At 45.6% G+C, this 72,089-nt stretch overlaps 3 protein-coding genes across 3 annotated transcripts; all 3 read right to left on the reverse strand.

Annotated features, from left to right (window-relative positions):
* Positions 1–386: 386 nt before the first annotated feature.
* On the reverse strand, positions 387–16,609 carry STYX (serine/threonine/tyrosine interacting protein). The gene is made up of 10 exons (XM_044272667.1): positions 16,423–16,609; positions 10,366–10,398; positions 9,489–9,542; positions 9,192–9,289; positions 8,941–9,001; positions 8,685–8,721; positions 8,493–8,583; positions 3,687–3,759; positions 3,400–3,493; positions 387–1,081 (listed from the first exon to the last, which is right to left on the reverse strand). Exons 1-10 carry the CDS (start codon positions 16,477–16,479, stop codon positions 1,008–1,010), a joined length of 672 nt encoding a protein of 223 aa, XP_044128602.1. The 5' UTR covers positions 16,480–16,609; the 3' UTR covers positions 387–1,007.
* Positions 16,610–21,189: 4,580 nt separating this feature from the next.
* PSMC6 (proteasome 26S subunit, ATPase 6) lies at positions 21,190–32,829 on the reverse strand. The gene is made up of 15 exons (XM_044272371.1): positions 32,672–32,829; positions 30,274–30,353; positions 28,575–28,614; positions 28,211–28,263; positions 27,364–27,431; positions 26,669–26,783; positions 26,492–26,579; positions 25,334–25,395; positions 24,785–24,908; positions 24,427–24,488; positions 24,212–24,332; positions 24,053–24,133; positions 23,328–23,399; positions 21,598–21,772; positions 21,190–21,452 (listed from the first exon to the last, which is right to left on the reverse strand). The coding sequence occupies exons 1-14, from the start codon at positions 32,796–32,798 to the stop codon at positions 21,654–21,656; spliced, it is 1,212 nt and encodes a 403-aa protein (XP_044128306.1). The 5' UTR covers positions 32,799–32,829; the 3' UTR covers positions 21,190–21,452; positions 21,598–21,653.
* A 4,310-nt stretch (positions 32,830–37,139) lies between these two features.
* Positions 37,140–42,932, reverse strand: SLC25A47 (solute carrier family 25 member 47). Its single transcript, XM_044271888.1, is given in 8 exon segments — positions 37,140–38,202; positions 38,204–38,238; positions 39,794–40,064; positions 40,811–40,993; positions 41,079–41,150; positions 41,400–41,443; positions 42,492–42,648; positions 42,734–42,932. Coding segments are annotated over 7 exon segments (882 nt in total). The 5' UTR covers positions 42,523–42,648; positions 42,734–42,932; the 3' UTR covers positions 37,140–37,956.
* Positions 42,933–72,089: the final 29,157 nt, after the last annotated feature.

Here is a 72,089-nt window from a genome sequence, read left to right on the forward strand (position 1 = left end):
GCCTCCTCGTCAAACAGCTGATTGTTGGGGGTGCCGGGTGTCAGACCCCGCCAATCTAATATTGATGGCTTATCCTAATGATGGTTCATCAATATGAACGGCAGGACAAACCCTTTAATACAAGGCAATTCCTAATGTATTGTGTTTGTCCATATTGCCTCCTTTGCTGGCTCGATTAATTTTTCCATTCCATTATACACTGTTTCTATCCAAGGGGTTATGACCACCCTGCAATCCAGCTGCAGTGGTCGTGCTTGCACACTATAGGAAAAAAAGCGCCCCCCACCACGGGGCCAAAGCTACCACATTCTTCAGCACAATACACACCATACTCTAATATAACGAATGATAATATCATACTATAAGATCGAGTCTATACAAAAGAAACCAGGTGAAATTTACATCGGTTTATTTGGAAAACATTGAAACAATCTGTTACGTAGGAACGAGCTCTGTTCTTTCAGGTCAATGACACAATATAAATCGCATAAAAAAGGACTCTGATACTTATAGAAGGCTACACCAACAGTGTACAATCTTCCCCAATGAACGGGGGTGTTTTGTTTTTTTCTTCCCATTTTAAGTATAGAACTCTGTTAAAAATATCCAGAACTTCTAAACCTATAAAATGTATTTACAAAAACACAAAAGTTTAGCAAACATTTCAATTACTAAAGCTTTTCTTTTTATAAATTAAATAATTTTTCTTAGAAACGCATCTCCCTCCCATCGGTTGCATTGCATGAATTTTTTTTTTTTATTATACAAAAAAAAAAAAAGGAAAAAACTTCAAGTATGAAAAAAGTGCGTTATTGCAGTAATACCTCTTTGCACATCAAAAGAGAAATCGAAGTCTTAGGTAAAAGGGCCGTGTAAAAAGCAGTAAAACAATCAGTGAAATCCACACAATCCATGGAAAGTCCCGTTATTGTCTATAAAGTACAACAGCAGCACCTGGAGAAGAAGCCGTGTGGGGTTACCGGGCCCTCTGGGGACCGGCTTGGAAGTCAGCCCTCGTGGGCCGCAGACACCTGCATGTTCCCGTGCTCATCGTCCTCTTCGAGGGTTCGCTTTAGACTTCCTGAACACAAATGACAAAGCTGTGATACAAGTGACAATTGACAGTCGCTTCATCAACATCATTAACTTTTGTTATATATTTAAAGGGAACCTGTCACCAGGATTTTGTGTATAGAGCTGAGGACTTGGGTTGCTAGATGTCCGCAGTCCCCAGAGCTCTGTGTGCTTTTATTGTGTAAAAAAAAAAACAACGATTTGATCCATATGCAAATTAACCTGAGACGAGTCCTGTATGTGAGAGGAGTCAGGGACAGGACTCATCTCAGTTTAATTTGCATATGGATCAAACCGTTTTTTGTTTTTTTACACAATAAAAGCACACAGAGCTATGGGGACTGGATATTGCGGATGTGCTAGCGGCCATCTAGCAAGTGCAACCCATGTCCTCAGCTCTATACCCCAAATCCAGGTTCCCTTTAAGGCAGTCAAGAGTTTTGGTTTTCTAATAGTAAACCAAGGCCCCTGCGCTGCCTGCAGTCACCACTAGAAGGGGCTAACTGCATGCTATTTTTATAATATTGTGTGCAGTAAGGCTCCCTCTAGTGGTGGCCGCGTGCAGCCATGTTTTCATTATTCCAAGAGGATCTTTCATTCTTACACCACCGAGACTGGCTTCACACTCTTACAGCTGCTTCTTCACTGACTTTGGTGCATTTTTTTTTTCTGACCCAAACCGGTCACCTGTAGTCGGTGCTGTTAGTTTCAGCACATGATATCAGCTCCACCACTCAAAACCAATGCAACTTCACTTTAGCTGCAAACTGTGGAGACTTATGACCCGCCATTTCACTAGTTCAGGTGACTGGGGGACGAATTGGGGAGAGGCTATTAGAAAGAAAAAAAATGCATACAATGCAGCCAATTCCACTTGTGTAAGGTCCCAGATCACCCTTCACCTAAGTGCTGACAAGCTGGGATGATGAGTCAGACACCACCTATCCTAAAGATGATCCCTTTAATTCTGCAGTCACCTGATTTCACATAAAAAGGGATGGTCTCAAGAGTGAAACTAATTCCCTATCCACAGGATTGGGGCTATGTGCCAGAACAGTGAGGGCCCCACCAATCACAACAGTATAAATAAAGCATGCCCGCTGGATGCTCTCATTTACACATTGGGCAGGAATTCCTTTGTATCTTTGTCTGTACAGATCCTGAGCCTCGGGGCCAATTGGCAGTTATCTGTTACAGTCTGAGTGCATGCATTCCGTCACACCCACAAGATGAGGTCATATCCCTGCGCCTTAGGTTGAGGAGGGGGAGGTGGGCTGCTATGGGCTTATGTTAGCCCAAGCCAGGACAAAGGGGCTCATGACCACAAACAGAGGAAGGACACACATGGAAGAGTGGACCTGAGATGAGCTGAGCAGCCCCTCCTGAAACAGAGACTATGAACATTGGCTGAGTATCATTAGCCCCCTGTAACCCTGCATTTACCCCTACCTTTTCATAACCCTGTATTAACCCTTTCCCACTGCCAGCAAGCCATCTCCAATAACCCTTTTATCCCCTGCAATATTCCCTGAACCCCCAGCTATACCCGCCATGATTACTATATTCCCTGCCCTGCATTTACCCCTGCAATACTCCTCTCCAACATGGATATCCCTGGCCTGCATCGTCTTGTGATATTAACCCTTTATACCCTGTAGGGATAGTATAGAGCCAGGTGAGTGGTAAGTTTGTGTGTATGTAAGTGTCTGTCTAGATAGATTGTGGGGTGGAATAGTAGATTGTGTTGTGTTAGCGTAGTCAGGTTTGATAGTGTTGTTTATGTATTGCTGTGTGTGTCTATATGTATATATATTTATATAACCAGTGATATAGCAATAATAATAGACTGTACAGTTCTATTTGTGTAATAAATTCCTTTATTTTTTCAATACGCAGTTTATAGTCCTTTTGGTCGCCGCCGTAATAATCCATCGCACGTGGTTCACAAAAAAGTATAGCAACGGGTAGTTGTATTCATAGTCGCCAATAGACGAATCACGCCCATTTATGAATATTAATTATTGATATCAACCCAAAATATTATTAATTAATATTTCCCTTTAACAGAGAGCAAGCCACGCATGTGCGGTCCACTCTCCTTCAGTTTTGGGGGCTCGTTCTAGCTATCAGATGAATTTTCCATAATTTGGAGATAATAATCTACCATAGCCTTACAGACCTGAAACTGCAGCACCTTAGGGACCATCCATGGAAACCTAGCACTGCCACTCCTTCACTCCAGGGATTGCGGGGACACCAGAAGTCAGAACCTCACAATACGCCATTAACATCTATGAGCTTGTACTGCTGCTGCTGGCCACTTACCTGCAGCACCAGACTGTAAGGAGAAAGTCCTCCCCAACTGCAGAGGAGACATCATTTTGATGGTTAATTTTGCTAGATAGATGGCTTCATATTCCTGCAGACAGAAGACAAAGATGAGCCAAGGATCATATCAGGGGGCCAATGCCAGCGACATGGGGGGGGGGGGTACCCACAACTTGACTCCAGCCACAAACAGCAGAATATATAGCAACTTGCCATTGTAGCAGGACGAGTGTGATGGGACCAGAGTCCAACTACATAATATAAAACCACCATAAGGCAAATACCTGAAGTTGATGTACAAATCCAGCATTGGGGTTAATGCAAAACCTTCTTTCTTGAACGTATGTGAACGCGTCCCTAGAAACAAACCAGCGAGAGGTTGGTTGGATCAGCAAGCGCTCGTGTTGTGGTCTTGCATTATATTCATAATTGCCCTATTATACAGTGCTGGCCATCTTAACCTGTATAAAGTACAATTCTGTATTATCCAGTTGAAGCAGAGATTCATTTTGGTGTTGCTTCAAAGGGCATCTGTCAGCAGATTTGTCCCTATGACACCGGCTGACCGGTTACATGTGCACTTGGCAGCTGAAGGCATCTGTGTTGGTCCCATGTTCATATGTGTCCTCATTGCTGAGAAAAATGATGTTTTAATATATGCAAATGAGCCCCTGGGAGCAACGGGGGCGTTACCATTACTCCTAGAGGCTCTGCTCTCTCTGCAACAGATGCATCCTCTGCACTAACAGAACCTAGCATGATTAATTGACAGGACCAGGCAGTGAAAACAAAGTGCAGAGGGCGCAGCAGTTGCATAGAGAGCAGAGCTTCTAGGAGTAATGACAACGCCCTTGATGCTCCTAGAGGCTCATTTGCATATATTAAAACATATTAAAACATATTTTTCTCAGCAGTGCGGGCACATATGAACATGGGACCAACACAGATGCCTTCAGCTGCCAAGAGCACATGTAACAGGTCATGTCGCAGTAGTGGTAGGTGATACAGCAGTTACAACAAAACATTTAATTTTTTTTGTTGTAAATCAGTGCAGCCAATAAATGCATCATGTGAACCCAGCCTAAAAGTTATTAGAGAACTGGATAATTACAAAAATTATCAGCAGCACAGAAGACGTCTGGTGCTTGCTGTGCAGGCACATCAATAGTCCATCATTGTGAGTGGTCGGCGCTAATGGAAAACCACAGTAAATACAAAACTCCGATAAGTCTCCAGGAACAAGGCATTTACACAGCACAAAGCAGCAGTGACCAGCTCCCTTACATCAGGACAGTCACACGACGCAGGGGATCTGGTTTCTGCTGCGCCCAGTGATTGACACTGATGGAGCCCAGCAGAGCATCGCACGACTGGAGAAGGAGCCAGCGGCAGGTAGCAGGGTTGCCATTCCCTGTTCCTTCACAAGCCGCCGCCCCCCCATGCTACTTAGATGGACAGGAGTCAGCAACATTTGGTACTTCAGCTACTATGAAACTATAACTCCCAGCATGCAAATATGCTGGGCTGTACTTCTACCTCCAGTTAGAAGTGTATAGAGCATTCTGGGAGTTGTAGTTTCAGAACAGCTGGAGTGCCGGAGGTTGCTGACCCTTGCTCTAGGACAAGCACGCTCAACCTGCGGCCCTCCAGCTGTTGTAAAACTACGACGCCCACAATGCCCTGCAGTAGGCTGATCGGGCATGCTGGGAGGAGTTGTAGTTTCGCAACAGCTGGAGGGCTGCAGGTTGAGCATGCCTGCTCTAGGACATTGCAACGAACAGACATGATGTCACAGCGCGGACAGGGTCACATGACTGCAGTTCAGAGGGGGGGTGACATAGGCAATACGTGTAAAAGACACTACATTACACTTTGAAGGACTGCTAGACAATGAAATAAATAAAAAGTGGTTGATGCAAGCTAGAAAACCATTAAAAAAAGGTGTTGTCCAGCGTTTACTAAGCGATAGCCCCAGGGGCCCGACACCCCACGCACCTGCTGGTCAGTTGTGCAGGGTAGTTCCATCGCACTGTCAGCCTTGTAGTGGAGGGAGCTCATTTACTACATCGCTGCTCCCATTGAAGACGCTGTGTAGTTCGACAGATTTCTGGCGACGGAACTACCGTCTACAACCGATCAGCAGGAAAGGCTGTAACTTAGTAAGGGCTGGACGACCCCTTTAACCCCTTCAGGACACAGACATGTTTCGCCTTCAGGACGCAGCCTAATTTTGCAAATCTGACACGTGTCACTTTATGTGGTAAGAACTTTAAAAACGCTTTTACTTATCCAGGCCATTCTGAGATTGTTTTCTCGTCACATATTGTACTTCATGGTAAAATGGAGTAAAAAAAGTAAATTTTTACTTATAAAAAAAATACCAATTTCCACATTTCAATTTCTCTACTTTTATAATAGATCGTAATACCTCCAAAAAGAATTACTTTACATTCCCCATATGGCTACTTCATGTTTGGATCATTTTAAAAATGACTTTTTTGAGATGTTAGAAGGCTTAGAAGTTTAGAAGCAAATCTTAAAATTTTCTAGAAAATTTCCAAAACCCTACTTTTTCAGGACCAGTTCAGTTATGAAGTCACTTTCTGGGGCTAACATATTAGAAACTACCCATAAATCACCCCATTTTAGAAACTACACCTCTCAAGCTATTCAAAACAGATTTTACAAAACTTTGTTAACCCTTTAGGTGCCCCACGAGAATTAAAGGAATATGGGAATGAAATTTCACTTTTTTCTTAGCAGATTTTGAATTCTATTCAATTTTTTCTGCAACACATCAAGGGTTACCAGCCAAACAAAACTCAAAACCTATTACCCTGAATCTGGAGTTTACAGAAACACCCCATATGTGCTCAAAAACTGATGTATTGGCGCACAGCAGGCTTCAGAGTGGCTTTTGGAGAGCGGATTTAGCTGGAATGGTAATCGGGAGCTATTTTGCGTATGAAGACACCCTGAGGTGGCCCTAGAGTGGAAACCCCACCAAAAGTGACCCCATTCTGGAAACTACACCCCTCACCATTCCAGAAACTACACCCCTCAAAGAATATTTCAAGGTGTGTATTGAGCACTTTGACCCATCAGGCGTTTCACAAAATTAGGAAACACCTGGCTGTGAAAAGGAAAAATTAAAAAATTTTCCAGAAAAAGTTGCTTTACACCCACATTTTTCACTTTCCCAAAAGGCAACAGGACAAAATGCACCCCACATTATGTTCCTCATTTCTCCCCGAATACGGCAACACCCCATATTGTGCTTAAAAAATGATGTATGGGCGCACATCAGGGCACTAGAGTCAAACCGCAAAATATGGATTTTGCTGACCTGAATTAGCATAGACATAGATTTTAGCTGCCATGTCGCATTTAAGAGATTCCTGAGGTCCCCAGAAATTAAAAACCCCAATAAGTAACCCGATTTGGGAAAGCACCCCAGTACTCCAGGGAAATGCTGCCCATGTATTATTCTTGAGACCCAGAAGCACTGCTGACTGAAATGCTGCCCCCTCCTTCCTGAACGCCAAAAATCATTTTATTTCCCCCCCCCCCCCAGAAATTCCAAGAAGGTCCCCCCATGACCAGCTGTTCTGTGGATGACAAAGGCATTATATAGTGACACTTGGGTTAGGTACACGGCTGATTTGTACCACACCTTAGATTTTCTTAAGGCACTGTAGGGCTGTAGTAACTGGGTCTGAAAGATCCATTCCGCCCATGAACTGGTTGTAATCCTGGATACACACAGGCTTGGCGGTCTGCTCTGTGGTTCCTCGGACTGGGGTGCATTGATCTGCATGGATGGTAGTGGATACAAGAACATCCAGTTTGTCCTTTTATTTTAGTAACATCAAATTTTCCGAGCAAACAGCCCTGCTTGTCTGGTCTATAAAGGATTTAGGGCGCCCTTTTTGATTTAGTCAAATTGTGCCACAAGTGCAGCAAGGCACTTCAGGAGAGGGACACTATTGTAAAAGTTGTCCAAATGTACAGTTGCAAGAAAAAGTATGTGAACCCTTTGGAATGATATGGATTTATGCACAAATTGGTCATAAAATGTGATCTGATCTTCATCTATAAAATTCCAAAGGGTTCACATACTTTTTCTTGCAACTGTAGATGGTATCCATGGTCAAACAGGGGGTGGACTAAATCCCAATCGGGTGGCTCCATTTTTTAATCTTTTACCCCGTAAATACGAAAGTGCAATGTATACCCGGATACACTTTCACAGGCCTTTTACAACTTCACGCCATGCCCAGCCCTTTTATTAGGCAGGTACTGGCGGAAATGTAATCAGCCTTTGAAGTGGCCAGGCCGGGGCGAGCAGGCGCCTCGACCGACGGACAGGCCGGGGCGAGCAGGCGCCTCGACCGACGGACAGGCCGGGGCGAGCAGGCGCCTCGACCGACGGACAGGCCGGGGCGAGCAGGCGCCTCGACCGACGGACAGGCCGGGGCGAGCAGGCGCCTCGACCGACGGACAGGCCGGGGCGAGCAGGCGCCTCGACCGACGGACAGGCCGGGGCGAGCAGGCGCCTCGACCGACGGACAGGCCGGGGCGAGCAGGCGCCTCGACCGACGGACAGGCCGGGGCACAGAAGAGTGGTGTTTCGGCACCGAAGGGGTTAAAACCTTGGTGGTGAGTGGATTCTGACAAAGCTCCTTCTCTGATCGCTTTCCTGACAGGAAATGGGACGATTAGAGGAGGAGAGGACACACAGTACCTCCCTATATCGCGTCAATGCGCTGCGATTGGTCTATTACTGCAGATGGACCAATCACAGCGATCGCCAGACTGGGAGTGTTGCGATTTTCTCCCCGCCAGAGTCACTGGTTGCCTAGCAACCCCCGTGTGCCAGCAAAACTGAACTGTCAGCGCATCGCTCCGTGCGCTGACAGTTTAATCGCATCACGTACATGCACGTGGGAATGGCTGTCACAATAGTGAACATCCCAAACCGACAGCAGGACACGTTACGGTAGAGGGAGGCACCTGACGAGTCTCAGCCCTCAGGAACGTGAAGCAGGGACCTGTATACATTGAGATTTTTTAAAGCTCGTGTTTACTACCTGTATTTTATACCAAAGGTTTCCATGATGTATGCAATAACCAAGGCAGCGCTTCTAGAGATTCCTGCATTCCCGTGAATGAGGACTTTACCTGCATATAAAAACAAAAACACTATTATTCTGTCCTAGTCCTCTGCAATATTCCATAACGTCAGGCGGTGGCCCCTCGTGCTGTACGCGGAAACGACTTACCTCCAGACTGTAAACATCCGTCTATGAATTCTTTTGTCTACAAGAAGGAAAAAGAGGAGCATGACCGAGAGAGAACAATGGATGAAGACAGAGGATACGTTGTATATTGAAGAGTTAAACAATGTTGCAGCTTGTAGATCTCAGGTACGCCGACAATATGGCCGACATTCTGTTCGTATAGCGTCAGGCTTGAAGGATCCCATTTGCTATTAGGGTTATATTATTATTATTATAAGGGGGGGCATTCAGCACTCACCGTAGGGAAAAACCGTATGATGTTTTCAATGGGGTTATCTGCAATATCCAGCACTAAATACCTGTGAACCAAGACAAAGATCGGTGAGTGCCCGATCACACGGACCGACGCAGGAGACAGGACTGCGGATGTACACATGTATACTACGTACAGGCGGACGCAGTAAAGTTTTGCTTTATGCTGTATGTACAGTTTATAATCACCAGGGTGTATTATATACCGCTCTCACTCTCCCTGTAGCTACAACTTACCGAAATAGGTGTTGAAAATTTGGTTTGATGAAATTGGCTTCGATGCTTTGCCTTATGCAGATGATGTGCGTTATGCCGTATTTCTGGAGTATGGACACCTGCAATAAATGAGGGATACGGGTCTTGTCAAAAGGGGTATAGCAGCTGCAATCATTCAAAAACAGCTCCACTCTAATCCAAAGGCTATGCCTGGTACTGCAGCTCAGCACCACTCATTTGTATGCAGCTAATATTACAGCACCGAGCCCCCGCCATGATGACACCATTAATTCGGCCACACATTGGGCGTATACACACCTTGCTTTTCATTGCTGCGGAGTACGGACCCAAAAACAAGCCGGGTAAAATCTCCTAGAATATGAACAATACAGATTACAAAGAGAAAATACTGCAGGCCAAGGCACCACCTCATCAGACCCATGGCAGAGCTTATGGGTACTGGCATAAGAGACCCCAACTCCCCCTCATTTGTTATCATAGCAACCCAGTTCTAAGTCTCCTCGCTGCCACTGGGCTCAAGCCATCAAGATGGTGGCGGTCATGGGATTTAGTCAGGTGGCGGTCATGGGATTTAGTCAGGTGGCCACTTTCCTGCGCCGGCACTGAAAGCATTTAGAGGCATCAGCAGATATAGGAAATTCTGATAACTATAGACGTGGCGGCCGCCAGCATTCAATGAGTGCCAGGGCAGCAGTGGCTTACCTTCAATAATGGCAGACCAGGGGACTGCTCCCAGGGCCGGCGATGATCTCTATCTCTGCTTCTTCCGTTCAGATGCATTTTCATAATAGCTTCCATTGCACTGTATACAGTCCTATGCCATGAGCTCCCCCTAGTGGTAGCTGCAGACAGCAGGCTTTGTAATAGGTGAAGTGAAGCAGGAGAATGTATCTATGTATTTAGGTCAGCTGTTCAGGATCAGCGACACATTTCTGAATCACATAATTTGGATAAATTGGCTGACTTTTTTTAATTAAAATTTCTTCCGCTTAAACAAAAAATAAAATAAAAAAATTGTAAGGCAGGGCGGCTTATGCTACAGGGCTCTGAGATATGTGTACTCCCCTGATGGGGGGCTTTAAATTGGGTAACTGCAGCAATAAATGAGAGGGTTGGGTTGCCCTATGCCAGTGCTCCATTTCATTTTTTAAAGAATCATAGATGATAAACCTACCTGCATCTCCCTTCTCATCGGATAACTCCAGTCCTGATGGAAAAGAAAGCACAGATGAGCGGCTAATCTCGGCAGAGCACAACCTGTCTTCTTAGGACTGAGCCGATGGAGGCCCATTATCCCCTGCCATGTGCATCTGGTAAGAAATCCTTACAAGCAGGGTCTTATGGGTTGGGCAGGAGAGGCAGCCGCACAGGGCAGTCAACAGCAGCCTGCTCGCGGTTTAACTCCATTCAAACATACAGTGGGTCAGTGTGAAAACCCACGGGAGAAATCCACAGAGCAGCGGGATACAAAATCCTCCGTCTGAACGCACCCCAAGGCCACACGGTGTGAATTCTGCTGGCAGTTTCTGAAGCCAAAACCTGGAGTGAATTCAAAGAGGAGGAAAGAGGAGAAGTCGTATCCGTCATTTATACTTTCTCTCCTTTCGCGATCGGCTCCTGATGTTGGCTTCCAAACGGCATCAAGAAACCTCAATGTGTCTCTCTCTCTGATTAGGGTTCAATAAGCCCCAGACATGCAAACGTCTGAATCCCTCTTAATAAGCTGTGCTGGCAATGTCAGATCCATTCACCAACTGCTGGCTTCTAATGGGGTCCACCGGCTTCTGCACCAGACTGCACTATTCTCGCTGTCCACAAACACAGAATACCACGATGGACTGGCAAATCTAGAGCCTTAAGGCTGGGTTCACACTTGAGCGTTGCGCAAACGCGCGTTTTACGCGCGTTTTTGACGCGCATTTTTATGCGCGTTTTTGTAATAGTAAACGCGCGTTTGACGCGCGTTTGTGTGATTCACTACAGTGTCCTATGGCCACAAACGCCCCAAAAGTCGCTCATGTACTTTTTGGAGCGTCGGGCGTTTTACAGCGCGATCGTACGCGCTGTAAAACGCCCAAGTGTGAACCATTCCCATAGGGAATCATTGGTTTCTCCTTGTTGAGCGTTTTACATCGCGTAGGAACGCGCTGTAAAACGCTCAGGTGTGAACCCAGCCTAAAGGGGTAATCCAATATCATAAACTGCCCCCCCCACCCATGTGCCGGGCCCCTTACAGGGAATATACTTACCCCTTTGAGTACCAGTGCAGGCACGGGGCCTCCACTTCCAGAGCAGCGACTGTTTAGGTGTCGCTGCCAGGAAGTATAGGGGGCAAACACAGTCTCTGCCCCAGTATCAGCAGCAGAGTCTCTGCGCTTGCGCAGCAGGACAGGAGTGAGATTGTCAAGGCCGGCCCTACCAATGTAGTGGCAGGGGGAGCTTCGTTAGCAGCGGGGACAGCCCCAGCAGCAGTGTCGGACTGCCACCAATCTATGAACACAAGGGTCTTAAGACCACGTTCCTTTGATCATGGGGGTCCCAGCAGTCAGACCCCAATCAGACACTTATCACCAGTTGTGTCATAGCTGTTGGACCTTTTTACACTCCCTATCCTTAAAGGTTTTCTTTGGTTGCAAAAAAAATATATAAAAAAAAAAATCTGTCCCAAAATATGTGTCAAACTAAAATAGAAATGCTCACCTGTTAAAGGGCCCGTGTCCTTTTTTCTAGTTATCCTCTATCCACAGGATCGAGGATAACTAAGTGATCCGTGGGGGTCTGAACGCTGGAGCCCCCACTGAACCCCCTTCTTGATTAAGTGGCAGGTGGAGCATATGCCCTGCCTCTCCATCCATTCTCTATGGTGTCGCTGGAGATGGCGGAGTACAGCAGGCTCTAATTAATTTAATCAGGACAGCACTGATTGGTCGAACTGTATTATTAATGGCTGAGCAGCCCCCACAATACCGTACAGCCGACTAAACAGTGCGATCCTACTAAGTTTAAACAGAGCCCACCTGCAGCCAGCCGAACAGTACTCGACCGCAACGCTGCCCAGGGGCAGACTGGTCGATGAACTTACAGGGATATTTGCTGGTGGGCCGATGCCCAGGGGACTGCCCGAAAACTCCTCACAGCCGCCGGCTGTGTACATAATGATATGATGCTCTCAGCATTAAAGAGGACCTTTCATCTGTTTAGCCCTAGTCTAATTAAGGTCTTACCTTCCAGGGCGGCCCCCACTGATGTCATCGCACTTTTTGGATGCGCTCATAGCCAGGGAGAAGAGAACCGCTCCAGTCTCCGCCTAGTATAACCAAGTCGGTTAATTAGAATATAAGGCGCCGAAATCAACGGGGGACAACAGCGGACGAATGAAAAAAAACAAAAAAAGTGCGATGACATCAGTGGGGGCCGCCCTATAAGGTAAGACCCTAATTAAACAGATGAAAGGTCCTCTTTAACATAGCAGCATCAGGTACTTCATGCACCTGACCATTGGCTGCAGGTGCCCTCCTCCTCATGGCAGTGATACAGTTTCATACTGTGGTGAGGGCGGCAGTGTTATGTGCTGCACCAATACATTTGGTTCTGCAGGGGCGGTATCTTGTGCTGCACCAGGATATTGCTGCCCCTTTTACTGCAGGTATCCCTGCCTACCTATGTTCTATACAAAGATAAAACAAAAGAACACTGTAGGAGTCGCAGCAGCTCTGTGAGCCTTGCTGGTATCTAACCCCACCAGCTTAAGGGATGCCTTGCTGCTGCCCGGCCTCTCCCCGTCTCATACCACGAGCTCCAGGAGAATTGCTCGCAGGATATAGAGTGAAAAAAAATATACCCTATAGTCAATGCAGAAGGATTAGACGGAACTGCACCAAGGATGAGAATTTTAAATTACAAACAAAAATTCTGGAAAAAAGATTTAAAGAAAAAGGTTACCCAAAACAGCTCGTGAAGAAGGCCATAAAAAAAGCAACCTACAACCGCAGGAGGAATGTCTAGCGACTACTACCAACTCGAAAGAAACAGTGGAAAAAGTAAGTTTTTTTTACCCAGTACAATACATCCAATATACGGATACAAAAAAAGTTTAGAGAAATATTGACATATCCTTCTGCAGGATCCATATCTAGCCAAACATCTTCCCTGCACTCCGAAAATCACATACAGACGTGCACCTACCATCACAAATATACTGGCCCCGAGTAGACCAAAACACTCAAACAAAAGGGGAAAGTATACACAACCGCTGCACCGAGAAAGGTGGCTACAGATGTGGGGCAAAAAACTGTTTATGCTGCAAAATCATTACACATAAAAATCATTCAGCTCCAATCATAACGGGACCATCTTCCCAATAAAATACTCTCTCACTTGCCATTCCACCTACGTGATATATCTGACTGAATGTGGATGCAGCCTACAACATATAGGCCGCACCACACAAGCCCTTCACTGCTGCACCAACCAACACAGATATATCATCCGAAGACAATATTTGAAGCACAGCGTCTCCAGACATTGTGCTTCTACCCCAGAAAAAGACAAAACACAAGATTAAAATTACCCCCATTGACTTTATACCAGAAAACCCGTTCAACCGTTTTGAGAATTTACACGCTCAGTCCATGAGGACTCAATGAAATCAGCGAGACCATCTTATAACAATGAATAATATGATATATCTGTCTTATGCCAGTTTTTATTATTTTTTATATGTACCTAAATTATACCTAGTGCGGACCCTTTTCTTATCCCCAATCGTGATTTTATCCCAACCCAATGGATTGCAGAAAAAGGTTTGAGCATGTACCCTACATGTAGTGGAGAAACACGTTCTAAGGGTCCATTCACACGTCCGTTTTTTTCTTTCCTGATCTGTTCCGTTTTTTGCGGAACAGATCAGGACCAGATCTGGACCCATTCATTTTCAATGGGTCCTGGAAAAAAAAAAAAAACGGACAGCACATTGTGTGCTGTCCGTTTCCGTTGTTCCGTTCCGCATGTCCGTTTAAATATAAAACATGTCCTATTCTTTTCCGCAAAATTCGGATCCTGGTACAATACAAAGTCAATGGATCCGCAAAAAACTGAAGACATTCGGATGTCATTCCGTATGTCATCCGTTTTATGCGGAATCCGTTCCTGGAAACACATAACAAATGTTTTTTTTTGTTTGTTTTTTCAATTTTTTTTCAAAGAAATACAAACAACTTTATTTGATTATTGAAATTTATACATGTTTCCGTTTTTTGCGGATCCGCAAAAAACGGATGACATACGGAAACATTTTCAGGAACAACGGATCCGCAAAAAACGGACCGAAAATCGGGATATAGGAAAATACTGACGTGTGAATGTAGCCTAAGAATCATATATACAGGAATCATTATATATAGGCCTCCATACGTGTATATCTAATACATGAACCAATCGCAGGCAATGTGCAAACTATGAACTCGTTTGTTTTTTATTCTTATATATTTATTGCTCTTTTAGTCATATCAGTTTTATGTTTTTTCCTATGTATTTATTTAGTGTTTATTTTTATCTCTGTATTTGTTAGATGTTCTGTAGCAAGAGAATAAGATATAAACCCAAAGACGGTAGATGATAACCATATAATACTTCCAGTACCCATCCTAACCTCTCCCCCCTCCTCCTTCCATATGTGCAGGAATTTATAGATTACGCCTCCTACATATATAAAATCCATGCTGTCAAGCCCCACAGTTTAGAACCACTCCCTTGAGGGATTACCTGCTAGTAATGACAGGTTCAGAACGAGCAGGTGGCGGTCTTGTATCAAACGTGATCGCCCTAGACCAGTGATGGCTAACCTTGGCACTCCAGCTGTGGTAAAACGACAACTCCCAAGTGCCCCCCCTTGCTTGGCTGCTCTCAGAACTCTATAGAAATAAATGGGAGCATGCTGGGAGTCGTAGTTTCCGCACAGCTGGAGTGCCAAGGTTAGCCATCACTGCCCTAGACTGACAACTACAGCTCGAGCGCTCCGTGATAGGAGAGCGCCCGGAAACTGAACACAGTATAGCGGCACTGCGAGGCAGTGAACCTCGCAGCATCGCAGAGAATACATCAGTACCAACAGAAGGCGCGCGATGTAGCGTCCCCATAACAATATGTTGCATCAAACTGTTCATCTTTATATCAACTGTTGTAGGAATACTGAAACACAACAGCGGCTCCTGTCACTCACATGATCCGGCCGCCATGCTTCCCCTCAGACGAGCGCGCCAAAAGTGTTATTTAAACTATGCAGCATGTAACCAAATGTTACTCTGTAATATTGTCCTGATGAAGGGGGCGTGTCACCCCTGAAACGCGTCGACTGACATTCAATAAAAGAACATTTAATTATACCAAAGACTCATCTGTATGCCAGCAGCGCCGGACAAGCGGTCTTTCACACTACATCCTGCCTACCTATGTTGCCATGCCTTCAGTCAGCTTGAACCTGCCCACAACACAAGGCCACTTTTTTTTTTGTTTTTTTCCCCACAGCCACCAAGTTCACAGTCCGCCCCTGGCGCTTCCACGTCACAACCACACTGTGGGGGGCTATACCCTAAGCTCACATTTCAGTCATTTCCATCCAACGTGGAGGTGACACAGACATACGGTATAATGGATAACTGCACCTGGCTTTGGTGAACAATCACTTAAGTGTGAACTGGTCCCGAGGCTTCACGCGCACGTTTGTATCCATATTTGGGTCCATAAATGACAGATCTGCAAAATACGGATTGCTTCTGTGGGCATTCCGGGGTTTTTCTCACGCCTCATCCATTGCGGATAAGAATAGGACCGGTTATATAATTTGGGAAGTGTGCACGTGGCCTAATGTGTAGGTTGTGATATTTTCTTAGCAGAAACGGAACCCCCCCAAAAAAAGTGGTAGAAACAGAACCTATGGCTGCGCAGGAGGCGCTGAAAAGCGCAGTCCGGCTGCAAATAGAGGTAGGTGGCCGCCTCCTCGCTGTACCTCAGGTACTGGGGCCCTATGGACGAGCTTTTAGGGCCACATACCCTAAAAAAAAACTACAAACACAATGTGAAGCCAAAAAAAAGGGGGAAGTGAATGGGTTAACCTCATAGAAACAAAGGACAAAACTGCAGCAGATATCGGTCTCCAATCACTGATACAATGTAACACTGGGCTGCAACATTGTATCAGCGCTTCCTCCCGGCGGAGGCCTCTCTCTCTCACCTCGGCGTCCTCCTTGCATTGCGGGAGGGAGGGGAACTCCAGCTTCACGTCCTCCATGCTGCGTCCAGCGGGCCGCTCTTACGCTTCCAGGCCGGGGCTCAGTAATCCCGCTCCCACCGGGGCCATGCTGCACTCTACACTACAGACCTCCGCGCTCGCCCCCGTCACGGCCTCCTACACGGCCGCGCGCGCGTCGCCAGCCCACTGCGGCGCGGCGTTATGACGTCACACGCACGCTACGCATCGGCCGGATTTTATTTCTGCGATTTTATTCTCGGTTCTTTTAAAAAACGAATGTAAAAATTTGTAGACGGATCCGTGACGGGTTCAGGATCCTCACGGGAGGAGGTTGTGGCAACTATGACCCCCCCTCCTCCCCATGTTATATAGGTGCTGCCGGTGGACTACAAATCACCTGCTAAATCTATGGCAAAGCATCATGGGATTTGTAGTCCAGCTGTCAGAATAGGTGCTGGCTGGACCCAGGCGTCAGATTGGTCACAATTTTATTAATAATATAAGGCGGGCCATAGACAGGAGCTAATTATTGACATCATCCAGGCCCAGAGAGATTTATTAAAAATTATAAATAAAAAAAAATAAAAAATTATATTTTTTTCCAGCGCAGAATCTACCTCCAGACTGAGGTCCCTTAGGCCCACCAGAGGAAATGATTCTTGGGGCCTTACCAGTATAATTCAGGGATGGCCAACCTGAGGCTCTCCAGCTGTTGCAAAACTACAACTCCCAGCATGCCCAGGCTACCTACAGCTATCAGCCTACAGCAGGGCATGGTGGGAGTTGTAGTTTTACAACAGATGGAGAGCCTCAGGTTGGCCATGCCTGCAGTATATTATTGACCCTATTTATTTCTATTCTAGCACCGCTGTGATCCTTGGGAGCAACCACTGTGGAGATCAAGATCGCTGTGTAGGCGAACATTAAGATTTTTGGGGAAAGGCCACCGTGCAGCCCAAGCCTAATTCTGGCCCCATAAGGTAGTGGTGGAGAACCTTTTCTGGTCTGAGGGTCACATTGTACCACCCCAAAGGACTGCAATAAGGCTGGGACTACACAGCGACATGTATGGCTTAACCACAAGTCTCAGAAAGGTTGTGGTATATTATACCACATGACACCGACACGTAGCCCCAGCCTAACACATAAAGGGGCTTTCGGAGATTTTGATACTGATCACCTGTCCTCAAGATAAACCATCAATATTAGATCGGCAGGGGTTCTACTCTCAACATTTCCACCGAACAGCTGTTTGAAGGGGGTGACGGTGCTGCGACCTCTTCCTAGGCAGTGACATCAGGTTCGTCAGTCACATGGCCTAGGGCAGTGATGTCTAACCTTGGCACTCCAGCTGTAGTAAAACTACGACTCCCAGCATGCTCCATTTATTTCTACAGAGTTCTGAGAGCAGCCAAGCAAGAGGGGCATCTTGGGAGTTGCAGTTTTACCACAGCTGGAGTGCCAAGGTTAGCCATCACTGGCCTAGGGGCAGCTCAGTACCATTCAAGTGAACAGGGCTGATCTGCATTACCAAGCATGGCCGCTATCCAATGTACAGCGCTGTGCTCGGTAAGCTGCGAGTTGGCCTCAAACAGCTGATGTCGGGAGTGGCGGCTGTCGGACCCCTGCCGTGCTGATATTGGTAGCCACGATACAGAAGCCATGTCTTAGGCCCCTTTCACACAAGCTGGTGCAGTGTGTGACGTGAACGCATAGCACCAGCACTGAATCCTGACCCATTCATTTCAATAGGTCCGTGTACATGGGCGTTTTCTTTTACGCATCAGTTCTGCGTTGCATGAAAAACACAGCATGTTCTATATTCTGCGTTTTTCACGCAGTCCTGGCCCCACTGAAGTGAATGGGGCTTCAGTGAAAAACGCATTGCATCCGGAAGCCAGTGCGGATGCGATGCGTTTTTCACTGAGGGATGCTAAGAGATATTGTTTGTTAACCTTCAGGTTTTTTTTCATCACGCATCAAAGCGCATTGCACTCGCGTGGAAAAAAAACTGAACGCAGACAAAACTGTGTGAACTTGCTTGCAAAATGGTGCGAGTTTCACTGAACGCATCCGGACCTAATCCGTCACGCTCGTGTGAAAGACGCCTGAAACACCATTGAAAGAAATTTCACGCATATCAAAAGTATATAATCATAAATGTCTGATAAGTGCAGTCCTCACTTCCAGGACACCCAACTTATGGGATGATGGGAGTCCTTTCTCAATTAGCACTCCAGGTATACATATGGCTCTCTCAATGTGATTTCACAACTAACACACTAAAAACAGAGTTATCGGTAGAGGTCTCCATCGCAGAGTACCAAACAGGGGTCAGTGGCTCGCCTGATATACGAGGGTCCCAAAAACAGATACACAGTGCACCAGTAGTACGTGCCTGTCCCGGAGCTGGGTGCTTGGCATCTTCTCTTTAACATAGAAACTACACATTAATAGCCACATATAAACATGCTAGATGGTTGGAGGGCGGCACAGAACAGCGTCACAGGGGTCACACCCCTGCTCTGTGTTCAGAAAATCTTCAGGGAAGTGTCTTCCTCCTCCTTTATGTCTCAGTCACTTTACTGCTACTATAAGCCACTGTGGATTTTATTAATGCAAATTTTGCATCAGAAAACCCAAAGCCAATATGTTGTGTTGACCAACTTACCCATCGGTGCAATTTTTTTGAGCCAATATCAGACGTGGATCCAGCAGGAAGGAGAAGCGTCAATCCTCCCTTTATTCCCCATCCCTTTTGAATCCATATTCACTCTGCACTTGCTTAACATACACATCAGATTAATGGTGCCAGGACCCCATTTAAAAGGGGATCTGCACTTTTATTTAACTGATGATCTATCCTCTGGATAAGGCTACTTTCACACTAGCGTTCGATTGGATCCGTTCTGAACGGATCCGATCATAATAATGCAGACGGAGGCTCCGTTCAGAACGGATCCGTCTGCATTATTTTAGCATATAACAGCTAAGTGTGAAAATAGCCTCGTACGGATCCGTCCAGACTTTCAATGTAAAGTCAATGGGGGACGGATCCGCCTGAAGATTGAGCCATATTGTGGCATCTTCAAACGGATCCGTCCCCATTGACTTACATTGTAAGTCTGGACAGATCCGCACGGCCAGGCGGACACCCGAACGCTGCAAGCAGCGTTCAGCTGTCCGTGCGGAGGCTGAACGCCGCCAGACTGATGCAGTCTGAGCGGATGCGCATCCATTCAGACTGCATCAGGGCTGGACGGAGGCGTTCGGGTCCGCTCGTGAGCCCCTTCAAACGGAGCTCACGAGCGGACCAACGAACGCTAGTGTGAAAGCAGCCTAAATCATCAGCTTCTGACTGGCAGGGGTCCAACACCCGGCACCCCCGCTGATCAGCTGTTTGAGAAGGCAGCAGCGCCTCGTCCTTCTCACTGTTTACCGCCGGCCCACTGACATCACGACTAGTATCAACTAGCGTGGGCGGGACTAAGCTCCATTCAAGTGAACAGAGCTTAGCTTCGCCCACGCTAGTTGATACTAGTCGTGACGTCAGTGGGCCGGCGGTAAACAGTGAAAAGGACGAGGCGCTGCTGCCTTCTCAAACAGCTGATCGGTGGGGGTCCCGGGTGTCCAGAGGATAGATCATCAGTTAAATTAAAGTGCAGAACCCCTTTAACATGTATGGGATAGAAGAAGGGGTAGCATATGTGTAGGGCAGTCATGTGAAATGTATGCAGCGCATCCGGATCCGTCTACAAACGCTTTCCGTTTGCATGGAGATTGCCTGTTCCGGCGACGGAGCTGCTTGCCGGATCACTCTGCCACAAGTGTGAAAGTAGCCTAAGTTAGGAAACTTAACAGAATAATTGGATAACACTGCATTGTGTGTAATCTCCAGAGTCTGGCGACGCAAGCGTAAAGTTACTTTTATTTACACAAATGACAAGATACTCCACATCTTCTTCAGGAGCTGCACACAGGAAACACCTCACTTAAGGAGGATCTTAGATGTTACAAGTTATCCCCTGTCCACAGTGGATAAGGGATCAATTGCGGGGTCCCAGCGCTGGGCCCCCCAATCACAAGAACACGGATCCCTCAGAATGAGCAGAGCAGCCGGTTGAGCACGCACACTGCCACTCCAGTCTTCTGTATGTGTCTTCCAAAAACTGCCAAGGGTTGTACTCCGTCTCGAGAAATCCTGTAGAGATGAATGGCGCAGCAGTACGCATGTTCAATCTGCCACTCCATTCAATTTAGGGGCAGTGAGGGGCTCGGAGGCCCCTGTTCTTGTAATCAGTGGGGGTCCTAGAAGGATCCCCACTGACCTAATATTCATCCCCTATCCTGTGGATAGGAGACTACTTGTAAAAAGCACCCTTCAGCAGTATCAACCCTATGAAACCAGAATAGGTCATCAATATCTGACTGTTGGGGTCTGACTCTCAGCACTCCTGCCAAGCAGATGTCTGAAGGGACAGCAGCACCGTACATTACGCAGTGGCTATGCTTGTTAGTGCAGCTTAATCCCATTCACTTGAATGGGACTGAGCTGTAGAAAGGCCATGAGACGTCAGAAATTGTGAGGAGACAGCTTTTCGACCGGGGGTGCAGTGTGTCAGACCCCAAACAATCTGATATGGAGAATGGATCAGCAATAGTTAACCCCTTAAAGCTTTATTTACATGACAAGTCCTTTAAATAATATGAAGGCTTAACCCTTCAATGCTCACACTATTAAGGACGACATTACATTTAAACATGGTTTATTCACCTTGGAAAGAAAAGAGAAAAGTCAAATTGATATAAAATATTTTACGAAACACAGTAAAGCTCTTAAAATCTGCTATGTGGTTTCTTTCTCCCAACTTTACTGCCATGACCTGACAGCAAGGATATTCTTCGCAATGCAGAAACTGCCGAGTGCATTACAGACCCCCTTAATGTAGCAGAAATTATCCAACTACTAAATTCTGACGATGTTGTATGTACTTTTAATAGACAACCATACCCTAGAGCAGTGTTTCCCAACCAGCGTGCCTCCAGCTGTTGCAAAACTACAACTCCCAGCATGCCTGGTCAGTCTTTGGCTGTGCGAGCATGCTGGGAAGTGTAGTTTTGCAACAGCTGGAGGCACACTGGTTGGGAAACACTGCCCTAGAGGATCCGACCCTCTAACATAAGCCACAGATCACCCATGCAGTCTCTTTACATTAGACAGGCTTATAATCTAATTTAGACTCCAACTTCTTGGAATCGGCAACTTTTCTGACCGCTTTCATGAAATCCTCTTGGACGACAAAATCATGATCTGCCCGAATGGCAAACATCCCTGTGATAGAAGACAGAACACAGCAGTGAAAACGTAGCAATGTGCGAAGCTGTACATCACCAGCCTTCCGGTGCAATGCTCATCTTGCCCCATGATCTTTATTCCTGTGGACACCTTAAAAGGGGTATTACCATTTGGGATAGTTATGGTACATTGAAAGAATATGCTGTTAATGTCCAATAGGTGCGGGACCAACTCTGGGACTCGCTCCTACCTCAATGGAGAGCACACGGCACATGCACAGCTTTCTCCATTCGCTACTATAAGACTCCCGAACATAGACAACTGCTTGTAAATCCCACAGCAGTGGAGAGGACGCCGAGCATGTCCAGCATGCGCTCCATCCAGAGCAGGGTCCCGTTCTTCAGATAGGGCATTAAAGGGGTTGTCCCACAATAAAATAGTCTACAGTTTTCAAACCAGCACCTGGATCAGAATACTTTTGTAATTGCACGTAGTTAAAAATTTAGCATAGCCACTGAGCTATTCGATAAAATGTATCTGTATAGCACCACCTGCTGTTTGTTCTTTCTTATTTCTTTGTCCTGCTCACCGAGATGGCCGCACATGCTCAGTTTCATCCTACAGCTGCCCCTGAGCTGTGATAGGGAGAGCATGGACACGCCCCTGAGCTGTGATAGGGAGAGCATGGACACGCCCCTGAGCTGTGATAGGGAGAGCATGGACACGCCCCTGAGCTTCAGACGAAAAGACACACCCCTTGAGCTCTCAGCTTGATATAAATCTAGTAAAGCAATGAATGGGGAGATCTCTGGGTCCATGTGAGGTGCAGGGCTGGTTCTAGCTTAGTTAGAAAGATATTGTAATGCTCTATACGATATCCAAAGTCATGGGAGAACCCCTTTAGTAGCATATCCTTTTGATATGCCCTTAATATAAAGTGTATTCCCATCTGGACATATGGCATACCTTACAGGGCCCCATATTATTCTGTTGGTAACAGAGAGGTGGCCACGCATGAGTTACAGCTACCATTGTCTTCTATGGGAGTTCCAAAAATAGCTGTGCGCTTAGTTAGCAATTTCCATAATGATCAGGGAGCGCTGTGCATGTACGGTCAATCCTCCCATCTGAGTGGCCAAAGAGGAAACCTCAGTTTTTTGAGTTAGGGGCCAGTCTTTGGGCATTTGCACCATCATGCATGGTAAGATGGAAATAACCCTTTAATGGATGCTGTATAAACTGATCAACACACTCCCCCTAGTGGTGACTGCAGGAGATTGTACTTCATCATTTCACTCAATGGCTATGAAGGAGATACTGAGCTTATATTATAGATAACTCGTATAGCTTGGTAGACGCTTTCACAGCATCCTTCAATGTACAATAATGTGACAGTAGAGTACCAGATACTAGGGATGAGCAAACTTTGTGTTTCAAGTTCGGCATACAAGGTTCGGGTTATCTAGGAATTCTATTATGGATTCCGCCATCACGGACCATATAAGTTATGGTCCGTGTTAGAGGAATCCATAACGGAAGTCTTAGATAACCTGAACCTTGCACGCCGAACTTAAAACAAACTACTCCTTACCAGCTTCAGTACAGACATTCCTCAAATCCGCGCCATTAAATCCATCTGAGAGCTTCACAATGGCTTCATAATCTACAAGAAAATACTGTAAATCCATCTGCTCCAACACAATGTAAATAATCGTAAGAACAGGTCATTTTACTAAAATTAAAAACTTGTCAGAGTTACTGCAGTTTTCCAGTTGTTTAAAACAGATTGCCTCCCCTTAGGCAGAGCTTGGGAGGGGGAAGGGCCTGCGGCACTCCAGCTGTAGTGAAACTACAATTCCCAGTATGCCCCATTTATTTCTATGAGAGTTCTGAGAAGCAGAGCAAGTATGCATGCTGGGAGTTGTAGTTTTACAACAGCTGGACTGCCACATGTTGCCCACCTATCAATATTAGATTCAGAGGAAGGAAGGCTCTCTGCAAACCCACAGAACAGCTGTTTGAAGGGACCCCTTTACCGTTTACTCCGCTCTGTACTTGTAGTAGCGGCTGGCTTGGTATTACAGTTCAGTCCTGTTCGCTTGGATGGGAATAAGCTGCAGCGAACTGCAATACCAGACACAGATGCTACTGAGCGGTGCTGTATGGAGCAGTGTAAACCATGAGAGGGACCCTAAGACACCTTACTAGTACAGGTGCAGAAAAATGGATCGCCACCAATCTAGCCAAAGGAGAGGTCATCCGTTTTAAAAACTGGATAAGCCCTATATGAATCAGCTAGCAAGAAGCTACATTTACCTATTTCTCCATGCTTAGTAATGGGACCTGCGTGAATCTTCAGAATATCTAGCCTGGCTTGCTCATTGGGAAGTTCAATATCTACAAAAGATACCATGAATTAGTAAATAAGTTCATTTGACACAGAAGGGTGTAAAAAAATAAAAATAAGATACTTACGAATTTTACGGTCAAGTCTACCCGGGCGCAACAATGCCGGGTCCAATGTGTCTGGTCTGTTGGTGGCCATGATCATTTTCACTCTGTGCAGAGTGTCAAACCCATCCATTTGATTCAACAACTGGCAAAAATAAAAATGAGTCAAATACCCTGTGGATTACAGTACCACGAGAGCCCCCTCCACCTTCAGGCCACCCAGGTTTAGAATGGCATACCTCCATTAGAGTTCTCTGAATCTCACGGTCAGCTGAAGTGCCCTCGGAAAACCGCCGACCACCTAGTGACAGTACCAGAACAGAGCAATTCAGGATATGAGCTTACCAAAAGAAAAACTATCGACTGGGTGTGGGGCATGGGACCACAGATATCATACTTAAAAGCCAAGCACATTTTGGGGCAGTGGTCCATTTATATAAATGTCTGCAGTACAAGCCAAATGTGGTATGAACAGAGCTCAAGTGGATGCCCACTAAGGACTACAACTCCAAAAATTAAAACATGCAAAAAATAAATATGTATTTGCCCTAAATACTCTACAGTCCCTTTAACAGCTTGGTTACACAGGTTTCTTACCTATGGCATCAATTTCATCCATAAAGATAATACATGGCTGGTGGTCCCTGGCGTAGTTGAACATTTCTCTAATCAGCCGGGCACTTTCACCAATGTATTTATCTACAATAGAACTAGATACGACCTAAAGGGGAGAACATACAATTAGTATGGTACAGTGAAGTGTTGTCAGCCACACTGGATTCTGTGGTAATTATACCAAGCAGAATGAACACGAATATTAGATGCATATCTAAAGGGGTTGTCTGTGCTTGAAGCTGACAACCACCATAGTCTGTATCCGTGCCCCTATACATAAAATAAAAAAGCAGACTTGCCTGCCTGGAGTCCTGCCACTGCTGGGGCCAATCACAGGCCTCAGCGGTCAGGTACTGTTCAAGCCGATGTGACCACTGAGGCCGGTGACTGGCTGCAGCAATCACGGTACCAGAGCAGTGGCGAGACGGTGGGTCTGCTTCTTTATGTTCAGGTCCACACGATAGGGGTTAACTCCAAGGCCAGACAACCCCTTCAAAGATAATCTGGTACTAGAACAAGAATTTTACATACCTTCAAGAAATTGCAATCCAGCTGACTTGCAACCGCCCGAGCCAGGAGTGTTTTTCCAGTACCTGGAGCAGAAAGCAATAGGAGAGAATGATTTCAGAAATAGCAGGGAATCTTATTGCATGCTTTGTGGGTTTAATGCAGAAGTCAAAATTCCCTTGTCTTCACTCAACATAGAGATACACGATAAAACGTAGAAGAGTTGGACCACCATGGAACTGGCTTTTGGCAAAGCGCTATGGGAAGCTGCGGTCAGCTAGACATTACCCCTGTAGCAGCTGATACACAGGAAATGTAGTATTACATGGAGACCAGTCACAGGGGCCTGGCAGAGCAGAAGTTGCTTTTGCATGCTGGTTCTTCATTCTGACTCAGAGTCGGGTCCGGGGGTGAGTCAGCCTACATTCACACTGGTGTTTTGGCTTTCAGTTTGTGAGATCCGTTCAGGGCTCTCACAAGCGGTCCAAAACGGATCAGTTTGCATTCTAATGCATTCAGAATGGAAAAGTATCCGCTCAGAATGCATCAGTTTGCCTCCGATCAGTCTTCATTCCGCTTTGGAGGCGAACACCAAAACGTTGCTTGCAGCGTTTGTGTCCGTCTGACCAAACGGATCCGTTTTGACACACAATGCAAGTCAACGGGGACGGATCCGTTTTCTATGACAATAGAAAACAGATCAGTCCTCCATTGACTTTCAATGGTGTTCAAAACAGATCCGTTTTGGCTATGTTAAAGAGAATACAAACGGATCAGTTCTGAAAGGATGCAGACGGTTGTACTATCCGAACGGATCAGTCTGTGCAGATCCATGACGGATCCACACCAAACACGAGTGTGAAAGTAGCCTTACCCGTCTATGATATCAATGCACCTTAAAAGGGTTTTCCGGTACAGTAATATTGATGACCTCTTGAGCATATGTAATCAATATCAGATTGCCAGGGAACCATCTCTGGGCACCCACACTGATCAACTGATAAGGAGAGAAACTTCAACAAGAGGAAGTCATAAGGGAATTGCATAAGTGTCCATTATAGTCAAATTAGCAACTGCTCAAAAGGCGAAAGAAATGTAAAATGATCTAATTACTGTAAATCTATCCCAGAGACGTGCAAATACTCCACAGACTCAGTGAAACGACATTAGATGTAGACATACCTGGGGGGCCATAAAGCAAGCAGCCTTTGGGGGGGATTATTCCTACACGCTGGAACAGCTCTGGATTGGTGAGCGGAAGCTCAATGACCTGGTCAATTAAAAGGTTCATAATCAATAAATGTATATTCTCCAAGCAGTGTCTGCTATTCACAGTAAAATATAAGAATTTATACCCACCTCCCTGAGCTCTCTGATCTGCTCGGAAAGACCTCCGATTTCTGAATAGGACACATCTCCGGGGTCCTCGTGAGACATATTATACACAAGAGGGTCCACCTCTCGTGGCAAATAGCTAGGGACAGGAGTTACAAGGGAAAGAATAAGTGGAAACCGGAAAAAACACACAAAAAAAAAAAAACTCAGAATTTAAGGGGAGCCCTTTGGACAACCTCTCTGCTACATTCTCTAGAGGGCACCTGATAGAGGGGAAGGGGATTCCTGATACTAAACTGTTATTGCAGACGGAATTGTTCACATCATATGGATCCCACTGAAAATAAAGGACCTGTAGGTGCTATTGCACAATCATGGTGCACAGGTCCTTGCATACTCAGAGTCCCACTGCTAAGGGTCCTTCTACAGTTGCAGATTGATGATATAGTAAGTCACTCCATACTCGCTTAGCTACATTTACATGAAGCAATTCATCGTGGCTGTATGTCACCAAACCATGATTTTAATGGCAAACATGTTCTCATTTGTCGGCCGGTCGCTTACATGGTGCAATAATTGGAAAGAAAGGTTCATGGACGTTCATTCTCCCAATCACCAGCCCATGTAAAGGGGCTTTAATAGAAAGTGGGAGGCTGCACCAATTCAGGAATCCCCTCTCAGCTCCATGACACTATACAGACACTGCCTTCTAAGCTTACCGCATAATCGTGAGCGTTGTCATGTCTAATGCTACTCTTGTTCCCGGCTTCAGTTTACTTTTGTCCAGCTGGATTTAGATAAAACACAAAATGTTAGATCGCCTGCGGCTTCCAGGTGCTCAACAATTTTAGTGGATAAGACAAGAACCAAAAAACAGTCCCTGAGGCGAGTTTAGACGCTCCAATTGTTGGGAAGGAAGCGTTCCTTCGACAGTCAGCTGCTCGTTCAGTGAAGGAGACCGCTGCACTTACATGAAGCAACCCCCCTTACTGTATGAAGACTAGGGATCGCTATAGTGAGCCTCTGTCCCCATACAGAACCATTGTTTTCAGGCAGCAGATCACTGTTTAGACCGCACAATGACAAATGATTGATGTGCCTGCAAGAACGACAGGATCACCCGATAGAGCGCTTCGCTCGTTCATCAGCAGCACATTTACGCAGGCAGATTGTCGGGAACGAGCGTTTGCAGAAACGTTTGTCCCCATAATCAGCTCGATCTGGCAGTGTAAATCCACCTTTAGGGTGCATTCACACGACTGCGCCATGTTTTGCGGACCTGCAAAACATGATGCCGCCCAGTGTGCTGTCCGCATCTTTTGCGGCTCTATTGAAATGAATGTAACCGCAACTGTTCCGCAAAATTGCAGAAACAGATGTGGACCCATTCATACTGTCGTGTGAATGAGCCCTAAGGCTCCAGGGTGACATCTGGTTGCCTGCAAGTCATGTGAACTGCGGCATTACAACGACTCACACGAGACCGTGGGGGCCACACCAATGTAATGAGGGGGAGGAGAAAGACTAACAAGGTTATTAATACAATTAATAGTTAAACAGACTTACCTGTCGACGACACCCGACAACATATCTTGGCCCGTTTGTAGCTTTGACGATGACTGAAAGTAAAAAAGTAACGGTCACATTTATATCTGAAAATCATAAAGGCCAATATAAACCTAAAGTTAATGGGACTGCGAAAGTCTCTACATTTTGTACACATTTCCTGCATCTGCCACCATACTGGTCACTTCTGCAGCAGATTCTCATGATGGCCACAGATAAGTTTGTCTCTTTAGAAAAAAGAAAAACTGTACGAATGGTGAAGAAAAATAATAAAACTGTAATAAAAACCCTGTAACCTATTAAACTGATCCCCAAAGGATCTAGAGGAGGAAATCTTCTCTTCTGTAGGTTCTTACATACTTACATTTCTCTTCTGTCAGCTGCTTGAGAACTTCCCCAACAATCTGAAAATATCCAGAAGGCATAGATTAGATTAATCACAGCAGAAATCAGAAAAAAAGATATTTTTTTCATAAGGTCAATCAGTCAAAGGAGGAAGATTTGGGCTTCAAATTCGGAAGAGAACTTCTACAATGACACAGTCCAGGACACTCACAGACGGTGCAGGTGTACACGTAAAGGTGAAGTGTGCCTGCGCGAGATCTGAAGGGGCATCATGGGGACATAAGGTGGTCAGGCTAGGAGGTGGAGAGAAGAGGAGGGGAGCAGCTGGACTCCTTTAAAGGGGTTGTACGGGTTCAGAGCTGAACCCGGACATACCCTTATTTTCACCCAGGCAGCCCCCCTGAGGCTAACATAGGAGCACCTCATGCTCCCTTGCCCTGTGCTAGATCGCGCAGGGCACGGGCTCTTTTGTTTATCATGACACACTGCCGGGCGGAAGATTCCGCCTGGCAGTGTGTTCGGTGATGTCACTGGCTATAAAGGGCGGGCTTTAGCACTGCCCTAGCCATTTTACTGGCTAGGGTATCGCTAAAACCCGCCTATCAGTGCCGGTGACATCACCGGGCTTCCTGGCAGCCCCAGTACGTCACCGGAACACCTAAAAATGCCTTTGCCCTGCGCGATTCAGCGCAGGGCAAAGGAGAGCATCGGAACATGAACTGCTCCGATGCTCAAGTCAGGCGGGCTGCCTGGGTGAAAATGGAGGCATGTCCGGGTTCAGCTCTAAACCCGGACAATCCCTTTAAGTAGTTTGGGCTCTTTTATTCCTCATTACCATAATCATAAAAACCTATTTAGGGGTCAAAAGAAGAGGAAGCAGGATGGTCGCTGGTGGTGACAGACTCTTTAAATACTGATGACCTCTCCTCAGGTTAGGTCATTAATATTTGATTGGCGGTGGTCCTACTAGCAGCACCCCCAACAATTATCTGTTGGAAGGGACCGGAGCACTTGGAGGAGAGCTGCAGCCGATTCCTGGGACGTCAGGTGCCTTCACCACATGGCTGAAGTAACAGGCACTTCTACAACGCAGGGCGCTGTGCCGGATACACTGAGAGGAGGCGGCAGCACGGGGCTCCTTTAAACAGCTGATCGATAGGGCAGCCGGACGTCTGACCACCCCCATCAGGCGCTGATGACCTAACCTGAGGCCCTCTGTTTCATTCCAGAAAAACACTTCTCAGAACAGAAGCTCCTCTAAATGGCAAGAAAAATTTTGCAACCATTTTTTGAAGAAAATTTGCCAACCGTCTTCATTAAAAATATTGCTATTGTGCACACAGCTTCTATGCCAATGCGTTTCCATGGTTACAGAAGTATACACCTCCTTTAAATAGGATTTCCTATTAAAAATAATTATCACCTATCTGCAGGAGATCTCAACACCGGGTCTCCCCAGCAATCATAAAAATAAGGGGGGGGAAGAGACGAGAGTGCGAATGGAGCGGCGGTGTGCACGGAAGTGACCAATCGCTCCTTTAACGGACATGGGGAGCGTCTCACATAAGTAGATTAGACTGATGTGACTACAATCTCTGTACCGCTCCACGGAACATGTGAGCACTACAGAAGAAAAGGAAATGGAGGCTGCAAAAAACACAGATAAGCCACATGCAGCACCAGCAGGTCACGTCATCCATATGGCGGCATAGCCTTACCTGCCCCACGCTCTGCAGCGCCTTGAGGTCGTTTTCGGATTTCTCATACTGCTTAGTAAGTTCCTTTAATTGCTCCCTCACTGAAAAATAGAGAAGATGACTTTAGAAGTTAAAATAAGGAATGGCTTAACTAGTAATTACTAAGCAATCGCACTCGTTAGTGGGGGAGGGGCTAATAAAACAGGACAGTGGAGGAATAAGGATCAGACCAACTGGAGAAGCCCTCCGATATTAGGTTATCAGCAGAGACCTCATGCTGCTGGAGTATTCTAAAAATGAGGAAGGAATTGCTATCCATGCGACTGACATACTGCGGTATCGGTCAGTATACAGATCCTATGTTAAAGGGCTTAGTCACCCCACTAAACTTTTTTTTTGGGGTACTTATAATCCCTATCCTGCGATATAGCTATACAATATAGTTATTAAGCATTTTCGTCCTGTAGATATGTCAAAAAACGTACTTTTATAATATGCTAATTACCTGTCTACCAGCAAGTAGGGCGTCTACTTGCTGGTAGCAGCCGCAAAAAACCGCCCCCTCCTCTTGTTGTTTGACAGGGCCAGCAGCGATCTCCTCCGGCTGGCCCTGTCAGCATTTAAAAAATCCTGTGCCTGTCTTCATTCGGCGCAGGCGCTCTGAGAGAAGGAGGCTCGCCTCCTCAGCACTCTCTCAGTGCGCCTGCGCCGATGACATCACCGAAAGAGAAGACGTCATCGGCGCAAGCGCACTGAGGGAGTGCTGAGGAGGCGAGCCTCCTTCTCTCAGAGCGCCTGCGCCGAATCAACACAGGCGCGTGACAGGGCCGGCCGGAGGAGATCGCTGCTGGCCCTGTCAATTAACAGGAGGGGGCGTTTTTTCTGCGGCTGCTACCAGCAAGTAGACGCCCTACTTGCTGGTAGACAGGTAATTAGCATATTATAAAAGTACGTTTTTTTACATATCTACAGGACGAAAATACTTAATGTATGGCTATATCACAGGACAGGGATTATAAGTACCCCAAAAAAATATATAGTTTAGTGGGGTGACAGAAGCCCTTTAAGATGTGCCATTGAAAAGAACAGAGGGTCAGAATATGGACCCAAAGAACAGCTCCTCAACATGACACAAGTAGCCCGAGCCCCCCGAGAAGACCCTCAGTTATCTGCTTCTACTTGGCCAAGAAGGATCAGGTAACATCTAGAAAATACAGAAAAGTATACCACATCAAAGGGTTAAAACAGGCGGTGTGTGTATTATATACAGGGGTATAATACAGGTGATTATAATATATGGGGGGGGGGTTTAATAATATAGGCAGTGTGTATATTATATACAAGGTAGATAATATATACAAGTGATATACACAGGAGTACAACATAGGTGTATATTATATACAGGGGTATTATACAAGCGATACAAATTATATACCGGGGGAATAATATAGGAGGTGTGTATATTATAAATGGGTGGTTTAATAATACAAATAATATTTCTATACAGGGGATGTAACACAGGTGATATTATATATGGGGGGGTTAATAATATAGGCAATGTGTATATTATATACAGAGGTATAATACAGATATATATACAGGTGATACATTCTATACAGGGGATGTACTAATACAGGTGATTTCATAATATAGATGATATATTCTATGAAGGGATGTGTATATTCTATACAGGGGATATATATTCTCCATAGGTGACATGTGTATTATATATGGGGGGGGGGGGGGTTAATAATACAGATGACATATTCTCCATAGGTGACGTGTATTATATATGGGGGGGGGGGGGGGTAATAATACAGATATATATACAGGGGATGTACTAATACAGGTGATTTCATGATTTCATAATATAGATATATTCTATGAATGGATGTGTATATTATATACAGGTGATATATATTCTCCATAGGTGACATGTGTATTATATATGGGGGGGGGGTAATAATACAGATCTATTATATACAGGTGATATATATTCTCCATAGGTGACATGTGTATTATATATGGGGGGGTTAATAATATTATATATAGGGGTTTAATAACACAGGAGCTGTGCACAGTCTGTACAGGGGTGTAATCCCGGTGACATATCTCCTACACAGGGCTGTGTGTGGGGGAGGGCGCAGCTGACATCTCCGGCCCGGGCCGCCGTCCTCAGGCTTCCCCGGACATAAAGCCTCTCTCCGGGCGGTCCTGCCCGTCTGTCCCGTGCGGGGCTCCAGAGAGGAGACGTGCCGGCCGCTGACAGCTCCGGAGGCCTACCCCGTCCCCGGAGCGGCCGCTGCAGGCCGGCATGACAAAGCGACTATGAGGCCGGGAGGTCCGGAGCGATAAACGAGCTCCCGCGCGTCTCCAGCCCCCGCCGGCCGGGCCCCCGCTCTCGCTCCCCGCCACTCACACTCCTTCAGCCGCCCGTCTATCTCCTTGTGCTCCAGCAGCTTCTTTCTGTAGTCCTGCAGCGCCTTCTCCCGCGGGTCCGCCATGATGAGAAGCCGCTGCTCATAGGGAATGCCGGGAAGGGCCATGGCCGCCGGGGGAGGAGAGCTGGCAGGAAAACGAGAGGACACGCCCCTGACAGCCGGGTCCAGAGCGGCGCACTGCGGCTGAGGGAGCCTGACATCGCAGCGCCCTCTCTGGTAGGCTGGGGTATTACACCTGGGAACAATTGAGGTCACCTACTGCAATAGCTGTAAGGCCTCGTGCACACGAACCTATGTATTTTGCGGTCCGCAAAAAATACGGATGACGTCCGTGTGCATTCCATATTTTGCAGAATGGAACAGCCGGCCCCTAATATCCTTGTCCATTAGGCTACTTTCACACTAGCGTCTTTTGATCTGCATCAGTTTATGCTCTCGGAAAACCTCTTTAACTTAATGCCAAAAACTCTTAAAGGGGTTGTCCAGAATTAGAAAAAGAATGGCTGCTTGCTTCCAAAAACAGCGCCACACCTGTCCGCAGGTTGACTGCCATATTGCATCTCAGCTCTGTTGACTGCAGTACCAGACTTGACCCAGGGACAGGGGTGGCGCTGTTTTTGGAAGAAAGCAGCCACGTTTTTCTACTCTTGCACAGCCCCTTTAAGTGTAAGCTCACCAAATGGAAGGAGACCACCGGAGTAGTTTATAAAGATGCGTCAGATACTGTACATGTATAGCTTTCGCCCGGAGCAACACTTTGTAGAGGCCCCATATTTGTGTCTGATCCGAGCACTGGGACACTGATTCAGCCATGTGATGGGGTAATACTTAAGGACGGGGTTACACGGCGATCTGGGGACGGACAGGTGCCACGTGACCAAGGATTGCAGCGTAGCCACAGAAATGTGCGACTTGCAAGTTTCCAATCCGACCCTGAGGGATCTTTTGCAATTTTATCCCACTCCATTCACCTCTATAGCTACACTGAGATCCTTGGTCGCACGGCTCCTGTTTCCCCCCTAGATCGCCCTGTAACCCCAATTTAAGGCCTCATGCACACGGCCACAGTGGAGGTCTGCATCCGATCCGCAATTTAGGAGGATCAGACGCGGACCCATTCATTTCAATAGGGCCGCAAAAGATAAGGACAGCACACCGTGTAAAAGATAGAACATGTCGTATTCTTGTCCGTTTTGCAGACAAGGAGAGGACTTTTCTACAGGAGTGGGAAAAAACAAAGTTTCATGCACTCGGCCGAGATCTGTGTTTTGCGGATCCGCGATTTGCAGACTGCAAAACACTTACGGCCGTGTGCATGAACCGCAAAAAGGGACCCTTCCTGGAAAAGGGCGACAATAAGTACGATGTAACTAACGATCTCCTCATCTGTAATATTAGAAAGAAGTTCCTGAGGAAGCGCAAAATTAAGTGCAGTCGTCCCTGAGGTGTGGGGGGGGGGGGGGTTTATATATATATTTTTTTGTTGTTGCTTTTCATAGTCCAGAATATTGTCGGTTCTGGCAGCATCCGGGCTCCCGGTGATATCTCTGTAGGCAAGTTCTATATATTTGTCTCCATCCTGTGATATATTTTTTGGACTGGTTACCGTCTTCAAAAAACATCAAAAAGCGGAATCGTCCTGGATCTCGAGGGTCGCCGGGGACACACCGTCCGTCCTGAGGACAGATCATAGTCAGTATCCATGATGCTGAATCCCCAACCACTAGTGAAGGCCTGAGAAAATCGGAGGAACATTTCTGTATTTGTTTTCTTTTTATTTATTTATTTATTTATTTTATTTATTTATTTTCATTTAATTTTTTCAAGACAACCCCTGCCACATGTCCTATTAGTGTATATGAACCTCATAGGAGGAGTTCCCTCTATGAGTCAGAAAGGAGAGACGCTCTAAAAGTGGGGTTTCCGTTCTGGTGGAATCAGTCCATCCTCCTATTACATGGACGGCCATTGGAGTGGTGCAGTGTAGTTCCTGTAGCTGCTGGAGGAGGTGCGGGGGAGCAAACACAACCATCGAGATGGTCCCATAAATGATCAACTGGGCTCAAGTCTGGGGAATTAGGGGTCAGGGTAGAATTTGGAAGTCTCGGTCACGCTCTTCCAACCAACGTCGGACATTTCTAGTCGAGTGACACGTCGCATTGTCTTGCTGGAAGATGACATCCACTTCAGAGGAGGCAATCAGCATGTATGGGTGTACGTGATCTGCAAGGATGGATTTATACACAGGTGGAGAGCGCCCAGAGAACGCCAAGACCATAACGCTGCCCCCACCGGCAATGGCTGCAGGGCGTTCCCTCTCTGATGTTTCTCTCCTGACACACCAACGTCCATGAAGCAGAAAACGTGACTCATTGGAGAAGACAACCCTTTACCAATCAGAGGAGGTGCGATTCCGATACTGCCGCAAAAACGGAGGCCTTTCCTGCCGATACATCTTGGTTAGCAGAGGTGCAGGGACCGTCCGTCCGCTCCGGAGCCCCGTACGCGGTAGTGTTCACTGAACTGCTGTTTTATACACACGTCTATCTATCTATCTATCTATCTATCTCTCATATCTATCTATCTATCTATCTCTCATATCTATCTATCTATCTATCTATCTATCTCTCATATCTATCTATCTATCTATCTCATATCTACTATCTATCTATCTCTCATATCTATCTAGCATCTATCTATCTATCTATCTCAATCTATCTATCTATATCTATCTATCTATCGATCTATCTATCTATCTATCTATCTCTCATATTATCTATCTATCTATCTCTATATCTAGCTATCTATCTATCTATCTCTCATATCTATCTATCTATCGACTAGCTATCTATTCTATATATCTATCTTATATCTATCGATCTATCTATCTATATATCTATCTATCTAAGCAAATGATGAGGCAGCACTCCAGGGTAGGTGAAGGTGTCAGACCAGTTTATTTCCCCAGTTGCAGACTGGTCTGACACCCTTCACCTACTGCTGCCTCATTATTTGCTTTTTTAGATATCGTCTGTGGACTTTTGCCTAAAGTTCAGGAGGAATCGCACCCAATACACATTAGCTGTGCTGCTGCTGCTGATGCTTTTTGTTTCTTGTATCTATCTATTTTCTTAATTTAATGTCATTCTTTCACCAGAGGAACTGCAGTGTTATTTAATAGTGAGGAATTGTACCAAGGGCCATGGAAAGCGGGTGAGGGGATAAGCAAAGACCAGGCCCTTCAGTCCTGGGTAGCACAACGGGCACTGTAATGGGGGCTCTGTTTGACCATTGCTCCCATTGAATACAGAAAATCAGAACCGTCCATACTGACTAAAACTCTTGGTATATCCTAACTACCCACAGTGTGCCCACTCCTCACTGCCCACAGTGTGCCCACTCCTCACTACCCACAGTGTGCCCACTCCTCACTGCCCACAGTGTGCCTGATCCTCACTGCCCACAGTGTGCCCATTCCTCACTGCCCACAGGGTGCCCGATCCTCACTGCCCACAGGGTGCCCACTTCTCACTGCCCACAGTGTGCCCATTCCTCACTGCCCACAGTGTGCCCGATCCTCACTGCCCACAGGGTGCCCACTCCTCACTGCCCACAGTGTGCCCGATCCTCACTGCCCACAGTGTGCCCCATCCTCACTGCCCACAGTGTGCCCGATCCTCACTGCCCACAGTGTGCCCACTCCTCGCTGCCCACAGGGTGCCCACTCCTCACTGCCCACAGTGTGCCCGATCCTCACTGCCCACAGTGTGCCCACTCCTCACTGCCCACAGTGTGCCCACTCCTCACTGCCCACAGTGTGCCCACTCCTCGCTGCCCACAGTGTGCCCACTCCTTGCTGCCCACAGTGTGTCCACTCCTCCCTGCCCACAGTGTTCCCACTCCTCACTGCCCACAGTGTTCCCACTCCTCACTGCCCACAGTGTGCCCGATCCTCACTGCCCACAGTGTGCCCGGTCCTCACTGCCCACAGGGTGCCCGATCCTCACTGCCCACAGGGTGCCCGATCCTCACTGCCCACAGTGTTCCCACTCCTCACTGCCCACAGTGTGCCTGATCCTCACTGCCCACAGTGTGCCCGATCCTCACTGCCCACATTGTGCCCCATCCTCACTGCCCACAGTGTGCCCCATCCTCACTGCCCACAGTGTGCCCAATCCTCACTGCCCACAGGGTGCCCGAACCTCACTGCCCACAGTGTGCCCACTCCTCACTGCCCACATTGTGCCCGATTCTCACTGCCCACATTGTGCCCGATTCTCACTGCCCACATTGTGCCCGATCCTCACTGCCCACAGTGTGCCCGCTCCCAATGTGCCAATTGCTGTTATATACAGTATCTGTATAATTGTGATATAGTCAGACTTTGTGTCCTTCATGATATATATGATAAAAGTGATGACTAAATATTCATAAAATCTCACACTATACAATATATACATTTAATATACAGTAACGCCTCTGAATATTACAGGGGTGACAGTGTTATTTACTCATATACACTAGTAGAACATATGGAGATAACAGAGAGGGTTGTTCCCAATCACACAAATTACAGGGTCCTATCACTAAAATCAATAAGCCCCTTAAAGTCCCCCACATTACATAGAGGGGTGCAGAGGCAGTCGTCACACATGAGCCCTGGTGCCTAGGGGACACCATGGCACATGATAGTTACACCCTGTCCACCAGAGGTGCATCGTTCATATTATATCTATAGGACCTTCTTGGTTTAACTAACATTCTGCAGCCACCACTAGGGGGAGCTCTCGGCATATAGATTTATACTGTAAATATTGAACTCAATGGGAGTAGTATATATCTGTGTGCAGTGAGCTCCCTCTAGTGGCAGCTGCCAGAGTGACCTACCCTGCTATGACTAAATGGAAAAAGTCTCATTGTGATTATGAACAACAAGGTCAATAGAGCAGAGAAGATATCCTCCTCCCCCCCCCCCCCCGCCCCTTTATAAATTGTTGTCTTTAAGCCTAAAAAATAGATCATTCTTGACCAGCAGCAGTCATCTTCTGGATGTCCAGGGAAATCTCCGCCACCTACAGAAAGTCCAAGGACCTCTCCAGTATTGATCCCTGCTTGGAAGGTGCTCAAGCCTTATAATTAATTACTGATGTGGTCATTAGTGCCTGCAGTCCATGGCTCGTCCCAGCTGACCATCCATGAGACCATGAAGTCTTTTGGGCCACTATTTTGGGCTTTGGTAGCAGCGTCCGTCCACAGAGGCTCCTCACGTGGAGAAAGGTTTGATTTGCTTTAGTATGGCTTCATAGGTGAGGAAGACCACCATATTGACGGGGAAGGCTCTGAGGCAGTTCAGCGACAATCCCTTAAAGAGGACCGTGACCCCCTCCTGCCGCACGCTGTCAGTGATGCAGTGGACGACCCCTCGGTACCTCCGCTGTGTGACGCCATCTACTTGCAGCCGAGACTTAATCACATCCATAGGCGTGGCAATGCTCCATGCCACCACCCCAGGCAAGGCCACCGGCCAGGAGGATGCCCATTAATTCTGGAAGGTAAGATGGGAAGAGATTAATATACAATTTTAGGGGTGGGGGGCTGGGAGAATGCTTATCAATAACTTCTGCAAGCATTCGTTGTATCTCAATTCATCATCATTTTCAAGATCTCTGCTTACTGTCAGTGAATGGTAACCTTACTGTTAACCTCCAAAAGTAGAGAAAAACTTGCTGAGGGTTTGGCACATAGACATAGGTTCCTTGCCACCTTTTCTGACTTGATCTGCCTTTAGCCACCACTAGGGGGAGCTCATGGCATATAGATTTATACAGCTGGTACTGAACCCAGTGGGCGTTGTATACCTTTGTCTGCAGTGAGCTCCCTCTAGTGGTGGCTACAGGTAGTCACTATGACATTGTCTCAACAAGCAGGGAAAGCAATTCAGTGCTGAGCCCCAGGGGCCCATGGAAGTTTTTACCTTGTTTTTGCCAGTTGCTACCATTTTCTGTCCGATATTCCCTGATCATGAATATTTACAAGGTGAGGGGCAGCCCATACAGACACAGCAGTGGCCATTAGTAGTTGTCACGTGCAAGTTCTCCTTCTGCTATAATACAGATGGGGACGATCTCCCTACTTGTAGCATTGCACAGGATACATTAGGGACGCCCTGCTGCCTTCAGGACGGCTGATTCTTCTAGGACAGAGATGCCCAACATGTGGCCCTCCAGCTGTTGCAAAACTACAACTCCCAGCATGCCCTAATATCTGTAGGCTGTCCGGGCATGCTGGGAGTTGTAGTTTTGCAACGGCTGGAGGGCCGCAGGTTGGGCATCCCTGTCCTAGGACATGAAGTACAATGGAGAACAGGCTGTAGTTTTCCATTCCTCACGGTTCAGGCAGATAGGGTTACAGCCAATGATCCCTGCTCTCCCGCACAGGAACATCTGAGCCATGTTCACCCATGAATACCACTGAACCTCCTGCTCGTGGGAATAGGATATCGCAGGGGTCAGGTAGAAAACCAGCACAGATGGGAGCGAGAACAAGCAGTTTGGTCACTGCTTTAATTTTTTACCCCTCCTCCTACATAGGCCTCATGCACACGACCGTTCCATTTATTGCGTTCCATTGTAGAAATGCCTAGTCTACAAAACGGACAAGAATAGGACATGTTATATTTTTTTTTTGCGGGGCCACGGAAAGGAGCAACGGATGCGGACAGCACACGGAGTGCACTGTGGGGTGATAGTATTTAGGCAGTCTGGTGGTACTGTTCAGTGATATCGCTTAGCCACTGTATGGTGGTATTTTTAGGGCAATATTATTTTTGGGTTAGGGTTTAGGCACTGTATGGTTTTATTATTTGTGCACTGTAGGGTGGTGGTATTTAGGCAATGCGTGACTGTATAGTTTGGGCAATGTATGACGGTATTATTTGGGGACTGTATGGCAGCATTGCTTGGACCTTTGCCATGATTGCTCCACTGTTTGTAATATTTTATAATAATATCAGATCACACCGCAATGAGTTCTTATTAAAGAATGACCTTGGATGCGACATATCCGGAGAAGGTAATTAGGGGTATATCTCAGTTACCTACCCGAATGACTTTGCTGCAGCGGCACAAACCATTCTCGGAAGACGGCATACGAGAGGAAGTAAGTAGCAAACGAATGGCAGTCTCTGAACATAAGAGCGAAGCAGCCTTTATATAACCCGAGAAACCCTTCCTCCTTGGCTATAGTCAGCAGACAGTGGACGGGGCCGGAGTACTTAGGTTGGGTCAGGAGGGCGCTCGCGCTGGAACGGTGCGGAGACACCTGCGTCTGGAGCCGAACCTTCGCCATGTCTGCAGGCGATGACACCAAGACCTACAAACAGCAAAAGTTAAAATGTAACAAAGTCCAGAGGACGCTGTAACAGTCCTGTGACTTTCTACCGTACTGGATGACATTTGATTCTTCGCCTTCTAATTACCTCTGCTTGCTGTGAGTTAAGAGAAACGTTTCTGTTCACATCCAGAAACTGAAAACCCTTCCTGATCACGTCCGTCTCGCACAGATGTACGGGTCGTTACAATGGAGGGTTTGAAACAATGTAACGAGCTGCACTTCTGCGTATATGTCAACAATGAATGAGGCACTGACAGCAAGCAGAGATGGAATTCAGAGTATAATAAAAAGTGAATAAGCTTCATTAACATACAATTAATGTACTTTTGGACAAATCCTCCTAATTTTAGGTGTCTCTCTAGATCAGAGATGCCCAACCTGCGGCCCTCCAGCTGTTGCAAAACTACAACTCCCAGCATGCCCAGACAGCCTACAGGAGGGCATGATGGGAGTTGTAGTTTTACAACAGCTGGAGGGCCGCAGGTTGAGCGTAGATGGTGCAGAGCGGGCACCACATATGAAAATCAGTTGTCCAAAGTGGACAGTTCCTTTAAGTTATGACGTTTGGAGGTTATACAAGCCATTGGATTGCTAAGCCCCTCCCATTCATTAACCACGCCCCATCGCTAAATATTTAGTATTTTTGTATCATTATTTCCTAGCTGCAGAACATATTGTTACTTTTATACATTAATCCTTTTTTTTTTATGATAGGCTCGACGTACCTGTATTCCTCCAGCTGCATAGCCAGATAGGAAGATATCCAGTTTGGACGGCTTGACGTTTGGCGTCCCGTATTTCAGTTTGCACAGATTGTACAGGCAGTTCCTATAGACCCCAAAAACAATCGATGAGCTGACGGACACGGTGGACATTGGCATTGACATCCCTTTGAAGAATCCAGACACCTATGGAAGATGAATGTAAGAAGTGGGGTGCAAATGCAATTCAGGGGTGGTGAGCTGAATATATACGGTCGGGGGGTTCACTTACTTTCTCCACTTTGTAAGTAGAACAGATGCAGTGCCATATTCCGGTGTAGTTTGTCTGAGTCTGAATTCGCACCTGGAGGTATTGAATGGTATTAGCTTGGTGAGGGTGGTAGTGGGGTGCAATTGGGGGTTATAATCCCATAACAGATCTATAACCAGTCTTTTAGAAGGTACCCATGACAATAAACTGATCGTGCCATACTGAACATGCAGCGGACACGTAATACTGCACCGTATACGGTATGGACACGTCGATCCAGAAGAAGTAAAACAGAAATCCAACTACTAAACATACATAGAGGAAACATGGCACTGTACCAACCTTCACGGTATCCAGGGGGTACCCGACCATCACTCCGCACGCCCCTGCATTACAAACACAGAAGACATGATATGTGGGGCATCACTATGAGCGATTCACCTGCACGGTCTATTGATTGGTCCCTTGCAATGCTATGGGTCAGGGATGCCCAATCTTCAGCAAAACCGCAACTCCCAGCATGACCAGAAAGCCTACAGCTATCAGCAGGGCATGGTGGGAGTTGTAGTTTTACAACAGCCGGAGGGCCGCAGGTTGAGCTTCCCTGCTATGGTTATACTCCAATATACATTGCACAGACCCGGAGACCTGCCTTGTCTCGGACCATGAATGGACTTTCTAACCCTGTGACATCAGGAAGATTATTGCAATCCGCTTCCCCGTGCTGGACCGCGGCCACCGCTGGCGTAATGCGCTGATGCCCGCTGCTGACATGGGCATAAGAAGGTCGCAGGGACAGCGCCCCCTCCAGGATTCATTTCATTGTATACAGCCGAACGCCAGGGCAGACCAGTGTCCCTTCCAGGGGCTAACAGGGGGGCAAGTGGAAAGGGATGCTGGGGGTTGTTTCCCAACAGCTGGGGGGGGGCGACAGGTTGGAGACCACTAATTTGCAGGGTAAATGAATGAGGATAATGACATTTTGTGATCATAGTTACTAATTGCAGCATCATCATTAGAAGCAAGGACAGGGGAAGGGTCACGTAAGAGGCTTGTGCTATGTCAATAGAGAATGACAGTAATTATTAGTAATATTCATGGGCAGGGGCCTAGAGATACTCCTCTAATAATAGTCATAACAATAATAGTTTCTGATCCTACACTGGAAGAGAAAAACGGAAAACGCCGCTGATGTGAACCTAGCCCTAGGGTAGTAATATTAATATCAGCAGAAATAGTAATAAAAATGCTAATTTATATGGCTTCTATTATAGAAATGGCAGACAGCTGATATTAACCACTTGTCGACCCATAACTATAACTGAACCTGTGCCTATAGTAGAAGATGGAGGACAGAGAAGACGGAATACGGCAGATAACTGACACCGTACGCGCCTATTATACACCGATATCATTCATTCACAGGCAGTGTACCTCCCAGAGCTCCAGCGATGAATTCCGCCATCTGCCGCCGTGTTTCAGGCTGTCGCCCGTCCTGCAGCCTCCGTCACGCTGTGCAGCTGGTGGTGACTGGTTATAATAGCCTTTGTGCCAGCCAATCTCTCCCCGCATTTATATCCACAGCTCCCCCCTGGAATAAAGTGAGTGAGGTTAAAAGCCAAGCACTGAGCGGGGTAAATAAATACCTGAAACCTGCCAGGACTAACAGGACTAACCGTCCCTGCCGCCCATGTCACACATCAGGTGACAAGTCATCCCTCTCAGTGTGATAAAGGTGACACGCTGCGTGACACGCTCAGCTACAAGGTCTCCATGCAAAGCTGCAATAATGCAACTCACTGCACCGGCCGGAGGGTGCACCCTGATATCAATGCCTCTGGAGCTCAGTGGTTAAGAGCCCCGACTGCTTCACAATCTGCTGGAGTCCTGTCTGACCTTGTGGGAGTCATTGTGTCCTCCGCTCCAAAATTAGAACGGGTATTACATGTGACGAAGGCAACGGATAGCAGGTTGTTGTACGTGGTAGAAACGACCCCGTTCAGCTTATAAAGCAGGGCTCCTCCTGTTGGAACTCATTTCATGGTGGCTACAGAGCCGACGTTCTTGCAGCGTCTTCTACTTGGAAACAAGCACTCATTCGTAGTGAATGGAACTCCTTAAAGGTAAAGAAAATAAATAAAAAACAAAAAAACACATGGCTGCCTTCTTCCAGAAATGGCGCAACACCTGTCCAACCATGATGGTAACCTTTAACCCATGTCATTTTAAGGTCCAGCATCCTGTGATTCATTTCTCAATAGATACAGAGAAATCAAGATAACATTCTAGCTACCTGCAGCCACCACTAGGGGGAGCTCAGGAGCTTACTGCATACTGGGTTATTACTGAGCTCAATGGGAATGCAGTAGACAGTATGCTCCACCTAGTGGTGGCTGCAGGGAGACAGAACATTATGATTTAACTATGTGGGGTCTCAGAATCCGAAAAACTGAAAGTTTGCACCTAAAAAAAGTCACTTTGTGCCTTCCCATCTGAATCACCAGGTGTCCCTGACCGAGGAGTGCTTGACCGTTCTGCTCTTCATGTCCTCATTGCCTCAAATTGCCAAACATCCAGTTTAATCACCACTTCTGGAAATGAGAACTTTGGAATCAAGGAGGTGGAGACGTTGTGACCTGAAGTGAGGCTTGCTGCCTCCAAGTTCCACCTCATCAGTCTTGACCGACATCCCTTTGGAGAGGGATCATCTTTTTGGGCAGACTAGATGGGCCAAATGGTTCTTATCTGCCGACACTTTCTATGTTTCTATCTTCAGCAGCGGGCCTCCCAAGATCTTGCACGTGCGTCACTGTGTCCTATTCTCGGCGCATGCGCAGTGAAGCAAGTTATTTGTGCCCAGGATTCATTATAGACTGGACAAGTACACCATGTCTCACTGCGCATGTGCCGGGAATAAGTCACAATGATGCATGAGCAAGATCTCGGGAGGGCTGATAATGATGTTTCCTGCCCTCAGGGATGTCCATACAGACTGATGGGGTGGGATTTGGGATTTGGGATCTGTCAGGTTCCCTTTAAGAGGTGACTGACAAACACAACTGCAACTACTATGGACTAGAACCCCCACTGCAGCCATCCTCATGGTCTCCTCAGCATCATACACACAGTGAACACCATCCTTCCCTTTCGTAAATTGCAAACACTTAGTTTTACCAGGATTTTTGCGATGGCTCCAAAATAAAAAATCCTAAATCATCAGCAAACAAATTCTCTCTGCACATTGCTTCCACTTTGGCCTAGTTGGATATTAGTGAGCATATTATAAGGTCATAGAGTTCTTTACTAAATGGACACAAGCACCTTGGTGCCATCCAAGTGGAATTTGCTCTTTTCTTAGCTGCGCTGACCATTATTTTTACTTCATGTTAGTATTGATGCTCATTATTACACATTAACTGGTAAGAATAAATCAAGAACAAATGTGCAGTCATGAAATCATCACTGGGTGACACTAGTTATTTATCATCAAGTTTTGCCTGCTTTATAGGCCCGCTGCAATAAGACCCAACTATGACCAATGACTTCTCCTCCATGCTTTATAATATATATTGTCCAGTGAGTATTAGCTGAAGTTATAGCATTTACATTAAAATAAGAGACTCATTCACCAGAGAAATAAATTCTGCTTCTCTATACAAGAATATAACTACTATAATACTGCTCCTATGTACAAGAATATAACTGCTATAATACTGCCTCCTATGTACAAGAATATAAGTACTATAATACTGCTCCTATGTACAAGAATATAACTACTATAATACTGCCTCCTATGTACAAGAATCTAACTACTATAATACTGCTCCTATATACAGGAATATAACTACTATAATACTGCCTCCTATGTACAAGACTATAACTACTATAATACTGCTCCTATGTACAAGAATATAACTACTATAATACTGCCTCCTATGTACAAGAATATAACTGCTATAATACTACTCCTATGTACAAGAATATAACTACTATAATACTGCTCCTATGTACAAGAATATAACTACTATAATACTGCCTCCTATGTACAAGAATATAACTGCTATAATACTGCTCCTATGTACAAGAATATAACTACTATAATACTGCCTCCTATGTACAAGAATATAACTACTATAATACTGCCTCCTATGTACAAGAATATAACTACTATAATACTGCTCCTATGTACAAGAATATAACTACTATAATACTGCCTCCTATGTACAAGAATATAACTACTATAATACTGCCTCCTATGTACAAGAATATAACTACTATAATACTGCTCCTATGTACAAGAATATAACTACTATAATACTGCCTCCTATGTACAAGAATATAACTACTATAATACTGCTCCTATGTACAAGAATATAACTACTATAATACTGCTCCTATGTACAAGAATATAACTACTATAATACTGCTCCTATGTACAAGAATATAACTACTATAATACTGCTCCTATGTACAAGAATATAACTACTATAATACTGCTCCTATGTACAAGAATATAACTACTATAATACTGCTCCTATGTACAAGAATATAACTACTATAATACTGCTCCCTATGTACAAGAATATAACTACTATAATACTGCCTCCATGTACCAAGAATATAACTACTATAATACTGCCCCTATGTACAAGAATATAACTACTATAATACTGCTCCTATGTACAAGAATATAACTACTATAATACTGCCTCCTATGTACAAGAACATAGAAATACTATAATACTGCTCCTATGTACAGGAATATAACTACTATAATACTGCTCCTATGTACAAGAATATAACTACTATACATACTGCCTCCTATGTACAAGAAATATAACTACTATAATACTGCTCCTATGTACAAGAATATAACTACTATAATACTGCTCTATGGTACAAGAATATAACTACTATAATACTGCTCCTATGTACAGAATATACTACTATAATACTGCTCTATGTACAAGAATATAACTCTATAATACTGCTCCTATGTACAAGAATATAACTACTATATACTGCTCCTATGTACAAGAATATAACTACTATAATACTGCCTCCTATGTACAGAATTAACGACTATAATACTACTATGTAACATACTACTCTTAATCTGCTCCTATGTACAAGAATATAACTACTATAATACTGCTCCTATGTACAAGAATATAACTACTATAATACTGCTCCTATGTACAGATATAACTACTATAATACTGCCTCCTATGTAACAAGATATAACTACTATAATACTGCCCTCCTATGTACAAGAATATAACTACTATAATACTGCTCCTATGTACAAGAATTATAACTACTATAATACTGCCTCCTATGTACAAGAATATAACTACTATAATACTGCTCCTATGTACAAGAATATAACTACTATAATACCTGCCTCCTATGTACAAGAATATAAACTACTATAATACTGCCTCCTATGTACAAGAATATAACTACTATATACGCCTCCTATGTACAAGAATATAAACTACTATAATACTGCCTCCTATGTACAAGAATATAACTACTATAATACTGCCTCCTATGTACAAGAATATAACTACTATAATACTGCTCCTATGTACAAGAATATAACTACTATAATACTGCTCCTATGTACAAGAAATAACTACTATAATACTGCCTCCTATGTACAAGAATATAACTACTATAATACTGCTCCTATGTACAAATATAACTACTATAATACTGCTCCTATGTACAAGAATATAACTACTATAATACTGCTCCTATGTACAAGAATAAACTACTAATACTGCTCCTATGTACAAGAATATAACTACTATAATACTGCTCCTATGTACAAGAATATAACTACTATAATACTGCTCCTATGTACAAGAATATCTACTATAATACTGCTCCTATGTACAAGAATATAACTACTATAATACTGCTCCTATGTACAAGAATATAACTACTATAATACTGCCTATGTACAAGAATATAACTACTATAATACTGCTCCTATGTACAAGAATATAACTACTATAATACTGCTCCTATGTACAAGAATATAACTACTATAATACTGCCTCCTATGTACAAGAATATAACTACTATAATACTGCTCCTATGTACAAGAATATAACTACTATAATACTGCCCTATGTACAAGAATATAACTACTATAATACTGCTCCTATGTACGAATATAACTACTATAATACTGCTCCTATGTACAAGAATATAACTACTATAATACTGCCCTATGTACAAGAATATAACTACTATAATACTGCTCCTATGTACAAGAATATAACTACTATAATACTGCTCCTATGTACAAGAATATAACTACTATAATACTGCTCCTATGTAAGAATATAACTACTATAATACTGCTCCTATGTAAGAATATAACTACTATAATACTGCTCCTATGTACGAATATAACTACTATAATACTCCTATGTACAATATAACTACTATAATACTGCTCCTATGTACAAGAATATAACTACTATAATACTGCTCCTATGTACAAATAACTACTATAATACTGCTCCTATGTACAAGAATATAACTACTATAATACTGCTCCTATGTACAAGATATAACTACTATAATACTGCTCCTATGTACAAGAATATAACTACTATAATACTGCTCCTATGTACAAGAATATAACTACTATAATACTGCTCCTATGTACAAAAATAACTACAACTACTAATATACTGCCTCCTATGTGCAGAATATAACTACTATTAATACTGCTCCTATGTACAAGAATATAACTACTATAATACTGCTCCTATGTACATAATATAACTCTATAATACTGCTCCTATGTACAGAGAATTAAATAGCTACTATAATACGCTCCTATGTACAAGAATATAACTACTATAATATGCTCCTATGTACAGAATATAACTACTATAATACTGCCTCCTATGTACAGAATATAACTACTATAATACTGCCTCCTATGTACGAGATATAACTACTATAATACTGCTCCTATGTACAAGAATATAACTACTATAATACTGCTCCTATGTACAAGAATAGAACTACTATATACTGCTCCTATGTACATAGAATATAACTACTATATACTGCCTCCTATGTACAAGAATATAACTACTATAATACTGCTCCATGTACAAGAATATAAGCTACTATAATACTGCCTCCTATGTACAAGAATATAACTACTATAATACTGCTCCTATGTACAAGAATATAACTACTATATACTGCCTCCTATGTACAAGAATATAACTACTATAATACTGCTCCTATGTACAAGAATATAAACTACTATAATACTGCTCCTATGTACAAGAATATAACTACTATAATACTGCTCCTATGTACAAGAATATAACTACTATAATACTGCTCCTATGTACAAGAATATAACTACTATAATACTGCTCCTATGTACAAGAATATAACTACTATAATACTGCTCCTATGTACAAGAATATAACTACTATAATACTGCTCCTATGTACAAGAATATAACTACTATAATACTGCTCCTATGTACAAGAATATAACTACTATAATACTGCTCCTATGTACAAGAATATAACTACTATAATACTGCTCCTATGTACAAGAATATAACTACTATAATACTGCCTCCTATGTACAAGAATACTAACTACTATACTACTGCCTCCTATGTACAAGAATATAACTACTATAATACTGCCTATGTACAAAAATATAACTACTATAATACTGCTCCTATGTACAGGAATATAACTACTATAATACTGCTCCTATCTACAAGAATATAATACTATAATACGCTACCTATGTACAAGAATATAACTGCTATAATACTGCTCCTATGTACAGGAATATAACTACTATAATACTGCCTCCTATGTACAAGAATATAACTACTATAATACTGCTCCTATGTACAAGGATATAACTACTATAATACTGCTCCTATGTACAAGAATATAACTACTATAATACTGCCTCCTAGCTGTGAGGACGTGTGTAGGTGGTTCTCCTCATGTCTGGAGCAAGCCCAGGGAAGGGCCTCCCTGGGCGGGGAACTTCCCCAAGCAAGGCCCAGGCTTCCAGGCCTCCACTGGGAGGAAACTCCCAGGCTCTTTCCAGTATGGATACAAGTCCAAAAGTGAATCCTGTGACAAGAAATGACCAGAATGGAGGAAACACCAGTGCATTAAGTGCAAGTAAGAAAGATGGAGCAACAGTTGTGGTTCCAGAAAGAAAGAAGGATTCAGCCGCAGTGAGTACAGCTCAGAGATGTGAGGTGAAGCAGACCTCCAGCCCAGGCCTGCAGCGTCCAGTACAGCATAGTGACCCCCAAAAGGTATCTTCTGTGAGTGTAAATCCCAACCTGCAGGGTGCACAGGAGGTGAGACAGGGCGCAGCACATGCATCAGGTGTGCAGCTCACCCCTCCAGCACACAGGCAGCGGAGGACATCTCTGGAGAGGCTGACATTACAGCAGAACCTGCAGCAGTGTGAGGTGGTGACCATGGCACGCTTAGGCCGCACCAGGTCTCAGTCTGGAGGTGGCAGCAGCAAAAATGATGAAAGATCTATGGATGTGGCACAAGAGAGGTCTGCAGAGAAATCTGATGGAGGCTCCAGGTCTGCTGAGTTCAAACAGCCTGAGAAGCTGCCCAAGACTGGATCCCAAACGAGAGAGACCCGTGCACCTGAGCTGCAGCTAGCAGAGGAGATCCCTGCCCTGGTGAGGAACATGGAGGAGCTGATGGGACACAAACAAATGCTGCAAATGGAGATTGACTGCGTATACAAGCTAAAGACTGCAAATCCAAACTGTGCAGCCGTGTATGACCGTAAGCTACACTCACTCAGCTTGGAACTTGGTGACCTGGTAAAGCAGATAGACATTGTACTGGACAGGATGGGACCACTTGCTGAGTCCTATAGGAACCAGGAGCGTTTTGCCAGCCAAGGCCTGAACTTTGAATCTGTTTTTTCTCCTGCTGAACTGGATTCCAGTGTTACCCCTGAGGAGGCCCAGCAAGCGACAAGACCTGTGCTGCAAGCCGCAAGGTTTTCCTTTCAAAAAGGAGAGATTTATAAACAGGACAGTGTACAACAGCGGCCACAAGGATCTGCAGCTATCCCTGAGGAGACACATGGACCTCGGACACCAGCACTACAAGTCCCAGGAGGCACAGTGCAGCAGGACAATGGACATCTATCCGTACATCCAGGTGATGGGGTGGCAGAGCAGATCTCTACTGCTGGGGCAGAGACTGGTGGTGATGGTGGACATGTACCTGAGGGGTCAGTTTCTGGGGGGAATGTACAGTCTGTATGGGAGATATCTGAGGATGGCATAGAGGTGGACGGGCTGGAGGAATCTCCACAGAGTAATGAGGGCGATTTTCCCCCTTTACCCTCAAGCACAGAAGGTGTGAGTGGCCCCCCTAGTGCAGACACCCCCCCAATAAGTCAGGGCCCTGAACCCCGCCAGGTCCCCCCCAGTAATGCCTGGAGCCGTGGTGCTCCATCTTTTTCCTCCGGTGCTCACTATACAGGTCAGGCCTTTAAAAGGAGGAATGTAGTGAGGTTTAAACATCGAGGCGCCAAAGAAGACCTCCCAGATCGGAGGCTTGTGGTCCGAGAACTCCTGTGTCGCCAGATGGGGTTTGTGCCAGCGGACATCTTGGCAGTTATTAATCTACCAGATAGACAGGGCTATGACATCAGCTTTAAGGTCATGTCTAATCTGGATAGATTTTGGGCTAATTTCCCTAGGTTCAGGGACACTGACGATTGGAGTAAATTTATTTTTATTCCAATATCCAAGCCAGATACCGTCACTGTTAATATCATCTTCTGGAATGAAGCCGTCCCTCCCCAGGACATTGTGGTGTGGCTCAGGAGACACTGTGACATGGTCTCTGATCTCACCAAGAACAGAGATGATGATGGTATCTGGACTGGAGGGTGGAAGGTTTTGGTGAAGCTGCGCCAGCATAATAATGTCACGTGGCATCTACCAAACTCCTTCTTCATTGGGAGAGAGAAAGGCGTCTGCTTCTACCCAGGTCAGCCCAGGAAGTGTTTTAAATGTGGCAGAGCCGGTCATGTCGCGAGTGTGTGCACTGTGGTCAAGTGCAATCTGTGCAGTGAGGTCGGTCACATAAGTGCAAATTGTCAGAACATCAGATGTAATCTATGTGGTGCGATGGGTCACCCTCACAGAGATTGTCCGGACGCATGGCACAATGTCTGTAAGGAGCTTCCTGATGAGGAATTGTTAGAGGCAGATGCTGTAGAGGAGGAGGCCTTAATGTCAGGGTCAATTCTGACCACACAAGAAGTCCAGCAGGGATCAGGTACTGCAGCTCCAGAACATGAGGTCCCAGATACTGCACAGGGGAGTATGGAGGTTGTCCCTGAGGGCCAGCAACAGTCAGAGGTAGCCTCTTCTTCATCGCCAGCAGTATTTGAGGAAAGTAAGAGCAACAAGAGGAGGAAAAAAGACAAGTCCTCCCGTAAGCCTGAGTACAGCATGGCCGAGAGTGTCAGGAAGAAAGTCCATAAGGGGGCAGAGGTTATGGTCATATCAAATAGGTATGAAGTACTGTCAGAATCTGAGGGAGATTATGAGAGAGAACTGAAGAAAATAGATGATGAATGTGAAGGGGACACTGAGGATCCTCCGACCAAAAGGAAACCCTATGCTGTAGAGTCCCAGGTAGAATCAGACATGGAGACTGGTGGTAAGCAGGGCAACTCCGACCTATGATGATGGGTATTACCTCGCTGCTCTTTCTTTTGTGTTGTGTAATGATGGCCGGGTTCTCTTTAAAAGTGCTTTCCAGCAATGTCAATAGTATTAAAGTAAGAAAGACAAGGCACATAGTGTATGACCACCTGAGATCTTTTGATGCAGATGTCATCTTCTTACAGGAGACGCGTCTGACCACATCAGGACTTCTACGTGAGGCTGAGAGGGAATGGAGGTCTGGTCCTTCTTTCTGGTCACTGGCTGTGGAGCCTTATGCCGGGGTTGCTATATTGTTCACCACCAATGATGTGACTATACATAGACTGACAGAAGTTATTATGGGTCGATGTCTGGTCCTGGAGGTCACAATCCATGGTAGACGACTCCGGCTCATTAATATCTATGGTCCACAGTCAGTGGCGGAAAGGGTCCAGTTATTTAACGAGGTTAAGCCGTATCTTTTTACCTCTGTCCCAGTGGTGTTGGCTGGAGATTTCAATGTCACTAGGACATCGGGTGACAGATCCTCTGGCCGAGCAGTGACCAGGGACTCCAAGGTCCTAAATAGCATGATCCAGCAGGCAGGCCTCAGCGATGTGTTCATACAGGGTGGTAGGAAGCCAAAATTTACATACTCCTGTGCTGACAGAAGAAGTCGCATTGATATGGCTTTTGTAAACCCTACAGAAGTGGTTAGTGGGATGTGTGAGAAAATTGTCCCTTTCTCTGATCACTTGGCCTTGTCATTCTGTTTGGGATCCATGAAGCGTCCAGATGTTGGTAGAGGGCTATGGAGACTTAACTCCAGTCTCCTGGAGGATCCTTATGTCCAGGATTGTGTCCACTTTCTTTTTCAGCAACAACTAGAGAGAGTGGACTTTTATGATAGCATGGCTGACTGGTGGGAGGACGTCAAGGAGGAGATCAGATCCCTCTTGAGGAGACTGTCATTTAAGAAGGGGAAGAGTAAGTACAGCCAGTATCTCAAGCTGCGGAAAGAATTGGAGTCACTGTATTCGGCAGATGGGGGGGACCAACAAAAGATAAACCGACTGAAATCTGAGATAAGGCAGTATCAGTACAGCAGGTACACCTCCCTGGTTCTGGAACGAGATTATGGTTCCTTAGGGTCACCTGATCCCTTTGAGAACTGCCGGGAGCGTGTAGTAAACAAGGTGGTCACAGGTCTCACTGACTCCCAGGGTGTTTTGCAGGAATCTCGGGAGGGTATCCTGGGGGTGGTGAGATCTTACTATACTGACTTATTTCAGAAGAAGGTTTTGGATAAAGAGAAGATGACACAATTCTTGGAGGCAACTCCAGGCCCTGATACTCATGTTTTGGACTTCTCTCCTTTAACAGCAGAATTAGCGGTGGAGGAAGTTAAAGTGGCCATTGATAAATTACATCTGAAGAAGGCACCAGGTCCGGACGGTATTACTGCAGAATTTCAGAGACCACTTGGCTCCAATCCTCGTGGACGTCTATAAAAATTGTCTAGAAAATCACCTGATGCCTCCGTCCATGAGGGTGTCATCGCTAATTCTGCTTTCTAAAGGTAAGGAGCCTAGTGACATCAAGAACTGGAGGCCGATTGCCCTCTTGAATGTCGACAGGAAAATTCTGGCAAAAATCCTTTTCTCTAGGTTAGTCTGTTTGTCCCGGGCACTGTTGGCAGGCTGTCAGTTCGGCACAGTGAAAGGGCGGAACATCTCTGGAGCAGTCATCTCGATAAGGGAGATGTTTGAGAGATGTAAAGCTCTGAGGTGTGGGAGATATGTTGTTGGTCTTGACCAGGCTAAAGCCTTCGACAGAGTAGACCACGAGTATCTATGGGCCACTTTGTCAAAGTACGGTATTCCGGGACAATTTATTGATTGGCTGAAAACCTTGTACAGAGAGGCGAAGAGCTTTCCTCTGGTCAATGGTTGGCAGGGTGGCACGTTCAGGGTTGCGGCAGGGGTGAGACAGGGTTGCCCGTTGAGTCCACTGCTGTATGTGTTTGCCTTAGACCCGTTCCTGAGGTCGCTGCAGGAGTGTGATTTTCAGGGGGTGCCGGTCCCCCACTGCTTGCCTCTGAGTGTTGTCGCCTACGCGGATGATGTGACTGTGGTGATATCTGAGCCTCGTGAGGTGCAGATGTTGTCGGCAGCCATCAGAAGCTACTCGGAGGCCTCAGGGTCTCTGGTCAACCTTGAGAAGAGTCAAGCTTTCTGGACACTGGATTCTGATCCAGACTTTGACCTGCCACAATTTGCGAAAGCCTCCACCTATATTAAGATCTTAGGGGTTAAATTTGGGAGGGACGATAACGCCAGGATAAATTGGGAGGAGAAGTTGGAAACCGGAAATGCAAAGGTTCAGCGATGGAAGAACTGGAGGCTGACCTATAGAGAAAGGGTTAAAATGCTGAAGACTTACCTGGTCCCTGTCTTCTTGTATATCTCTGTCGTTTTTCCTTTGCCAGAATCTTTCTCGGCTAGGCTCTTTAGCCTGTTCTTCCAGCTTCTTTGGGGGAACAGGTTAAACCCAGTAAAAAGAGGGATCACCTACCTGCAGAGGAGAGAGGGTGGGCTGGATATGTTAAATCCAAGGGTGTTCTTTGACTCCTTGTTCCTAAAAGTCAATTTTGGTGACCTGGACTCAGAGAACAGCTCCCTGTGGGTGAACAGTGTCAGGGACTGGATATTGCCTTTTGCAGAGTCTTGGGTGCGAGGCGGCAGTCTCAAGAGGGGTCGGTTGACTCGGGGCTTCCTCCCCCAGTACCTGAACTATGGTCTCCGGTGCTTGAGAAACTGGCGGATTGATAAAGGGTGTATTGAGAGTAAGACCAGGAAAGAGCTGTACCTGACCATATGTAGGACTTTCTTTTATATACAGCCCGCATTAAAAGACTGTACAACGGTAACCTTAAAAGAAAGTCTGAGGTTTCTTAATGGAGTCAGGCTCCCTGCAAAATTTTTTGACATAGCCTGGCTGTCCTTGCAGGGAAAGCTTTATGTTAAGGGGAATCTAAAACATCTGAGTGTCTCAGAGCGTAAGTGTCCCTTAGGATGTCAACAGGAGGAGACAATGGCACATTTTATATCCGAGTGCGAGGAAGGGCAGAAAATATGGCAGGAAGTATCCTCCAGGTTAAAGATCCCCAGACTGCGGCGTCTTACATACCCTGATATTATCTATGGGGTACCAGCCAGTATACCTGACATTGACTGGGGGACCATGTACCTGATTATTACAGTCATCAAATACTACCACTGGCATACTAGAACGAAAGTGTCCGTACATAGCGAGCCGTTCCATCACAGGCGAGCGGTGACCCTGATCCTGTCAGAGCTGAGGTGGATAAAGAACTTAGAATGTAGGAAAAAGGAGAGAAACAGGATGTTATGGAGGAAGGTACATATGGTGGATGTGGACTGATCCTCATAATGGAATTGTGTTTATTACTGATTTATTTACTTTATTCTCCTTTAACAGCAATGGACTATTGTTAAGTTAAAGTTATCATCATTATTATTATTTATACTGTTGGATATGTATGATTTCTGGTAAATGACCATTGTTTCTGTTCATTCAGATTGAATGTATTGTTATGTTTGTTTATACTAATAAAAATTGCCTCCTATGTACAAGGATATAACTACTATAATACTGCCCCTATGTACAAGAATATAACTACTGTAATACTGCTCCTATGTACAAGAATATAACTACTATAATACTGCTCCTATGTACAAGAATATAACTACTATAATACTGCTCCTATGTACAAGAATATAACTACTATAATACTGCCTCCTATGTACAAGAATATAACTACTGTAATACTGCCTCCTATGTACAAGAATATAACTACTATAATACTGCTCCTATGTACAAGAATATAACTACTATAATACTGCTCCTATGTACCAGAATATAACTACTATAATACCGCTCCTATGTACAAGAATATAACTACTATAATACTGCCTCCTATGTACAAGAATATAACAACCATAATACTGCCTCCTATGTACAAGAATATAACTACTATAATACTGCCTCCTATGTACAAGAATATAACAACCATAATACTGCCTCCTATGTACAAGAATATAACTACTATAATACTGCTCCTATGTACAAGAATATAACTACTATAATACTGCTCCTATGTACAAGAATATAACTACTATAATACTGCGCCTATGTACAAAAATATAACTACTATAATACTGCCTCCTATGTACAGGAATATAACTACTATAATACTGCTCCTATGTACAAGAATATAACTGCTATAATACTGCTCCTATGTACAAGAATATAACTACTATAATACTGCTCCTATGTACAAGAATATAACTACTATAATACTGCTCCTATGTACAAGAATATAAGTGGTAGGCAATTAAAGAGTGCCGTGTTTGTGTGAGGGGAGGCGGGGCTTTAATTATTTAAACCTGGCTCTCCTGCCCCCACTTGTCGGTTCGAATGCTTTCGAATCGGCTCGTGGGTTGGTGCCAGAGAAGTGCGTGCGTCACTGGAGAATCGGGTGGTCGGCTGCGTCGGGCTCGTCGCTTCGGTGATTAGGTAGGCAGGGTGGCTGCACACCCGTCTCGCTATGTATAACATGGGGGGCTGCCGAGCGTGCCGCCGGGCCCCAGCCGCGCTGGCAACTGCCCGCACTCCCGATCGCTTCCGGCACCCCGCTCCAGGCACCCCGATACAGGCACCCCGATCCGCTCCAGGCCCCGCGCCAAGCACCCCCGCTCCCACGTGCAGCGTCCCCCAGGCGGGCACCCCTCATCTGTGGCTCAGCAGCGACGGGTCACACGTCCTTCACATACCCAGAGCAGCGGTCACGCCGGCCGTCGGCTCCTCAGCGCAGCTCACTGGCTTGCTGCACTCCAGCAGGCCCTGGCTTGATAGAGGGCGACACCTACAGGCCCATACTGGTACTGCAGTCCAGGTACAGGGCTCCTTGCTCAGGCACAGTGGCTAGGTACTAAGGCAGGACAAACAAAAAAAAAAAAAAATGATTTTTTTTTTTATATATTTGGGATATGTTTTAAGGATCAAATACAAAGAGGGCTCCAAAAAGGGGGGCTGACCACATCACTTTGCGCACGCAGCCGGGCCGCCCGCAAGCCCATACGGCGAGTCAGGGGGTTGGTTCGGGCGCAGTCGCAATAATCCGGTGGACAGCAAAGGAGCGGTGGCAGGAGTGAAGGGTCACCCAGCCACCGTGCGCTCATTCACATGTCTGTCCTTGTTTATTCAGGTCCACAGGTGGTTGGCTAACTTAAGATACTGTGGGGTTTGTGGCTGTCATGGCCGCCAGGTGAGTCAGGGGTGGTGCAGGCGTGGGCCAACCCCCTCCTTTTCTCCTGCATAGGCTTGGGGGACGGGGGATGGTGGACTATTATGGCCAGGCCTCTGGCGCATCTCTTACAGGGTGGCGCCTACAGTCGTGGCCTTTGGTGGGGGGGAGAAAAAAAAATAAAAAAAAATGGTATAGATAGGAATGTTGCTTTGCCAGGTCTGTCACGACTACAGACTCCTTATAAAGCCCTGCCACGACTGCAGGCATCAGTCTGTCACGACTACAGACCCGCTCTAAAGCCCTGCCACGACTGCAGGCAACAGTCTGTCACGACTACAGACCCGTTATAAAGCCCTGCCACGACTGCAGGCATCAGTCTGTCACGACTACAGACTCGTTATAAAGTCCTGCCACGACTGCAGGCATCAGTCTGTCACGACTACAGACCCGTTATAAAGCCCTGCCACGACTGCAGGCAACAGTCTGTCACGACTACAGACTCGTTATAAAGTCCTGCCACGACTGCAGGCATCAGTCTGTCACGACTACAGACCCGCTCTAAAGCCCTGCCACGACTGCAGGCACAAATCCGTTACGACTACAGACTCGTTATAAAGCCCTGCCACGACTGCAGGCATTAGTCTGTCACTACTACAGACTCGTTATAAAGGCCTGCCACGACTGCAGGCATTAGTCTCATGTCAACAGACTCGTGAGGTAATACTACCACGTCTACAGGCGATGGTCCGTTACCGCTACTCCCGAGGTAGGGTCCCCTCACGACTACAGGGGCCAGTCGGTCACATCCACAGACTTGGTCGCACTCCCGTTGATTACAGGCACTGGGTGGGCATCTACAGGTAGTTGCGTCACGTCTACGCACGCGGGTCAGCCACGGCCTGGGGGGTCAGCCTTCTCGGTCACAGGTAGGTCCGGTCAGACCTCAGTCTCCCAGCGGGTTCCAGTTACAATAACCAGCCTCTAGGGGGGGCACTCCCGCGCCGGCGCATAATGCCAGGGAGCTATGTGGCTCCCCACGCGGCACACGATTCAAACCGGCGAGGGCCGGGGCTCACGGTAAAGGAAGGGCTCCCTCTGATCCGGTGCACATCGCCAGGGAGCGGCGCTGCTCCCCACGTGGTACGAGTGTCCAGCCGGCGGTGGGTCGGCCCTGGCTGAGGGGGCTCCCCCGCACTGGTGCACTCTGCCAGGGAGCAGCGTGAGCTCCCCACGCGGCTGGGGGTAAAGGTGCAGGACACCGTTTCCCCGCTCCTCATCTTCAATAAAGTCTGGCACGGGCCGCCGTGCCGTTAGGTAGGCAGGGATCGGGGGAAGGAGTACCAGGCTCGGTCAGGGGGAGCAGATCATAGGCGGTGGCTGGCTTCCTGCTGCCGGCCGTACAGAAGGTTCCAAGGGGGTCATTTAGGCACAGGATGTTAGTTAGTCCGTGCAGGTGACCTGCGTTATACCATGCTCTTCATGCTCGTACTCAGAGCTGTGCCCATACTGGAGCTGCGTAAGTGGTTTATAGTTTAAAAAAAAATAAAAAAAAATCCACAATTAGAGTCTTTCACGCATGGCTTCTCTGTTTTAGGTGTACACATGTGACTCCACCATTAGAGTCTCTCACACATGGCTTCTCCGTTTTAGGTTTACACATATAGTCCGCCATTAGAGTCTTTCACGCATGGCTTCTCCGTTTAGGTTACACATATGACTCCGCCATTAGAGTCTCTCATGCATGGCTTCTCCGTTTTAGGTGCACACATATGACTCCACCATTAGAGTCTCTCACGCATGGCTTATCCGTTTTAGGTTTACACATATGACTCCGCCATTAGAGTCTCTCACGCATGGCTTCTCCGTTTAGGTTTACACATACGACTCCTCTATTAGAGTCTCTCACGCATGGCTTCTCCGTTTTAGGTTTACACATATGACTCCGCCGTAAGAGGCTCTCACGCATGGCTTCTCCGTGTTAGTTTTACACATATGACTCCGCCGTAAGAGGCTCTCATGCATGGATTCTCCGTTTTAGGTTTACACATATGACTCCGCCATTAGAGTCTCTCACGCATGGCTTCTCCGTTTTAGGTTACACATATGACTCCGCCATTAGAGTCTCTCACGCATGGCTTCTCCGTTTTAGGTTTACACATATGACTCCACCATTAGAGTCTCTCACGCATGGCTTCTCCGTTTTAGGTTACACATATGACTCCGCTATTAGAGTCTCTCACGCATGGCTTCTCCGTTTAGGTTACACATATGACTCCGCTATTAGAGTCTCTCACGCATGGCTTCTCCGTGTTAGTTTTACACATATGACTCCACCATTAGAGGCTCTCACGCATGGCTTCTCAGTTTTAGGTTTACACATATGACTCCACCATTAGAGTCTCTCACGCATGGCTTCTCCGTTTTAGGTGTACACATATGACTCCACCATTAGAGTCTCTCGCGCATGGCTTCTCAGTTTTAGGTTTACACATATGACTCTGCCATTAGAGTCTCACGCATGGCTTCTCCGTTTTAGTTTTACACATATGACTCCGCCATTAGTCTCTCGCGCATAGCTCCGCCATTAGTCTATCGCGCATGGCTTCTCAGTTTTAGGTTTACACATATGACTCTGCCATTAGAGTCTCACGCATGGCTTCTCTGTAAAAAAAAAAAAAAATAAAAAAAAAAAAAAATGTTTCCACTTTTTCTTTCAGGTTTGTCATGGGGCAGATCGGTTGCCAATGCCAATTCCTCACCAGGCCCAGCTGCGCTGGGACTAGTCTCTCATCTCACCATAGCTAACAGACTGATGGCCAATTCCTTGGCCAGTAATACCCTGAGGGCTTACAAGACAGCTTGGCGCCTGTTTCAGAAATATGAACACCTACCCGGCTGCTGGCCGGGGGGACTATCACTCACCTATTGGGCTTCGTCAGGTTTTTTGCCACTCTCAATTAAACCTGTCCTATAGCACTGTTAACTATACCTGGCAGGTATTCAGCACATTCGGGTTTAGTTAACAGGTTCAGGGGTCGATCCTCTCTCGATCACAGGACATTCCTTCCACAGGGGCGCAGCAGCTGCGGCGTCCATGCATAAGGTACCAGTACATGTAATCAAACGGTTGGGTCGTTGGAGTTCCGCGTGTTCCATGCGTTATATCCCGGATCCTTAATACAAAATGTCACTGGCTTTCCGAGTTTTGGTTTTGTAGTTTCTGTTATCAAAGTCGTTCAAAACTCCTATGCCTGGTTCTTTTGGCCCCTTTAGGCTACCCTTCGATAAGCAGTTCCGGCATAACTCTGCTGCTTCTAGGTAGGGGGGGGAATATAGGCTTAGGTAGGGGACCCTCTCGTAATGAGCCGATCCGAGCACAAGTGGTAGGCAATTAAAGAGTGCCGTGTTTGTGTGAGGGGAGGCGGGGCTTTAATTATTTAAACCTGGCTCTCCTGCCCCCACTTGTCGGTTCGAATGCTTTCGACCCACCCAGAAGCCCTCCCTTCTTCTCAGGACTCATTGGTGTGGCCCCCTTTAGGCTACCCTTCGATAAGCAGTTCCGGCATAACTCTGCTGCTTCTAGGTAGGGGGGGGAATATAGGCTTAGGTAGGGGACCCTCTCGTAATGAGCCGATCCGAGCACAACTACTATAATACTGCCTCCTATGTACAAGAATATAACTACTGTAATACTGCCTCCTATGTACAAGAATATAACTACTATAATACTGCTCTTATGTACAAGAATGCAACTACTATAATACTGCCTCCTATGTACAAGAATATAACAACCATAATACTGCCTCCTATGTACAAGAATATAACTACTATAATACTGCCTATGTACAAAAATATAACTACTATAATACTGCCTCCTATGTACAGGAATATAACTACTATAATACTGCCTCCTATGTACAAGAATATAACTACTATAATACTGCTCCTATGTACAAGAATATAACTACTATAATACTGCTCCTATGTACAAGAATATAACTACTATAATACTGCCTCCTATGTACAAGAATATAACTACTGTAATACTGCCTCCTATGTACAAGAATATAACTACTATAATACTGCTCTTATGTACAAGAATATAACTACTATAATACTGCCTCCTATGTACAATAATATAACTACTATAATACTGCCTCCTATGTACAAGAATATAACAACCATAATACTGCCTCCTACGTACAAGAATATAACTACTATAATACTGCTCCTATGTACAAGAATATAACTACTATAATACTGCTCCTATGTACAAGAATATAACTACTATAATACTGCGCCTATGTACAAAAATATAACTACTATAATACTGCCTCCTATGTACAGGAATATAACTACTATAATACTGCTCCTATGTACAAGAATATAACTGCTATAATACTGCTCCTATGTACAAGAATATAACTACTATAATACTGCTCCTATGTACAAGAATATAACTACTATAATACTGCTCCTATGTACAAGAATATAACTACTATAATACTGCCTCCTATGTACAAGAATATAACTACTGTAATACTGCCTCCTATGTACAAGAATATAACTACTATAATACTGCTCTTATGTACAAGAATGCAACTACTATAATACTGCCTCCTATGTACAAGAATATAACAACCATAATACTGCCTCCTATGTACAAGAATATAACTACTATAATACTGCCTATGTACAAAAATATAACTACTATAATACTGCCTCCTATGTACAGGAATATAACTACTATAATACTGCCTCCTATGTACAAGAATATAACTACTATAATACTGCTCCTATGTACAAGAATATAACTACTATAATACTGCTCCTATGTACAAGAATATAACTACTATAATACTGCCTCCTATGTACAAGAATATAACTACTGTAATACTGCCTCCTATGTACAAGAATATAACTACTATAATACTGCTCTTATGTACAAGAATATAACTACTATAATACTGCCTCCTATGTACAATAATATAACTACTATAATACTGCCTCCTATGTACAAGAATATAACAACCATAATACTGCCTCCTATGTACAAGAATATAACTACTATAATACTGCTCCTATGTACAAGAATATAACTGCTATAATACTGCTCCTATGTACAAGAATATAACTACTATAATACTGCTCCTATGTACAAGAATATAACTACTATAATACTGCTCCTATGTACAAGAATATAACTACTATAATACTGCTCCTATGTACAAGAATATAACTACTATAATACTGCTCCTATGTACAAGAATATAACTACTATAATACTGCCCCTATGTACAATAATATAACTACTATAATACTGCTCCTATGTACAAGAATATAACTACTATGGGGGCGGAGTCTGACTGCTGACCTGAGCAGACGCATGTAGGAGCTGCTCCTCTCCATGCAATCCTGCAACCTGGTTTATTTCGCTTAAAAGCCCAACAAGTATGGTGAAAATCGGCAGATATACCCCTAGAGACAAAACTGAATCTCCTAAACCTGATCGAGGGGCCTCAGACATGGAGAAGTTCTTAAATAAGAAGCCCTCCGGTGCGGTGAGCGGAGCTCCCAAGATGGCGCCGCATGATCCAGACGACTGGTCACAAGAAGCTGATGGCGCTACTGGAGGCCACGATGATGAGTCCCAGCTTTCAGGCATTGCGCCTATATCGAAGAAGTTTCTTCAACAAGCCCTCTCGTCGGCTATAGCACCTGTGCTACAGGACCTCCAAGAGATCAAGTCCGACATCAAGCATATCGGACACCGCGTGGAGACATTGGAAGGCAATCAAGCAGCCATACTCACCTTCTCCCGCTCACTAAGTGAGAACACCGCGGCATGTATGGACTCCTTGGACACAGCTTTCTCCCTCATTGAGGACCAAGAGAACCGCAGCAGGCGGAAAAATATTAGGCTACGCGGCCTACCGGAACTGATCCCACACGAGGACCTACCAGGAGCGGCCGCCGCCATCTTTGCCACCCTTCTAGGCACCGAAAACGCATCGGACATTGAAATTGAGCGCATACACCGATCGCTCAGGCCGAAGCCTAAGGATAACGAAAATCCTAGGGATGTTATATGTGGCTTGTTGAAATATACAGACACGGCGGCCCTTCTGAAAGCGGCCAGGGAGCAAAAAGAACTCACCTATGAAGGGGCCACGATCCTGCTGTTCCAGGACCTAGCGCCGACGACGCTGAATAAGAGGAGAGTCCTCCGACCCCTTACAGACCACCTACGACATGTCAAGACGCCATATAAATGGCTGTTCCCTTTCGGCCTTACGTTTGCGGTCGGGGGCAGGAGGTGCACCATACGGGTCCCGAAGGATCTAGCGGCGGCCTGGGAGTTACTCCAGACCACTCCAATGGACATACCCTCGTGGCTGCCTTCGGCGGAGACCGGGATACCGCTGCCGGATCTGCCAGGAGTTCAACGGTGGTCCAAAGCCATACCGAAGAGGAAGATGGGGCCTGGTTCCAGAGACACTTGAACGTTATGTCTCAGGGGGTCGCCCTGGTTTCTTGCCAGTTTCTCTCCGTGGGTGCTGAGTGAGGACAGAATCATCTCCACACTTCTACTATCTGCCCAGCAAGTATCACTTGGCCATTTTGTGTGATATTTGACGCAGTCATGCTTGTTATCTGTTTAGTAGGCCTATGTCTTGCTCCGGTCCCCTGCACTCTGCACATATTTCCCATGTTATGTTACCAGAATGTTTAGGATCCATACTGGGTTGGGTTACTTGATGTTTTTCAGTGCGGCACCAGGTTAGCAGGATCTGCTGGATGCTAGGATCGATATTTGATCTTAGATCCCCCCCCACATGTCTTACATCAGGGGTATACTAGCGCAGTCCTGGTGTCAGCGCATTACCTGGGTGGACGGCATACTGACTGTATGCTCCTTCTTGGGAGTTGTCAGATGTATCCCCCACAAGTTCAGTTACGTGGCCATGTTCCTATGTTATACACGGAATAATGGATACGCGTCAGTTCTATTATGTTATGGATCTCTGTTGCACAGGATAATAGGTGGCTGCTGGGGGGTTCATATGTACATGCGAGATGTCTCAGATTAAGTGCACGTCTTTTAACGTCAGGGGGTTCAATACCCCACAAAAAAGATCGCAGGTTCTACGCTTATTAAAGAAATCTCGCACGGGCATATGCTTTTTCCAGGAGCTGCACTTCAGGTCAGAGAATGTTCCCTCTCTCCAGAAGGGATACTTCAATAATTGGTTCCTTAGCACCTATACTAAGGCCAAAAGAGGGGTCGGTATCGCTGTTGCCAAAAGTGTCCCATTTACAATGACGGCCACACAGTCAGACGCAGAGGGCAGATTTGTTTTTGTTAAAGGGACAATAGGCACCCAACCTGTAACCCTCGCGAGTCTCTATAGCCCAAACAGAGGTCAGAAAGCTTGGATAGTGCAGACTTTACGAATCTTCAAAGCCTTCGCTGAGGGCATCTGTATTGTTGGCGGGGATCTCAATGTACCCCTTAACCCTAGTATAGATACCTCAGATGGTTCCACTCAGCAAACGCAGAAAACCCTGGGCCGTATTAACTCATGCATATCAGATGCTAACCTGACAGATGCCTGGCGTTTAGTACATCCTTCAGTCAGGGATTACACTTTTTTCTCAGCCCCCCATAATGTTTATAAAAGGTTGGATTACCTCCTGATTTCGAGCCCCTGCATTGATATGGTAGAGCAGGCATCGATCGATCCTATTACGGTTTCGGATCATGCTCCGGTGTCGGTGGTTATACATATAGCTAGCCTGCCTTCTCATAGTAAACAATGGAGACTTAATGAGACGCTGCTGGATAGAAGGGAGGTAGTGGATGCATTGTCACAGAGGCTGAAGTGGTTCTTTGAGGAGAATTTAACCCCAGACGTCCCTCTAACTACGGTGTGGGAAGCGCATAAATCTGTTATGAGGGGTGAATTTATTGCTCTGGGTTGCAAGCTTAAAAGGGATCGACAACAAACACTGCAGTCCCTGCTTAAACGGATTACTGAGATTGAAAGCCTCCACAAACGGTCTAGAGCCTTACAGGCTCAACAAGAGCTCCTCCTCATGAGAGCGAAACTGAAGGACCATCTGAATGTTTGCCACGCTAAGGCGTATCAATATGCGCAGTTTCGGTTTTACTCTCATGGGGACAGAGGTTCGAAGTTGATGTCTGCTCTTGTTAAGCAAAGGAAAGACGCTATGTACATTCCTAGCATAAAATCCGCTGAGGGTAAATCTTTACATAGAACGGTGGATATAGCTAAGGAGTTCCAAAAATTTTATCAAAACCTATACGGGCTAGATGATAACACTGAACGTTCAGATTTCACTGCAGATTCTGTATTAGAAGATTTCTTGTCTCACCTAAATTTGCCTCGCCTTGACAGGGATGAAGGTTCCTTACTGACTACCCCAGTCACTGAGGAAGAAGTAGGGACAGTTCTGAAATCAATGCCCATGGGGAAGTGCCCGGGTCCGGACGGATTTCCGGTGGGGTACTATAGGAAATTTACTAGTATTTTGAGCCCTCAACTCACGACTTGGTGTAATTCTCTTCTTGCAGGTGGACGCCTCCCTACCCAATCTTTAGAAGCTACAGTGACTATCTTGCCTAAACCTGGGAAGGACCACACGCTCTGCGGGAGTTACAGGCCCATATCTCTCCTGAATGTCGATGTTAAGATCTGGGCTAAGATCTTGGCCTCTCGCCTCAGCTCCTTCCTCCCTAAACTGATTCACCAGGATCAGGCGGGCTTTGTGCCAGGAAGAGAGGGGAACCATAACTCCTGCAGAGTCGTCACGGCCATTCAGTGGGCAAAAAAGCAAGGTACACCTCTGACTTTCCTGAGTGTTGATGCGGAGAAGGCCTTCGACCGGGTGAGCTGGAGGTTCATGCGGATGGCATTGCAGAAGTTTGGGATCCCCGAGCAATTTCAAAGGGCCGTTACGACCTTATATACCAACCCGAGTGCTAAAATTAGAGTAAATGGCACTTTATCACCCTCCTTTCCTATACATAATGGCACCCGTCAAGGCTGCCCACTATCCCCCGCCCTGTATATATTAGTGATGGAGACCCTCCTGCAAGCAATCAGAGATCATCCTGGTATTCGAGGTGTCAGGGCCAGGAATGATACAGTTGAGTATACCAATGTTGCGTACGCCGATGATCTTTTAGTAATGGTCTCTAACCCGGTCGAGGCCTTCCCGCATCTCCTATCTCTATTTGAATTGTTCGGCAAGGTCTCCAACTATAAGGTAAATTACACCAAGTCGGAGGCCATGAATATTACAGCCCCACTAAAAAGTGTGTCCTCCCTTAAGGCCAAGACACCCTTCATATGGCAGACTTCCCACATTACCTACTTGGGGGTTAAGATCCCGGCTGACCCGAGCAATATTTTTCGGCTGAATTATACACCCCTATTGGCTGAGGTGCAGTGCTTATTGGGCTCCCTTCGCATTCCATACACTTCCTGGATGGGGAGAAAGAATTTGCTGAAGGCCTTTGTGCTACCAAAGATACTCTATGTCATGCAGATGCTGCCTGTCTTCCTTCCCTCTTCGTTTTTTACGCAGATGCGAAGGTTGTTTTCTACTTACCTGTGGGGAGGGAGGGGAGCCAGGATAGCACATAGCAGATTGATTTTGAGGAGGACTCAGGGTGGGTTTGCTCTGCCAGACGTACAGCTATATTACCAGGCGATCCATCTTAGACGGTGGATGCAACTCCACGTCCCTAATTACTCTACACTGGGCACTGACCTGGAGATACTCCAACTTTCTCAACCGCAGAGGGCCGCTCTGTGGGGTCTACCCACCGCATCCTTACATAACCAAACGCTGCTTAAAGGAACGAGTCTGGTGATTAAGCAACTTAACAAAGACGGCAAACTACTGGGTAACCCCTCACTAGTCATGCCTGCAGATTTAGCCCCTTATGCTGCGAGACCTAGGTTGGTGAGGACTTCCTCAGCGTGGAATGCCCTTAGGAGTTTCACTGTTAAGACGCTCTTGGAGGATGCCTTGAGTACATTGGCTGCTGAACACCCCCTGCGTCTGGCTGTGCGGTCCTGCAATTTTTTGGGACTGGCTGACATTAAGTCGGTTGGTAAGATCCTGCTAGGGACCCTGGCTCATGAACGAGAACTGACTTGGTTTGAAAAAATTTTGACCTCCAGCTCTCCGCATAAAAGAGTGATCTCTCTATTTTATTTAGGTTTGAATGTACCCAATTCTACTGATGTCCCTTCATTCTTGAGAACCTGGGAAACAGAGTTAGGTAGGACCTTCTCGGAGACAGACGTTCTTCGCCTATACGCACATTCGCATGGCTTTTCCAGGTGTGTTAAGATTCAAGAACATTCCTTTAAGGTGCTTACCCAGTGGTACATGACTCCTAAGCAGCTTTCCCTTAGAGGTCTTAGCCCTAGTGACCGCTGCTGGAGATGTAAGACTGGGGAGGGTACGCTCTCACATATTTTCTGGTCATGCCCTAAGATTCAGCCTTTCTGGGATACAGTATCCAAAACCATTAATTTGATTATACACAAGGTGATGCCTTTGTCTCCCGAGTTGGTCCTACTGTGGCTCCCCACTAAAGACCTTTCCCCCTCAAAACGCAGCTTGGCCACACAGCTAATCCAGGCCGCGAGGCTAATAATCCCCCAGAGGTGGCTTAGTACCGATCCGCCTACTTTTATGCAATGGGTAAATAAAGTGGACCACATCCAACGTCTCGAAGAGTTGGCTAGTTGGGAGGCTAGAACACATGATCAACATGCCAAATTGTGGGATCCTTGGTTGCGCTACCGTCTAACATCTACTGCGACAGCTCAATAAAGGTCTTTGACCCTGATACCGTGTGTCGCTATGTCTTACCCCCAAGACAGTATTACCATATTTTTCCAAGATGTGCCTAGAGATCCAGTTTATGATTGGTTTGTTTAGTAAGGCCAGTTGCCTTGCTGTTCACCTAAAAAATAAAATGTCCCTGCAGACTAAGTGACATTCATATACATGTATGTTAATGCAAAGGGCGCGTGTCGGATAGGGCAAGCAAGAACAGATGTCTTAGTATAATGTCGGTATTGTATGGAACGTATGTGCCTATCTGTGGGATGTGCCTATCCCCCTTGTTGCTATACTTTGATGTGCATGTGAATTTTTGCCCTTAATGCGGGTCACTTTTATACATGCTGTCTGCTTCTTTTCAATAAAAAGATAATTGACAAAGAATATAACTACTATAATACTGCTCCTATGTACAAGAATATAACTACTATAATACTGCTCCTATGTACAAGAATATAACTACTATAATACTGCCTCCTATGTACAAGAATATAACTACTATAATACTCCCAATATGTAGAAAATACAGAACACAGCAGGGAGGGGATTGTTCCGATCACACATGGTGAAGATTTCTCAGTATTCCCACCTACACTGTGACGCGTCAGATTTCCCAGTAGTTTTATGTTTAGTTATCAATGTCTGTTCTGGTCGGGGACCCTCTGACCTTTCAGCAGCTTAGAACAACCTCCACATCCGCCAACCACAGGTTCGGGTTAATCACACACAAACTGTACTTATCTGTGGAACATTAGATGAGCAGTGGGATATTTTTGGGGGGGCTCGCTCCAATCCTCCCTTATAAAGAAAAGTTATCTTCCAGCATCGTGTTATCATATTAGTCTTAGTTTTTCCCCCCATGTCACTCTCTGTATTAAAAAAAAATCTTGAAATCCTGCAGTTTTACTGCGACCACCGAGTCTCATAATAATCTGACACTTTGTGTCTGGTAGCGCTCACTTCTCAGTAGCCATCTCATTATCATCACAAACAAGATTACAATGACAATTAACGCCTACAATTATATACACTGACGAGCAAAAAGGGTAACAATGTTTAGAACTTTTGACTTCCAGGCTCCACATCTCACCATCCACTGCAGCTTCGAATGTGAGACTCCCATCATTTTATAGACAATCATCTTGGCTATCTCATACATAAACTGGACTTGCAACTATTTAGCATATGATTAGTTCTGCAGATTCTTCTCATGTAACAACATTGTTACTCTTTTGCTCGTCAGTGTATATACAGTATATATAGATAACATAAGATCCACTATTTACAATAGGTGATGTCACAGTTTACCCTCCCTGCACAATGACCTCTGTACAGGTCACAGAGCATGCCCAGTACACTCTCCAATAGAAGTCAAAGGGTTGTTTCCAGTCTATAGGTTGCTAGGGTCCACATAGCTGCTGTAAAGTACATATCTGAATGCTGTTAACAGCAGCTCAGGTAAGATGGCTGCCCCCATATGTACATCATGTACAGAAAATAGAATAAAAAAATCGGGAAATTAAAACAGATATCAAATAAGGAATCTTAGTATCTAAGTTATTAATTAATAAAAAAAATTTGTAAAACCATTCACTTTAAAACCTGCCTAAGACAAATGGAGAGGCAGTCTGTTGTATAGTTGATATAATGTCCTCTGAAATCGTGGTCATCCACATTTCTAGACAACACAAAGCACCATACCCTTCAGGATACCCTACTTAAAGGTTATGTACACCTTTTAGGGCATTTTTTTTATAATTATATTTTACTCATTTTGGGCTAAAAGTTATTTTTTAATTAGTCTTTATTAAAAATGTTCAGCCATTTCTGAGTTACATGGGTTAAAAATCAGTCTGTTTGCAAGCTGTCACAATCTGTTTTCTTTGAATCCCATCATCTGACGGCTCATGTGTAGCTCTTATCACTGATCCCCTGACCTCATAAACACTTATTTAAGCCATTTCATAAAAAAAATTGCCCCAAAGATGTCTATAGCTTTTAAAGGGGTATTACAGCTTAATCATTAGATTGTAAGGGACTGACCTCAGGGACCTGCAACGATCAGTAAAATGGGGTACTGCCGCCCCCTGCCGCCCCCTCCAGTGACCTCTGCAGGCAGGATTCTGAATCCTTGGCTTTCTCAGGCTCATAGACCTTGAATGCAGTGGTTCTGCACATGCTCGTCCACTGTTACATTTAAACCTCCTCACTAGGGCGGTGTAGATCGGGGGGGGGGGGGGGGGCGGGGGGTTGGCATCTCCATTCTAGGAATCCCATCAGTCAGAACCCTATGTCCTGGCATCTGTCAGCTCCCCAGTGGATAGGAGATATATGTTTACACTGGAACACCCCTATAACATATGAATGGCACCACAGGGGAAAATGACAACTAGAATAGGGGTTGTAGTTACAATGTATCACAGTATCGTCTATTTTGCAACATGAAGCCGGTGTCTGTCATCCCTTTAATTATTAGCACTGTATCTGGTGTACAAGTCCAGCTCCATGGATGTTATCACTCCGCTGATGAGTTCTACATCCTGTTCTTAGCTTGTGCGGTATTTACTTTGCTTGTTCCTCTTCTTTGTCTCTGTTGCATCAGAAGTTCAATTATATGATTTCCTAATAACCTGTTTTCCTTCAAAAAAGAGACCTACCGCCATATCCCTAGTCTTCATACAGGAGACCTACTGCCATATACCTGACCTTCAGACAGGAGACCTACCGACATATCCCTAGTCTTCATACAGGAGACCTAACACTATATCCCTGGCCTTCAGATGGGACCAACCACCATTTTCCTGCCCTTCAGAAAGGGGACCGACTGAGATATTCCTAGTCTTCAGACAGGAGACCTACCGCAATATGCCTGGCCTTAAGGACCTACCACCATATCCCTGTCCTTCAGATAGGGGACCTTATCTAAAGTGATATCCCTAGTCTTCAGACAGGAGAACTACCGCCATATCCCTGCCCTTCAGATAGGACCTACCACCATATCCCTGTCCTTCTGACAGGGAACCTACTGCCATATCCAAGAGGGGGTTAATGACAAATTAATTTTGGCCTCCCATAGGGGGGCATATGATAGAAATAGTTGTAGACTGGGCCATGTCTATGACGTAGTGACGGACCCCTACAACAACAGGGCCCCAACGGTCATGCAGAAGAAGCACCCACAGTTGGAGGCTCCGTAACAGATTTTGTATTGGGGCCCGGGAGCTTTATGTTAAGCCTCTCTACCCAGCAGGAAATCTGAACAAGAAGAGCTGCAGTATAAAGCATGGAGGAAAGATAGTGCAGTATCCTGAATCCAAAACAAGACAATAGGTGGTTTTTAGACTACTTCAGACTCCATTAGACAAAGCAGTCCCATAGCGGTGCCCTGATACAGCAGATATATAGACCGCACAGCCTACCTGTGCACTGCGCAGCACGTTACATACAGCTGGGAGCTGACGGAGCTAAAATTTCCCAACACAATCTGCAAATCTAAACTGATCGCCCACATTAACAAGATCAGGAGCCAAGTATCTTATCTCCTGGCACCGGATCCGCAGCCACTTTTCCCTTATTAGTATTTGTCTATGACAGATATACTTCCATGATCCCTGCGCCTATGACCTGTGCTGCCCCCTGGTGGAGAATCACCGCAGACATTCCAATTGCACCTGTGGGTTTCTGCAAATTTATATGTGTGGCCTTGTCTCCTATAGACCACCGCCTCCTACGCCCCCCATCCTGTAATTCTTCAGGCTGCTGGCCTACAAAGCTGCACTCTGCTGATTGCTATTGGAAACAGTCAGCAAGCTGGTCCTTATTCACACCCCTAGCAGATTAGTATTTTAGTGATGCAGTCGGGTGACTGTACGGTGCCTTCCTAGCATGCAAATCACACAGCAAGCAATGTGCAGCTACTGAACAAGCAGGAGATGAGGGGAGATTTCAGCTCTGCAGTTTTGAATGCAGCTCTGAGATGCCTATTTCACGAGGGGGGTCAATGAATCAGTGCCTGTATTATCAGCATCTGGATTACGTTCTGCACCAGAGGACGCCCCCGATCATAAATCTTCAGTAAGGGGGTGTAAAT

The sequence above is a fragment of the Bufo gargarizans genome, chromosome 11, assembly GCF_014858855.1.
Source record: "Bufo gargarizans isolate SCDJY-AF-19 chromosome 11, ASM1485885v1, whole genome shotgun sequence".
In the NCBI taxonomy this organism is placed as follows: Eukaryota; Metazoa; Chordata; class Amphibia; order Anura; family Bufonidae; genus Bufo; species Bufo gargarizans.

What these genes read in the sequence shown, in the direction of transcription:
- STYX (XM_044272667.1), bottom strand. Translation starts at nt 16,479, where the DNA reads ATGGAGGACGTGAAGCTGGAGTTCCCCTCCCTCCCGCAATGCAAGGAG. An exon ending in AATGCAAGGAGGACGCCGAG is followed by an intron (nt 10,399 to 16,422) that starts GTGAGAGAGAGA and finishes CTTTTCCATCAG; the next exon opens with GACTGGAGTTATCCGATGAG. An exon ending in TCATACGGTTTTTCCCTACG is followed by an intron (nt 8,722 to 8,940) that starts GTGAGTGCTGAA and finishes TCCTTCTTGTAG; the next exon opens with ACAAAAGAATTCATAGACGG.
- PSMC6 (XM_044272371.1), bottom strand. Translation starts at nt 32,798, where the DNA reads ATGGCCCTTCCCGGCATTCCCTATGAGCAGCGGCTTCTCATCATGGCG. An exon ending in CGCTGCAGAGCGTGGGGCAG is followed by an intron (nt 28,615 to 30,273) that starts GTAAGGCTATGC and finishes GGATATTTTCAG; the next exon opens with ATTGTTGGGGAAGTTCTCAA. An exon ending in TACTAAGCATGGAGAAATAG is followed by an intron (nt 23,400 to 24,052) that starts GTAAATGTAGCT and finishes ATTTTCTTGTAG; the next exon opens with ATTATGAAGCCATTGTGAAG.